We start from the raw sequence: 72,089 nt of genomic DNA, 5'->3' as shown, positions 1-72,089 counted from the left end.
TCCTATCTTCTGACTTACATACCTAGAAAACTTCCTCACTTTCTTTCAGTATCAACTAAAATTCCTCCTTCAACAAGAAGCCTTTCCAATTCTTCTTAATGATAGTGACTTTTCCTGTTAATTACTTCCAAATTCAAATTGCAAATATCTTGTTTGTACATACATAGTTGTTTTCATATTGTCTCCTCACTAATCTTCTCCTTTCTTTGAATCTAAGTCTTTGTACAATGCCTGTTGTTTGGCATTTAAGCAGTAGGAGTTTGTAAATGTTTATTAAGTAAAATATAATTTATTGCAGGGGTAGACAGATGGTGCAGTGACTTCCAGAACAGGAGTCAGAAAGACCTGAGTTCACTTTCTGGCTACATGACCTTAGGAAAGTCACTAACAGCTGTTTGCCTCAAATTCCTCATTTGTAAAATGGAAACAATAACAGCATTATTATCCCTCATATTGTTGTGAGGATCAAATGAGATAATAATTATAAAGTGCTTATCACAGTGACTAACACATAATAAATGCTATATAAATGTTAGCCATAATAATTATTATAAATAATTTATTATGTAATAATATTATTATGAATTATTGTAACAATTACTATATCACATTATTATTATTGCATGATTTCTACTCCATATGACTATCTTCATCTCCTTATTCTGAATGTATTCTTCCTAAAAGTGTCCTTCCTTAAAAAAAAAAAGAAATTGATAACTAGAACTTCTCAAAATATAGTATTTTATTACCAAATATTTTCTTAAAGATCAGAGAAGCAAAGAGTTGAGAAGTGCTTTAATCACCTAGGTTAAATTCCTGTGAAGTGAAATATTTAGAGTCAATAATTGTCTTTGATAAATCTAGTATTTCTGAAGAATGCATTTGGTTGTATCCTGATGCTTCCAATGCCTCCCCTGCAAGCATTTTGTAGAAATGCTACCTTAATTTCCAGTTATATTTATAGCAAATATCTCATTGCCATTTCCTTTTTAAGTTTTAGCTTAGCTTTTGGGGATGTATTGGTATAAGCCAGATTTCTTTCAACTCAGCAATCACTTCTTTATTGGTAACTAGTATGAATTTTGATCAGAAAGGAAAGGAACTAGTCATTAAAATCAGCTTGATGTGGAATAGATATCATAATATGGAAAAAGGAATTATTCCTGGAGTTTCCTTATATAATCTTTTATCAATTTTATTTTCTCTCTTTCTCTATGAATATCATAGGAGGCAAATATAAATGAAAGCTATACAATAGTTGTAAGGAAATTCATTCATCAGGTCAATGGTACAAGTTGTCTGCTAAAACTTCTTTATTCCCACCCTCTGTTTTCCAAAAAAACAGATTTATTTTATCATTTTACTGAAGAATCCTAAATATCCTAGGCACTGATTTCACAGCCTAAATCAGTTACCACAAATTGTGCTTGGCTAGTATTCAGAAATTTTAAAAAATTTTGATGACATTTGTTTCAACTAAACAAAGAAATACACACACACATATATACATACATACATATAATGTACTGCTAAGCTACTATAGAGTTAATTTTGACTCAGCTATACCTTCCTTTTATAAAGAGAATGAAATGTGCAATCCTTAATGTGAGTCATTCTGCTATGGTTTTGAATGCCTTTGTACAAATTATATTCATGTTCTGGCCTGCACCAAAAGGTGAAAAAAAAAAGTCATCGTACCATTTCTTTGTGGTTTCTTCTTGGGAAATAAAGTGGAAAATCCTAAAACAAAATAAGTGAAACTTAGTAAAGGTACTCAATGTATTACCTATAAAATTAAGGAGATGCCTTCAAGCTCTTGGGTATCATCTATTAGGTCAATTTGTAATAGGTTTCAAAAATTTAAGTAAGATTTCTTTTGAAATATTACTCAACAGCAGTTGACAAGTTTTGTTGTTTCTACTTCTATGATATTTTTCTTAATCTGTCTCCTTTGCTCCATTCACATAATCACCATCCGAGTTCAATCTTTCTTGTCCGATTAATTGCAAAATTGCAATTAATTGGTCTCCTTGCCTTAAGTCTCCAATTTATCTAATCTACCTTTCACACACACACAAAGACATATTTCTAAAGCATTGATGCCACTCATTTAATAATCTCCAGTAAGGGGACAACTAGGTGATGCAGGGGATAGAGCACCAGCCTTGAAGTCAGGAGGACCTGAGTTCAAATGTGATCTCAAACACTTAACACTTCCTGGCTGTATGACCCTGGACAAGTCACATAACCCCAATTGCCTCAGCAAAAAGCAATAAAAAAAAAATCTCCAGTAGGTAGCAAGATTTTTTGTTTTTTTTCACATTTAAAGTTACAAACCACCACACCTGCCACCTCCTCCTCCTCCTCCTTCTCCGTCTCCTCCCCTTCTTCTGCTTTGGTCTAGGCAAACTATCCTTCTTGATATGCCTCAAATGTGTCACCATTTTCTGTTTAATAAGAAGGGTTCATTTTTTGTCAGGCCCCTATAGATCTTTTAAGATCATTTCTTCAACTTGTAGATGGCATTGTACAGATCAGATATAGGATTAAGTAAAAGTAAAGAAAAAGCAAATTGTATATATAAAAAAAAAACCCTGAAATTTTCTGAAGTTTCAGTTATCAACAAGCAATCCCAGCTCCATGAAACTTACATAAAAACTAAGTTTATTATAAGAGAATTCCATGTAACATGGAATTCAAAGAGCTCACAATTCATTAGAAGTTTGCATTTTTACGACAACTAGGGTAAAGGAAGGAGGAGATACCAGGAATTTCCATCTAAATGAGTGTAGCATGGGGGAGAGGGAAAGTACAATAAAAGTTGGAAAAGAACAAAATCCTTCAAGAGGGAGCAAGGTGATGGTAAAAGCCACATTCTTTCTCTTGGGAATTGCTGGACCATGAAGATTGGACAGTTGACTTATCTGCAAGAGACCCAATCACACAGGCAAATTTTTTAGCCTAGCACAGACTGGCTTGCACATATCTTACATCCCAAAGAAACATAGGAAATCTAGTTTGGAATGCAAACAGGATATATCCTGTTTGACACATCTGGAATTTTCTATAATTATAATTTCTATAATTAGAAATAAATATAATTTCTATAATTAGTCCAATGTTGTTGGAAAATATGACAACTCAAAAAAACAAGGTCAGGAGACTCTTTAATATTCTTTAATCTTTGGAAATGCCAATGACCGCAGAGAGCACATTGAGTAGAATTGTGTTGGATACCACCTAGGACATCCCCAATTATAAGGTGAGATAAGAACTATTAACCAAGTATAGTACATGCCATAGTAAAGATAACCAAAATTAGGTACTAATTTGAAGAGGAAAATCAAACAAACCAAGAGAATTAAGATAATATAATGTACAGATACAGAAAATAAAACTCAGACACAACAAGGTGCAGCAATAATAACAGACCTTAAATTTTCCTATAGCTTAGCACTCCTTTCCAATATCCATTCATCAACAAATTCATCCTGGATCTCAGATGTCCCATGCAGTCATCAATCCCTAGCATATCTTTCCTTGGGACAGTCTGAAAAATATTGTGTCCTCAAGGCCACCACTCCATTGTATTTTTCCAGTTGGTTCCAAATTACTTGTAGTAGATCCCCAGATGTTCCTGCTGGAATCCCTTGTAAAAACAGATTTCAATACAAGTTGGCACAGACTCTCAAAATTACTCTCCCAAAACTAGTTCATGTTGTGAAAACCAGTTCAAACCTTATCAATATCTCTCCTGTCCCATTCCCTAACTCCCTCTCCCCTCTCCTGGCCACCATCACTGCCACCGTTTAGGAGGAGCAGAGACACTTAAGGATTTTAGTCTTTATATAAAAAGATAGATTATAGAACAACTTTTATAAGAAAGTGACCTATGATACCCAAATTTACAAAAAAGTCACCAAGTTAATTTCAGTTATAGTAAAAGACTTGGGATTGTCATAAGTAATCAAGTTCATAAGAGTGCAAGATCAAAAAAGTTTATAATAAAACATGTTTGTATCATAGGACATGCTTTAGTTATTTCTACGTTAGTAATAAAACTTGAATAAAATTGGCTTTTTCATCAATATAAAGTGAATTATTCTATAACTTATTCCAGTCTAAAAAAAATCAATTGCACCTAAATTCCCTTCTTCAAACCAAACCAAAGATGTTTCTGATTTAGTTTCAATAATTAACAGAATAGCAGCTACATCTTACAGTTGTATTAATACTCAATTATTGTTACATCATTTTGAAACATTTAAGGACCTTATTTTATACAGAAACATATAACTAGTAGCATACAGATGACTAGGCCAAATACTCAGTTACTAAGTTGTTTAGGATATAGAATGACTACATATTACATTGAAAGCAGCAAGATCTTACATATTTGCGTTGTGTTCATGCTTCCTATTGACCACTTGCTCAGATTATAGAAATTTGCTATCAAAGGAGAAAGCAGGGACATGATTATAACAGTATCAAACTGGTCCTTAATAATTCAACATACATACAACAATATAAAGCATCCTTAGCTCTTTCTGACTTCAGGTAAGAGTGACAGTTGACAAGTATGAAGTAACAATTCCCCCTTGTAGCTAGATTCAGGAATAGGTAGCTTTGTGGCAGGAGAGCAGGTTGTCCTTCCAATTGGAGAAGACTGCACATGCTCCAAAATAAGAAAAGGGGGAATTTTTTATTTTACCTTAATATATACTTCCAAAAACAGGCTTTTTGCTCTTCTAGATAGGATTTGCTGAACATTTTCAATAGTTTTCCAAATATGCCAAACACCTTAAAGCTCCAGTCACTGGAGACTATTACATAAAGACTACTATAAATCTAGCAAATGATCAAGAAATAACTTGAATCCATCTATTGATAAAATGTGTCATGTAAAAATCCCTACATGTCAGTAAAGTAGGAGAGAGATCACTTTTGTTTGTCTTTATGACAGAAGACTTAATGATCAAGAAAGTACTTTAAAAGGATCTTGAAAGATTGAGAATGAAGGAAGAGTGAGAAAAATGTAGAGAATGAACAAAAGATTAAGAGCTGGAAGGCATATTAAGGTATAGTGGCTAGAATTTGAGGTTCAGAAAGACCTGGATTCACGGTAGAGCCAACATGGCCAAAAATAGACAGATCTTTGCCTGAGCTCTTCCTGGCTTCCCTCAGAATCAACACCAAATTAAGGCACTGAATACATTTTGGGAGTGACAGAACCCACAAAAATTTCCAGTAGAAGATATTTTGGAAGAACTTCAGAAAAGATCTGTCTCAATCAAGCAAAGAGGGGATGCAGTTCAAGGCAGGTACAGCACAGGGAAGCCCAGGATGGAGCACAGGGATTCTGATGGGAGCATCTTAGCCAAAATACAGCAGGTTGGTTATGCTGTCTTGGTTCAGAAGTCAATGGATTGATAGACAAGCTATGAGACCTCCATCACAACTACAGAAGACAAGTAGTGAACTCCTAAACTCCAGCATAACAAGTCAGATATGGCCACTCCCATCCAGTATGGTAGCCCTGACTGAAGGGGAGCATAAAATCCATCTATCAACCTATAGAGGAAGCTTGATACAATCTTCTTTTTGTCCTTAGAGCAGACCTCAATCTTTAAAAATGAGCAAAAAAGAAAAATAGCTTTGACCATAGAGAGCTATTATGGAGATAGGGAAGAATAGACTTCAAACCATGAGAAACCTAAATGCAAAGTGCCTCCAAATGAAGCCTCTAAAGGTGCAATGAATTGGTCTTCAACTCAAAAGGTTCTCTTGGAAGAATTCAAAAAGGATCTTAAAACAGAGAAGAAAAATAGGTGAAGGAAATGAAAGCTTTGGAAAGGGAAACAGAAATTCTCTGAAGAAAATAACTTTTTAAAAAATACAATTGGTGAAATGGAAAAAAAACTGAAGAAAATCACTTCTTAAAAATAAATTTGGCAAAATGTAAAAAAGAAAAAAAACTCATTGAAAAACAGAATTGGTGAAATGGAAAAAGAGAACAGTTCCTTAAAAAATAGAATTGGGGAAATGTGGGAAAAATCCAATAAACAAAACAACTCATTTAAAAGTTCAATTGGTCAAATTCAAAAAGGAGGTAAAAAAGCTAACTGAAGAAAATAATTCACTAAAAATTAAAGTTGAACACATTGAAACGAATAATTCAATGAGACATCAAGAATCAGTCAAGCAAAACCAAATAAATGAAAAAAAATAGAAGAAAATGTAAAACAACTCATCAGAGAAAACAACTGGCCCAGAAAATAGATCCAAGAGAGATAATGTAAGAATTATTGGGCTATCTGAAACCATGATCTAAAAAGGAGCTTAGACACCATCTTTCAAGAACTCATCAAGGAAAACTGCCCTGATGTCCTAGAACTGGAAGGTAAAGTAGTCACTGAAAATATCCACCAATCATCTCCTGAAAGAAACCCTAAAATGAAAACTCCAAGGAGCATTGTAGCTAAATTCCATAATTATCAAAGAAAAATATTATAAGTAGTCAAAAAGAAACAATTCAAACATTGAGAAGCCATAATAAGGATTGCCCAGGACCTAGCAGCTTCTACTTTAAAGGATCAAAGGGCCTGAAATATGATACTCTAGAGGACTGCAACCAAGAATCAACTACCCAGCAAAACAAAGCATGATCTTTCAGAGGAAAAGATAGACATTCAGTGAAATAGGAGATTTTCATTTATTTTTGATGAAAAGACCAGAAATACAGGAAATACAGAATTAGTAATTTTAACTGTGAATATGAATGAAACAAACTATCCCATAAAACAGAAGCAGATAACAGATTGGATTAAAAACTAAAATCCTACAATATGTTGTTTATAAGAAACACATTTAAAGCAGAGTGATACATAGAGAGTACAGGTAAAAGGCTGGAGCAGAATCTATCATGCTTCAGCTGAAGTTAAAAAAAAGCAGATGTAGCAATCCTGATCTCAGATAAAGCAAAAGCAAAAATAGACCTAATTAAAATAAGGAAAAAAAAAACCACTTTGCTAAAGGTTAACAAAAATAATGAAGTAACAGCAATACTTAACATATATGAACCAAGTGGTATAGCATCCAAATTCTTAGAGAAGAGAGCTGCAAGAAGAAATAGATAATAAATCAATACTAGTGGGAGATTTTAATCTCACTTTATCAGAACTAGATAAATCAAACCATAAAATAAAACAAGAAAGAAGTTAAAGAGGTAAATAGAATTTTAGAAAAGTTATGTATGATAGACTTTGGAGAAAATTGAATGGGAACAGAAAAGAATATACTTTTTTCTCAGAGGTATATGGAATCTACACAAAAATTGACCATATATTAAGGCATAGAAACCTCACAATCAAATGCAGAAAGATAAAAATAGTAAATGCATCTTTTTCAGATCATGATGCAATAAAAATTATATGTAATAAAGGACCAGGGAAAAATAGACCAAAAATTAGGAACTAAATAGTCTAATCCTAAAGAATGAGTGACACAACAAATCACAGAAAAACCTGAATTCTACCTTTAGCACTTTAAATAGCCTTAGGCACCTCAATTTCCTTTATCTCCCTTTTTTCATCTGTTAGGTGAAGGTTATAATAATTGTAGCATCTACCTCACAAGATTGTTGTGCAACTGAAATACTCTGCACATTTTTTATTTTTTACTGAGGCAATTAGGGTTAAGTGACTTGCTCAGGGTCACATAGCTAGAACCCCAGGGTCACACAGCCAGTAAGTGTTAAGTGTCTGAAACCAGATTTGAACTCAGGTCTCCTGACTTCAGGGCTGGGGCTCTATCCACTGTGCCACCTAGCTGCCCTTATACTCTGCACATTTTAAAGAGATATATTAATACTTGTCTATCCTCCTCCTCTTCATTATTATTTATTCCAACTTCCTCATTATTCAAATAAAGAAATTGATGCCTAGAAGGACCTGTCCAGCCTTCCATAAGTAAAAACAGAAATGACTATGGACAGAATTTCCTTTTTGTACTATACCATGATGGTTGTGGGAATGGGCAAGCATGACTATAGTGGGAGAGGAGGAGACAGGAGTATTAGTTCTCATTTCACTTTTTCAGCTTTATTCTGCTAGTCATTACATTGTGGGATTTCTTTTTATTCCCTCACTTTCCATCTTCTTCCCCCTTCCCTGTTTTTATTTTTATTTCTTAATTATTGATAATAATTTTTGTCTTTTTTCATCAGTCTTCCAAATGGATTTAACTCCAGGTACCTATTTTTCCTACTCTTTGCTCCATGACATTCTAAGAACATATGGATGAATGCTTATATCTTAACTTCTACATTTGCTTTCTTCTTTGATAGAACTTCATCCTACTTTTTAGGATATCAGGCTTACCTTTTTCCTATAACTGTGTCTGCTATAATATATATTTAAGTATCTTTAAAACTCCAACTGAAATATATAAACATTTTTGATATTTCAGTATTAAAGTTTTATATATATGCATTTATGCATATATATAAAACTTTAATATGTATATATATATATGTATCTGTAGATTAGTCAAAATTAATCCAGCTATAAATCTTTTTCTAAAAAGGTTTCTTAAGACTGCTTTTTATTCTCTTAAATTACAGGATATGAGACTAACACAACTTTGGACAGGATTGACACTGCCGAAACCGTGAAGCAACATGTTTGTTTTTAATATATCAGGGCATAGGGTGTGTTCAAGGAAGACTACCTCTGAGATGAGGACTGGCAAGCCTTTTTCAGGTCTGTTTTTTACCTTTTCACAACCCAACTCTCACCTGTGGCTCCAAGAAACTATAGCATGTACAGTTGTCATACCTTGGTAAACTGTTTCACAGATGGGCTAAACCAGGTAAAAGGTAGCCACAGAGTCTCAAACTCTTCATTGAGTTAGATTTCTACCCCAAGCACTTGAAGATATCCTCAGTAGAATGGCAAATGAGAACAATTTCTTCCAATAACCATGAAAAATGCTGAAGCAGACACCAAAGATGCCAAGGTCATCCACTGCATATCAAGCCATTTCCAGTTGTCTTGATTCCAATGATTCTGGAAAAAAGACTGAGGTCAATGACTTTGAGCAGTTCTATCTCACAGTTTATGTATGAATCAAAAGATAGCTTAGGTACTATTTTGCCATTTAAACTCACCTCAAAGTCTCGTAAATCATAAGTAAGTGACAAAGCAGTAGGTGCGGGTACACTGGGAGCTATGGTAACAACCCTACCAAGTGGTCTAGACCATGGGGTTGAAGAGGCAGTGGGATTGAGCATCCTCCTGTGTATCTGAGCAGTTTAAAAAAAAAAATAAATGACACTGCTCAGCTCCTGGTGTGAGTAAAGAACTAGAAAAGGTACCCTCAAAATTATTAACTTCATCCCATCCTGACCTACTTATTCTGGTAGGTGGGGAATCCTACCCTGTGGTTGAAACATAAAAAGATATACAAAAAGTTTTACAAAAATGATTCAACTTACCACTGATATATAGAATGTGCACACACTTACAAACAATAAAGAATATAGTAGACCTGAAAGACAAACAGTTTTTGTCGTGAAAGAACTCAGCAGATATCTCTGCTGTATTATTTAAAGTACAAAATATCTCTGCTGTATTATAATGGTAGAAGAGATTATATTCATGATTGTCCATATTTATTTTGCTTCCTTGTAGATTATTCTTTTGTTCACCCACACATACACTCACATAGATTTATACACATTTACACATTTGTAAACATGTAAACATGTATTTAAAACAATATTAATATGGCTGACATATAATGTAAATTTTTCTCATGATTGAATCTTTAAGTTTGACGTCTGAGATCAATAATTACTACCCCTACTTTATTTTTTTCCAATAAATTACACTCCCGATCCTTGTTTCTTATTCCTGCTAACATTTCTACTTTAATTCTACTCCTTAACTTGTCTTACTCTTAATCTCCCCTCATTCATGGTTCCCTTTATCTTCTCTCCCTACTCTTTCCTTTCCTCTATATCCCTTTCCCATTAATCTACATACTTTGTCCTACTACCATTACTCTACACATCTTTTTATACCTCACCTTATCTATTCCCTCCCCCCTTATTTCTTTTTTGATTTTGAAGGGTGCTATACACTTCATGGCATATATGTATATGTGTGTTTATGTATATACATGTAACTATGTATTTCCCCTATTTAACATGAGTTTTTAGAACTTGTCCTCCTCCCCACTATAATGCCTCTGTATCAATTCTTCCTCTGCATCTCTTTTGTATAACATTATTACTATCTTTATCTTTTCCTAGACAATTTTGCTTTTTTGAGTCAGGCCATACTCAGCTGTGCCTCAATTTTTCTTTTAAGTTACCCAATTATGGATGTCAATCTTAAACATATGATATACATTTCCATGTAAAAAAAACAAATAATTTGTCCTTGTTGAGTCCCTCAAAATTAATCTTTGATTTTGGATCTTATATGTTAAATTTTCAATTAAATTTGTATTTGACTGAAACAAAGTCCTGAAAATCTGCAGATTTATTGAAAGTTCAGGTTTACTTTTTTTTCATTCAATATTATGGTTAATTTTACTGGATATGGTATTTTGGCTGTCGGCCTAGTTCTTTAGATTATAGATATATATTATTCCAGGATCTGTGGTCTTTTATTGTAGGTACTGATAAATCCTGTACAATTCTAATTGTATCTCCAGCATATTTGAATTGTTTTTTATGTTTGTTTGTTTATTATAAAATTTTCTCTTTGATCTGGGGTTTTTGAAATTTAGCAATACTATTCCTGTTTTCTATGTAGGTTCTCTTTGAGATGGTAGTGATGGATTTTTTTTTTGTTTTTACTTTCTCCTTGTATAAGATTACAGTAAAAATCCAGAACTCCCAGATCAAAGAAAAGAAATAATAAAAACAAGACAGAAATATGTCAAATACTAAAGAGCCACAAAGATTTGACAGCTACTACATGAAGAACTATAGAGTTTAGAATGGAATATTTCAAAAGGTAAAATATTTTAGGCTTGCAACCAAGGTTAACTTACTAGAATAACTAGAAAACAAAAAAAAAATTTCAAATTAAAAACTAAAATAAGAATTCATTTATTAAGACTTTTTGTTGTTTTTTATGCCAGTCATTTCCCAGTGTGATTCCTCTCACTGAACTCTTACTTGTTACAAAGACTTCTCAATAATGTTAAAATTAAAATTTGACCAAGACTGCAAAATTAATATTACACAAGCTTCAATTCAATTAGACTCATTTCAGTCCAGTGTTGAAATGGAAAGATCACTTAATTTGGATATAGAAGTTGTGTGTCAATTCTACCTCATTTGGACACTATCCATACTACCCTGGAAAAGTTACTTCAGCTCTCTGGACTCAATTTCTTTATGTCTAAAATGAGAGACTTAGACTATATGATTTCTAAAATTCCTTTTAACTCTAAACCCCAGATGATTAACAACAATATAATTAACTTACCTCTCTGGTATTCTGTGGTATGTCTCATCAGACTATACAAGGTGTTTTAGAGTTAGATATCTTTTTCAGGTGAAGAGCTATTAATTGTCTTTTATTGAAGAGACATTAATACTTAAGTCTGGATTAAATAAAGCCAACAGAATCATCATTTCCTCTTGATTCAGTAGTAAGAACACTTTTTAAAAAAACCTTTTTAGCTTTTCAAAGCAATACTTTCAAGTTTTTCTAGTTTTCTTTGTGGTGGGATTTTTTTTTCCCATTCTCATTCTCTTGTTTCCTTTGCATTTTTCTTTCAGTCAATGAGATGACCTAGAATGATCACACAAATGGCACAGGTGACTCCCAGGATTTTTAAGATCAACTAGTCCAATATTTAAACTCTTCCTGTCATGTTTATTCTGATACTGAAAAATCCCACTATCAGTTGGCTCTAATTAAGGGCCCCAGTAGCTCTTGCCACTTTGAACTCACAAGGTTGCCACTGTGAAAATGGATATCTTGATTTGCTTAACCCCTCTCCCCCAAATTATCCAGGTAATCATAAGAACTGTATGAGTTCTCCAATTGATAAATGGTAAAATTGATAAATTGATAAAAGACAATTTTCAGACGAAGAAATTGAAACAGTTTCTAGCCATATGAAAAGATGTTCTACATCATTATTAATCAGAGAAATACAAATTAAGACAACTCTGAGATACCATTACACACCTGTCAGACTGGCTAGGATGACAGGAAAAGATAATGCGGAATGTTGGAGGGGATGTGGGAAAACAGGGACACTAATTCATTGTTGGTGGAATTGTGAATACATCCAGCCATTCTGGAGAACAATTGGGAACTATGCTCAAAAAGTTATCAAACTGTGTACACCCTTTGATTCAGCAGTGTTACTACTGGGCTTATATCCCAAAGAGATCATAAAGAAGGGAAAGGGACCTGTATGTGCCAAAATGTTTGTGGCAGCCCTCTTTGTAATGGCCAGAAACTGGAAACTGAGTGGATGCCCATCAGTTGGAGAATGGCTGAATAAGTTGTGGTATATGAATATTATGGAATATTATTGTTCTGTAAGAAATGACCAACAGGAGGATTTCAGAAAGTCCTGGAGAGACTTACACGAACTGATGCTGAGTGAAATGAGCAGGGCCAGGAGATCATTATATACTTCAACAACAATACTGTATGAGGATGTATTCTGATGGACCTGGCCATCCTCAGCAATGAGATGAACCAAATCAGTTCCAATGGAGCAGTAATAAACTGAACCAGCTACACCCAGGGAAAAAACTCTGGGAGATGACTATGAACCACTACATAGAATTCCCAATCTCTCTATTTTTGTCTGCCTGCATTTTTGATTTCCTTCACAGGCTAATTGTACACTGTTTCAAAGTCCGATTCTTCTTATGCAGCAAAATAACTGTTTGGATATGTATACATACATTGTATTTAACATATATTGATCTACCTGCCATCTGGGGTAGGGATGGGGGGAAGGAGGAGAAAAATTGTAACAAAAGATTTTGCAATTGTCAGTGCTGAAAAATTACCTATGCATATAATAGCTTGTAAATAAAAAGTTATTTAAAAAAAGAACTGTATGAGAACTGGTAGTATTAGCTTGGCATACTAACAATCCTTTGCAATGACTGAGCGTAAACCTAGCTGGACATGCAGAAAATAGTAACTCTGAAGCAGTTAAACTCATAACAGCTTTGAAGTAGACCCTGAGCCATTTGGTGGTTTAAAAACTTTTAAGAGCCATTCTTATATCTAGAGACTCCCCTAATTATTGGTTATGGGACCCTAGGGTATATCCTGTTTTATATCATCTTATTGCTCAAGCCTTGAACTGTCAGGCTGATGAATATATCAAAGGGCCATATATTTGACACCTGAATTTCCGTACTCCCCCCTCCTGAAATTCCCCTTTCTTGGGAACAGGGACTATTTCCCCAGATTTCTCCCCAAATTCCCTTTAAAAGGTATAAATACCTCACTTTTTCCAACTGGAGCTTAAATGTGTCAGAGGAGACATTGTTCCAGCTTGCAAGCTTATCCTCAGGCAAGAAATGGATTTATAATCTGTGCAAACTGTGATTGCACTCTCATTCTAGTTCCCCTTTATGAGTCTGGGGTTTCTTTTATGTAACAGTTCACAGGGATTTTTCTTTAATGCTAACAATGATTAAAAATATCTATTTTAAAATTTCTTACATAGATGTAAGGAATAAAAATATAGGAGGGAGGGGGTGGAAGAGGGGGTGGAAGAGGAGGCCTGAGAGTCTCTGTCCATACATTTGCTCAAGCTGCCATAGTCATTTTTGTCAGGATTGGAGAGAATACCTAGAGACTGGACTAGAGCCCCTCACTCACTCCTGATGGGAAGTCCTAGAATGAAAAAGTTATAATTCATGGGAGTAAGAGCAGAAGCTTCCTCTTCTTTTAAACAGATCCCTAGAAGATCAAAAAGGATGTTTTTTGGCACATCTATAATCCCCAACTGCAGAATGATATCTAGACTCTTGATAAGGATAAAGCATCTTTCTTTCAGTGTCTAAATCTCTTCAGATAGCAGATATATTCCCCTCCCTCTTAAGAAAAAAAAACAAAAACAAACCTATAGGAAGTCATTACCTGCCCCTGGAAATAGTGATAGGATAGAATAACCCATGAGGGTTTCACCTTTATGCCAAGTGAAACATAGGAGAACCTTGATTCTTATGGACCATTCCTCAGTGGGAACTGAATTCTCTGGATCAAGGACCATAGTCTAAGGCCCTCTTGTTTCCTAACTCCTTCAGGGAGAGCTCTTTATTTTTCCCGCCATTCTATTAGCCATCCCTCAGTTTTCATTGCATGTTGGAATGAAATGAGGCATTCACAAGTCACTGATATTTAACAAAAGAGATTTACTTTGGCCTAACATAAGCAAGAATATACAACATGGATACAGAGTCAGGTAACTTCTCTAATATGGTTCCTCTTCTCTATTTAGAAACTGCCTATAGTTAGTATGGTAGAAATAAAGACAGACCTAAACAGTTGGAGAAATTGTCATTGCTCATGGGTAGGCTGAACCAATATAATAGAGATAGCAATATTGCATGAATTAACTTACTTATTAACATCATACCACTCTATTTCAGAAATTTTCGTGAAGAAACAAAAAATCATGAATCTGGAGGAAAATAATAAAAAATAAAAAGGGAAATATTTTAGTAATACCAGATTTCAGACTATATTATGAAGCAGCAATCATCAAGGCATTTTGGTATTACTAAAGAAAGAGAGATTAGGTACACAATATACAGAAGCAAACAAAAGTACTCAATGTCTGATAAACCCAAAGATTCTAGCTAGTGGGGTAAGAACTCATTATTCAAAAAAGCTGGCTAGGAAAACTGGACAAATGTATGGCATTACATATCATTTACCACAAAACTTAAACATAAATGGTAACATCATTTAAAAAAAACCTTAGAGGAGAAAGGAAAAAAATAAATAATTTTAAACAAATAAATTGGATGGATACTTATTTTAGTTGATTAGATAGTCATGGAGTATATATAATCTTGTAAGTATTGAGATTTTGTGATTCTGATTATTTCTATGGGAACAATGTTTTTAGAGATTATAGTTTCATATGATTTACCAAATGAGCAATACAATTAGTAAGGACATTTGAATGTGACTTATTTAGATTATATCTGATTTATATCTTTGCTTTAAGGATCTGTGGTTTTTAGCTAAGTACACTCCTTCTACTGTACAGATCACAACTCCTCTTTGATTAAGTGACTGCTACTAAAAAACATTCATCACACGTTATTGCCAGCCATTTGCTGATAAATATCTCTGAATTTTAGCTGACCCTCAGAAAGTATGTACAGAGTTCAGTGAAGGACTCAAATAATAATGGTGATAATCAGAATGATAGCTAATATTTATATAGTTAAAATGTTATGGTAAGTGCTTTACAAATATTATCTCATTTGATTCTCACAACAACCAAGGGAGCTAGATGCTAGTATTATACACTTTTTACAGAGAGAAAATTGAAGCAAGCAGAAGTTTACAACTAATAAATGTCTAAAACTCACATTTGTACTCAGGTTTTCTGATTGCCTTCCTTTATCCATTGTGCCACCTATCTTCCCTATGAGGCCTTTTCAATGAAGTAATACTTTCCCCGGGCTTACATTCTTGGGACAAAACCTTTGAGAACTTTTGGTCACCCTTAGAACCCAATTAAGTATCAGAGTAGGGGCTTAGTGGAGACTACACACACACACACACACACACACATACACACATGTGACATGCATATATTTTGTTGATTTCCAACTAACTTTAAAATATTATGGCTAATAGCTTCTCCTTTTATTCTATTATTATCACTATATTCATTCACTTTTATGAAAATAGGTTGGAGAAGGAGTATGCAACAAAGAATAAGACAAGGACAAGTAACTACCTCCATTTCAAACTAGAGAAAAAGAGCTCAGTTTTAGCAATATCATTTTTATGTGGCTGCTATAGATTATGTTTTTGTATAGATTTTCTCCCCACTCAAAATATAAAGGACACTTGTGGGACTTTTTGCTTCTTGGGCTACATGTCCCATTTACCTGGGTACTTAAATATCTACAGCTCCCCAAAGATAATCATCTTTTTTAGGAAATCAGACTCATAAGGCTTCAATGTATACAACTGTAAAGGGCACATGAAAGACCCACTTTGGAGTCCATAGAGAATCAAGGAACCTCCATCCACTAGGCCAGCCTTAACCAGAGATTTGTATTGCAGTAAGCACTGCCTTGGATATCACCCAGGCCAAGGGAGGAAGGCTGTTTACTCTTAATTTTCAACACTCCTCTCTGAAACTTTGTGTGCTGCATTTCTCTTTTGATGAAAGGCCACCTCTAGTTACTGCTTCTCCTCACAGTACATCGAGAGCACTCCTTTGTATGGATGGCAGAGATCCTCTTGATTCTGTCACTATTTTCCATTGGTAATACATTTAGTGGGTCCTCTCATCAATGTAATTGCTCAACTTTTCTTTGATGCTCCCAGCAATTCAGCTCTCTTCCAACAGATACTGATTGTTTTCTTTCCAGCTTTCAGGCATAAATCCAATGGAAAGAGATTGATAGCATTATTGTTCTTTTATTACTCTATGCCAAATTGCCTTTAAAAATTTTTGGGCTGTTTCCAAACAAATCCTTTAGCCCCACCTTCTACTCAAAGATTACTCAGGCAGCTTTAGTATGACTTCATTAACCATTGGAAAAGTTTCTTTTTTTATTCTGGGACAATTCATGGTGAATTTATCATCAATCAATGACTAGGGGATATGTTTCCTTTTTAGATTAGCACCTTCCACTTACGAAATTTGAAATAGCATTTCCACTCTCTTTTCATTTGCCTTTCCATCTCCCGTGTTTATCTTGCTTTGGAGCAGCTAAAGCTAGATTGCTATGGATCATCAGAGACTTTTTCTTCAATGATCTTCCAAAGTGAAGGGATTAGGGCAAAAGGGGGATTCCAGTGGTTGTTCCAAGTAGGAGAGAGTCAATCAATCACAAAGGTAAGGATTTGGCCTTTAGTAGAGACATCAGTAATAAAAAAGAAAAGTTACAGAATTTAATACTTTTGACTGATTCATAAACATATATCTCATTTCTCAAAGTAGTAAAGCTAGCTATGAAAACGCTTCTGAATGTCTCAAAGTTATGTTAGGTCCTAAACTTGCTTCAGTCTAAACTGCTAAAGTAATGACCCCAAAATAAGGCCACAAAAGGCCAAGAAATGCCTGGGATGACTCAGAATCCAGAATGAAAGCCAGATAAAAAATCTGCCAAATTATCCTCCAGCAAAGCAAGTGCATGCTTGGAAGTCAAGTGGACACTGTTATAGTGGACTGTTTACACAACATTTAAATAGTCTTTGAAACTCTTCCCAGTTATCTCTGATACCATAACACTTTATAAACCCTGACTTTTAGAAATAATAACAACAGTAATGGCATTTGAAGATCAAAGCCAAACTAATTTTTAAATGCTGATTTTAACTCATCAACAAAAATGATAGCCAATTTGAGCTCTATATTTTATCAGATGGAATGGCTGCCAAATAGATTTAAGGCTATAACTATCCAACACTTGGGTAATGTAACTGCACAAGTCCCTTGCAAATTGTTATGGCCCAAAGAACAAGCAGCTAATATAATACTAAAAATATCACTGAGAAAAAAGTATGTCCAATTGGACATTGACATTTGACAATTGAACAATGACATGCCTTCCCATCTCCTTTACTCAAGTCCAGCTTCTTTATCTCCCCCATTTAAACTAGCTTCTTCTATTTTTCCTTCTGAAGAAAGAGGGATTGTTTTAAAGAAGCTGATACTGACTTTTCTCCAACCTGTAGTTTAATAGAAAAACATTTGAATGTAATTCATGATTTAATTCCTTATATACAGTTCATATACATGAATAAATCCATGGTACATAATGATGATATAATATGAACCTGAGAACTTACTGTAATGCTGTGATTGGTAGTTCTGAGACAAGCTTTTTATCTTAGCCTTAAGAGTGATTTGGGACTATCAATCTTTGAACTGGAACATTTACTTGAATCATTCCATTATTTTTAAAGGAACACAAATACTTTGTGAAAGAATGAAGGTAAGGTGGACTTTCAAGAATTTAACAGCAAGAGATACAGGGGAAGAGTCACAATCCCCTTTTGGGATTTATTGAGCTGAGTTTGAATGCATAGAACAATATGTTTAGAGAGGCTCAAAAGAAAGCAAAAGGAGGGTTGAGTTGTGGTAACATTGAGAAGAACTTAAAGGTCAACAGACATCTGGAAGCAGAGGACTCCAGGTAAAGTTACTGATTGTACTCACCTCTTTAAGGAACCAAGGAAGTTCAAAAAATACTCTGCTTTTAAGCCCAACCTCCCCCTTCCCTATGTCTTTGCTGTATTAGACACTATAATGTATTCTTGCTTACTTCTCAGACTTAAAATTTCCTTTATGCTTCAAACATAAAGGGGTCAGGGGTTAGCTTGTAATGAATAAAATATTTAAATTAAGACAGAGAGGAAAACCTGATACTTGAATGTTATGAATTTTCCTAATTGGGGGCTTTAAGCTACCATTTATATGATACACACACATATACACACATGTGAATGTTTACATGTATGTATGTACATATGTGAGATGGCCTATCCTGGTTCCCAACACCTAATGGCTAAATGTATTACATTTCATTATTCCCCCATGGTTTCTCTAGAACCTTTAAAGGGGTTTGGGTATGTGTCTGGGCTTTCTACAACTGGCTCCAGTCACCATCAATAATATTCCCTCAAGTATTGGTGAGGTTCCCTGTACTCCAGTTCCATATAGCTGGGCTAACATTCAAATTAGCTTTTACAAAGGAATATTCACTTCAAAGGGCATAATCAAAATATAAAAATCTCATTCTCCCAACATGTGGGAAGAATGATACCCCCTGCCCTCCAAACCATCTGAGTCTCTGGGGAAGAGAAGGAGAGTAGGTTGACATCTTAGTTTCATTGCCATAAGCAGTGGTTCTCAAAGTATGGTCTAGATGCCGCAGGGGTCCTCAAACTTTTTAAATAGGGGGCCAGTTCACTGTCCCTCAGACTGTTGGAGGGCCCGGCTATAGTAAAAACAAAAACTTTGTTTTGTGGGCCTTTAAATAAACTTCATAGCCCTGGGTGAGGGGGATAATCGTCCTTAGCTGCTGCATCAAGCCCGCAGGTTTGAGGACTCCTGGGAGAATCCTAAGGATCTCTGAAACCTTTAGAGGCCTACAAATTCAAAAATAGTTTTTATTTCCAATATGGTAAGTATCTATAAATATAATCCAGATAAACAAAAACGCTTTGGAGAGATCCTCAATAATTTTTTAATAGGATAAAGATACTGAAAATAAAAGTTTGAGAACCACTGCAGAGCCTTCCTGGGGGGCTCTAGTCCCAGGTACCCTGGCTTCTTTGAGGTTCCCTTCCAGGTTGACTGGCTATAATATCCCACTTGGAATCCTGATTCCAAAGTCACCATGGCTCAAAATCCTGGTCCAAGAGATCTGGTGGGGAGCATTGCCTGTACCTGAAGCTGAGAAAGACAAATGAAATTAAACTGGAACAGACTCCCCAGTCTCATTTATGGAAGCAGGGGTAAAAGAGAGGAAGAAAAGGGAAAGATCTTTCTCTTTTTAGTAGTTCAGTTCATGGTGTTAGCATTATGGGTGACCACCCTTCTGGATGAAGGAAAAAAAAAGGGCAGAAAAGAACAGAAGCAAGAAAGAGACTGTTTTAATCTGGCCAGTTTTAAAGCTTCAGTCCACACCCTCCTACTCCACTGGTAGGAGACAGAAGAAGCCTTAAGACAGAGAGGTATCCTCAAATAAGCCCTATTACATCTATATACCTATAGCACACATACACACATATACATATATATATGCATATGTATGTATAGATATCCATTTTGCTTTCCTCCTATTTAATTATAATCAGGACAATGGACATAATTTATCTATGTTTAAAATATATGTGAATGATTAGGTAAAATAATTTATAGATAATATATTTATTCAAGGGGTCCTGCAATGTTTTAAAATTTGAGACAAGCGGTCTAGTGTCATCCATGAACAGAAACATTTGAAGAACTTTACCAACTAAAGGGTATCCTTCTTCTTCAACTTGTTCTTGATCTCTTCTATGACACTGGAAAACATATTATCTCCCAGTTTTATGTATCACCTAAAATTAGTGATTAGTGTATCATGAAATTAAAGTATCTGTTTTGTCTTTCAAGAATTCTTTTATAATCTTGATATTCATGAGAGATAGTCTTGTTGAAAGAGGGTCCTAAAAGTGGTATTTTGCAGTATTGAATCAAATTTTTTTATAGTCAACAAACAAGCAGCACAGGCAAGATCTTATACTTTCTACTTTTTTCGGTCAGTTATGTGATAATAAAGGTATGATCTACTATGAAATATTGTTGAAAAAAGTATTTTTGTGTATTAATACTTTCATCAAGGATATCCTTGATAAGTGAATAATAGTCAATAAATAATTGTTAAGTGCCTGCTATGTACCAGACATTATGCTAAATGCCTAGGATACAAATAAGAAAGGCCTGCTTTCAAAGAGCTTAGAATTTAGTGGAAAAAACACAAAAGATGAAAGGGGGTGGGCAGTTCCCACAGGGAGAGGAGGAGACTGAAGGGTTGAAACCAAGCAAAGCAGTTGATGGAAGATGAACAGTTTAACAGGAAACTTGGGAGCCCTCTGTAAAGGAAAACTTAGGGAGGAGTTTACTGCTCCGCTCCCCAGCCCTCCAGTCAGAAGGGAGAGGCAAGCATGGCACTGACTTGCTGTTACTGTGCTTCCCCCACTAGGCTTGCCTCCCACTGGTTTCATAGGCTCTGCCTGATACTTCTCCCCTAGACATTGATCTCCTGAAGAATTTCTGGGCAGACTCACCACCTGCATAATCTCCACTAAACCTTCACAGCTGAACACAGCTAAACTGTACTCTGTAGCATGATACTCAGTTTTGCTGGGTAAGTTATTCTTATTTGTAAACCCAAACCTTTGTCTTCTGGAATATCATATTCTAAGCTCTCTACTATTGTGGTGGTTGCTAAATTGTGAATCATCCCGATTGTGAGTCCTTAGTACTTGAATTCTTTCTTTCTGGCTACTTGCAGTTTTTTCTTCTTTGACCTGTAACCCCTAGATTTTGTCTATAATGTCTGAAAGTTTTGTTTCTTCCTTCCTTTTTTCTTTTGGGAGCAACTGGTAGATTCTATTTTTTTGACCTTTGATTCAGAGATCTGGAAAAGTTTCATGTTTCTTGAAATATATTATGTATACTTTCAGGTTATTCAATGATTCTTAAATTGTCTTTCCCTGATCAGTTTTTTTCAGGTCAGATTTGAATGAGATCCCTTGCATATTTCCTCCTCCCCTCCTCCAACCTTTTGACTTTCCTTCAACATTTCTTTTTGTTCCATAGAGGCATTAGTTTCTATTTGATTCATTCTAATTTTTAGGGAGTTTATTTCTTTGGCAATGATTTGTTCTTCTTGTGCCAAGCTATTCTCTTTCCAGTTCTTTCTTCCCTAGCTCACATTCTTTTAATGTTGATTTCATTTATAAAAATATTTTAAATGCTTTAAAAAACTTAGGTCATCTTTTCTGAAATTCTAGCTAAATTTGTGCCTTTGGTTTTTTTGTTGTTGTTACATTTAAATTCCAAGCTTTCTCTCTCCTCACTTTTTTTCTCTTATCTTTCTCTTCCTTTCTTCTCTATTTCTCTCTTCCTCTCTCTTGCTTTGTCTCCCTTTTCCTCTGTCTTTATCTCTGTCTCTTTGTCTCTCTCCCTCTTTCTGTCTCATTCTTCCCCCACCCCCCCCCACCCTTTCTCTCTCTTCTCCTCTCCTTTTGTGGTTGTACTATACAGCATAGGCAGCTAGATGGTACACGGATAGTGTACTAAAGGGTCTAGAATCAGGAAGATTCATCTACTTGAGTTCAAATCCAGCCTCAGATTCTTAGTACCTGGATGACCCTGGGCAATTCACTTACCCCTATCTTTCTCAGTTTCTCATCTGTAAAATGAGCTAGACCAGGAAATGGCAAACCATTCCAGTTATCTTTGCCAAGAAAACTCCAAAAGAGGTCACAAAGTCAGACACAACTAAAACAGACCAAACAAAAATATACAATATATCTCCATATATCAATTCTTTCTCTGTAGTATTGTGAATAGCATCTTCCTTCATAGGTCTTTTGTGACTGGTTCAAGTATTCATATAACTCAGAATGGTTTAGTCATTACATTGCTCTGAACAATATAACTACAACTTTCTCTTGGTTCTGCTCATTTCACTCTTACTTCATACATTTTTTCATGCTTTCCTAAAATCAACCTGCTCATTTTTTTCTTTTTTTGAAGCAATCAGGGTCAAGTGACTTATCCAGGGTTCACACAGAGCTAGTAAATGTTTGAGACTCTATTTGAATTCAGGACCTCCTGATTCCAGGGCCAATGCTCTAGCTAATACTCCAACCATTCTACCACCTAGCTGCCTCTTGTTCATCATTTCTTATAAAATAATAGTATCCCATCATAATCATATACTCCCCTTTGAACTCTGACTTGCCTTTGGTCTTGCTCTATTTGGAGTTTCATTTGACTGCTCCAGGACCCAATTACTATCAAACTACCTAGAAAACTCCAAAGGTCTGGGATTTCTGGCCTGGCATTTTCATGCTTCAAACTAAATCAGAAGGTAGAACTGAGACCCTGGGACACTCCTGATATCTGAGACACACAATTTGCTCCCTGCTTAATATATAGGCTGGGGTCCACTCTTGAGGAGTCCACTCCTAGGTGCAGGTCCATTTCCAATTGACGTTGATTCTATGACCTAAAACTGGTAGTGACACCCGCCCCTGAATGCTCTACAAGTTGGTCTCCTCTGTGCTGGATATCTGGGTCTTTCTCTTGCTCTGGTCTGCAGTTTGGAATGCTCCAGATGTGGTATATTTCTGGTTAGGTCCTGTGCCCAATGTCTGTATACCTTGAAGTCTCCATATACAGATCTAGATTAGGAGAATGACTCATTGCAATTTTTTTCTTGGATTTCCTAATCAATATTTCAGTCTGATATATTTTCTAGATCTGTTTGGAGAACTTTGGGAAAGATAAATGGTAGGGGGAGAGTGAAGGTGGAACTTGCTGTATTTCTTCCTACTCTGTTACCTTGAGTTTGTAGGTCTCAAAACTTTCCAAGAAAAACTAGCCTAACTTATATGGGACAGGGGTTAGGATATTGTTCCCATCACACAACCAAAATGAAAAGGAGAAGGAAGAACATTTGTCATTGCCTTAGTGCCAGAGACTATTCTCTGGGGCTGCTTGCTGCTGCCACAATATGATCAGGAGAACAATTATACAGTAACAACAATATTGTAAAAATCAAATAGTAATTCTTATCAATGCAACAACTAACCATGATTCCAGAGGACTCATGGCAAAATGTTATCCACCTCCTGACAGACAGACATACACACAAATTTCTTCATTTGTAATGAAATGAGTGAAAAAAGCATTCACTGAGTACTTACTATGTGCTAGGTATTGTACTAAGCACTTAAGATTAGAAGACAAAAACAAGGTAGTTCTTTTTGTTAAGGAGCTTATAGTATGTAACAAGGAAGACTACAAGCATTGTTAGGATCTAGGGCAACTAGAAATAGCACTCATAAATCAGGACAGCACAACTACAAGGTGAGACTTTGCTTTTCCAGTATATTGAATCTAGAGGTCCAGGGTCAGGATGGCTGGATAAGAGAGACATGAAATGTAAAACAATGGAGTTGGACTAAATGCCCTCCTCTCAGGTTCTTTCCAACATTCTATTTTTTTGTATATTCCCATTATCTAGCCTAGTGCCTAGTATGAGCTAAATTAGATCAAAGAATTATAAATCTACAACTGGCAAGGTTATTAGGGACTATAGTCTTCTCATTTTACAGATGAAAAAAATGGAGGCCCAGGAAGGATAAATAACTTGCAAAATGTTGAAGATAGTCATTATGAAAGGCAGAATTTTGACCCAAATGTTCCAATTTTAAGTTTAAGATTTGTGAAAACAAAACAAAAAGAACCACTGATGACCTAAGTATTTAATGAATGAATATATGTTGCCTTTAGTCTTAAACTTCGTAAAAAAGTTTTTAAAAATTGATCATTCTAAAAATATTTAATTTTTCCGTGATGATATGCAATTGATTCAAAATATCCAATACACAAATCACATGGGAAAAGAACCAACACAATATTTCTAGCTGAGACAATATTTCATATGATTTAATGTCAAATTACATTTGGTTGCTCTGCTATACGTGATACTAAAAACCCAACAGGCAAGACTGTACAGATTCAATAAATTTTATAAAAAAAAAACTATGAGGTTATAAAGGAAAATCATCATCTAAATTTGTCTCAAATTTCAATATTATGTGAATTGTTGCCAGGAAGATTTTATTCAGTTGTTTCTTAATTTCAAAAGGGCTTATGTACTATTCTTAAGAATTTCAGGGGTTCATATTGATCAAAAGGAGAAAAAAAACCTTCACAATACAATATATACAATTACCCTATTTTAGTTGAGAGGACAAAGATGAAAAAATTTTAAAGTCCTAACCCAAAGTCTCTAAATAAGCATATGAAAATATTTTGAAACAAATGTGATGTGCATATATGGTGAAATTGCAAACAAATCTTGTCATTTTTGCAAATTGAAAAAAAAAAACTTAATGGATATCAAGGAAATCTACAACAAGAGTTAATTTCAATTCACCTGAAAGTTTTTATAGTTATATGATTAATAAAATTAGTGTTAGGGAAATTATGAAGGATAAGAAGTATGTTTTAATAAGACCCTTTTGGGTAGAAGAAGCAGCTGATGATATAGAACTATGAAAGTTGAGAATTTGTTAAAAAGTAGATACAACCTTTTACTAAGTTATTTTAATTTTCCCCAAATCCACATAAATTTTTATTTTAAAAATTATTTTCTGCTGATTTGGAGCCAGATGTATATTTAAATTGCATTTTCCCAAAGTAAAGATTATTTTTAAAGGTATTTGCAACAAAATTTACTGTAGAAGGACTACTAAATTGTGAGAGGTTGGTACATAACATATATACATCTCAAAATCACTGAACCAATTTATAAGTTTACTAGGTAGGATGGCTAATTTTTATCAGATGTTTTTATAACTTTGTTTTGACTTCTTCTGGGCTAACTTTTCCCAGATGAAGGCCATCTATGTTTTTAAGGGAAGGCACATGAAATATCAGTTCATAAGCAAAACACAAATCATAAAATGTTACCCACATTTTGGGGAGAAAACCTATTTAAAAATCTAATTCAAAATAATTAAATTCAAAGAGTAAGCTTTTTTTTTGTTGTTTTTGTGAGAAATTTGTTCTAACATTAAAACTAAGCTCCAAAGGTTTATGTTTTTTCTTTCCAAGAAGATTGAATATATACAAAAATAAAGTAAAAGTGAAATAATTTGAAGAAAAATAGTAAAAATAATTGCTTGCTTTTTCCATTTTAACTTTAGTATAAAATTATTCATATCTAAAATAGACCATGAAACTTTAGATAATTATTGATATCTGACAACAGCAGTTTTCTAAAAATTCTAAAGATAAAATATTAATCACCACATTTAAATAATTTTAAATTCTCAAAACATGAGTTTCCATAAGCCAAATAACTGATCCTATAGGTCTTTAGAAGAAAACTATTCAAATCAGTTCAATTTTAAGTCATTTGTATAATAGATTATAAACATATGAAGAAATTGGTTTTAAATGTTGTTTTTGGTTTTTTTTTTTTTTTTTTTTAAATAATGGCCACAAATAATAAGGGACCCTTTTCTTATCTGGGTTCAGGACTCTACTGCATTGCCCATACACAATTTCAGATTGCATTTCCAGGGTAAAGAGTGCTTGCAGCCATGGAGGCTCTAGTTCTAAGGGGGAAGAGTGTTTGTGGTCACTCACAAGGGTTAAGACTTATAGACCAGGAGGGGAGTTGACCACACCTTTCCTTAAATCATATCTTGAAAGCACTAAAAACCTATAGATTCCCTAGTTCTGAAAACAATAGTGCAAAAAAACTGAGCTTGGGATAGTGCCTCCTCTACCCCAGGAAGAGAAGACAATTTAACATATTAAAATTTTTTTAAAAAGATGGAAAATGAGCAAATAACAAAAAGAACCTGATCATAAAGAGTTACCATATTGAGAGAAAATCCAGGCACAAACTCGAAGTTTAATATCAAAACAGCTACAAGTAAAGCCTCAAAGAAAATGTGAATTGGACTGACATCCCCAAAAAAGGCCCTTGGAAAGGTCCAAAAAGATTTTAAAAATCAAATTAAGAGAGGTAGAGGTAGATTAGGAAAAGAAATGAGATGGAAAAAAATTATTAAAAGAGAGTTAGTTACTTGGTAAAAGTGTCACACACAAAAATACTGAAGAAAATAATATCTTACAAAACAGTATAGACCAAAAAGATTAAAAAAAAAAAAAAGCACAAAAAAATCACTAGATGAAAAAAAACTTAAAAAAAAAAAAAAGCAGTACTGGCCAAACGGAAAAAAAGGTACAAAAGTGCACTGAAGAAAATAATTACTTAAAAAATTAAAATTGGACACATGGAAACTATTGATTCCATGAGACATCAAGAAACTAAAGAACAAATTTTTTTAAAAAAATAGAAGAAAAAGTGAAATATCACATTGGAAAAAAAGAAAAAACTGACCTGGAAAAGAGATCAAGGAGAGGTAATTTAAGAAATTATTAGGTTACCTGAAAATCATGATTTAAATGTCATATTTCAAGATGTACTCAAGGAAAACTGCCCTGATATCCAACAAATTGGTAATTATCAAAACAATCTGGTTCTGGCTAAGGAAAAAAATGGCCTAGATTGTTAGATTATCAGTGAAGTAGACTGAATACATAATACAAGTTGTAAATGACCACAGTAATCTTAAGTTTGATAAAACCAAAGATAACAAGCTTTGGAGACAAAAATTTATCATTCTGACAAAGATTGCTGGGTAAACAGGAAAACAGTTTCGCTGAAACTAGGCATAGACTAAACTCTCACACAATCAATATATGGAGATGAGGTCAAAATGGATTTATGAATAAGTCATAAGAATTTAAAATCAAATAAGAGCTAGCATTACAGGATGTAAAAATAGATAAATTTGATTTAAAGTAATCAATTTAAGGTAATTAAAAGGATTTGCATAAACAAAACTACACCAAAATTTGTAGAAAAGCAGGAAACTAGAGGGAAAAGTTTTATAGCAAGTTGAATTGATAGAAAAGCCTCAAATATTTCTCAAAATTATCTGAATCACATTTATTTTTAAAAGAGCCTCTCTCAACTGATAAATGGTCAAAATAATATGTGAACAAGCAGTTTTCAGAAATCAAAGCTATTTACAATCATAGAAAAAAATACTTGCAAATCAAAACAGCTTTGAGATACTACCTTTACTTTTATCAAATTGGCTAATATAACAAAAAAAAAATGCTGGAGAGGATGCAAAAAAAAGGCACATTGTTGGTGGAAATTATGAACTGATCCAACTTGAAGTCATGTTCAAAGGGCTACAAAAATGTGTATATCCTTTAATCCAGCTAGATTCCAGAGATCAAAGAAAAAGGAAAAAAGACATGAGCAAAAATATACATAGTACTTCTTTTGATGCTAGCAAAGAACTGGAAATTGAGAGGATGTCCATCAAATGGGAAATGACTGAAGAAGTTGTGGCATATAATTTTGATAGAATATTTTTGTGCTATAAAAAATGATAGCTGGTTGCTTTCAAGAAAATCTGGGAAGATTTACATAACTAATGCAGAGTGAAGTAAGCAGAACCAAAACACTGTGTACAGTAACAGCACTATTATATGATGATCAATTGAATGACTTAGCTATTCTCAGCAAATATGATAATTCCAAGATAATTCTGAAGGGTTTATGATTTTTAAAAATGCTATCTACTCCCAGTGAAAGAACTGATGGAGTCTGAATACAGATTAAAGCATACTTTTTAAAATTTTATTTTCTTTAGTTTTGGAGGGTAGTCAGCATCTTCTTTTGCAACATGACTAATTTGAAAATATTTTGCAAAACTGCACATGTATAATCTATATGACTGCTTCCCTTAGGGGAGGTGAGAGGGAGGGAAAGAACTTGAAACTCAAAATTTTAAGAACATATTAAAAAATTTTACATTTAATTGAGAAAAAATAAAATAAAAAAATTAACTGTTAAAAAAAAGATAGCAACTCAATAACCACAAGAAATAATAACTAGACCAAAAATATAAAAAGCTTAACCAAAGAAAACAGCTATTGAGCAGTATTTCTTAATTTTATTCTTTCCCTCTCATTATGGCATATAAAATGAAAACTGTATATGCTTCAGCAATTTTATTTAAAAAAAAAAAACCACATTTTACATGGACAACTTACAAGACAGTAGAGAGTCCTGATTTTTAAAAAATTTTTAGGCCATTTGAATATCATTATTTTCTGATTACAACACATTGTGTCTTATGTGTTTCCATTAAACTTGCAGTGAATTTAACTACAAAAGTCAAAATAATGATAAATCATCATTCTCTTGATATTTAACAAAAGAACATTTCCATTTTCTTCTATTCATGGATTTCAAAGTGTTAAATGACTCCCAATTAAATTATGGATCATTAATGTGAGAAATTGTAGAATGCTTAATGACCAATAAGTTAAATACATATCAATTTACTTTACAAAGAACCTACTCACCAAAGCTAATTCAGAAGAAAGGCAGAACTTTGTCCTTATTTAAACTGATACCTTCAAGTTTTGTTTTGTTTTTTTACCTCATTTGGTTAAAGTGTGTTCTCCCATGAAAATGATTAAGAAAAAATGAAAACATCTATTACCACACCAAATTCCCTTTTTCAGGTATGGTGTTTTTTTTAGTACTCATTTAAACATAAGATTAAATTTTTTAAAAAATGGAAATAGCTTTGCTTTGCTCTTTATACACTTATATTTTGAAAAGTTTTAAGCTAAGTCTCAAGATTAAATTTTTAAAAGGAAATTAATTGAACATGACTACAAGGAAGGCAAAGGGCAATAAATACATTAATTCTGGTTTTGTTTCTTGAAGATCAAGTAGCTCTGAAATAAAATATTTTGAGACTTTTCAAAACACAATTTGTAAATATGGACACCAGTGATAATCAGTTCTCATGATTATTTTATAATTTGTAAATCTTCAAGTGTAAATAATGTCTGAAAAATGGCTCTAAAAATAGTACCTGACAGTTCGTGTAGCAGCTATATAAGTAAAATCAAAACTGCATTAAGTTGCTGGCAAAATACAATTAGTGATAACACCAGATTCACTATGTGGACATTGAAAAACCAATTAGTTTATTCTGCCTCATTGTTACCAAATGATTGAGACTATAGTCTGTATGTTTCAATGTTAGTGAGATACCAAGTAGAAAGTACACCATTAATTTCATTTTTGGCTAATCCTGCAATAGGGTAAATTAGGAAGATGAATATGGAGAATGATGAGGAAAGTTTTGAAAATACCAAGATGTCTGCACATACAGCCTTTACTAATTAATATTTTATAACTATACTTTCACAACACACTTACACACAGTCTCAAGGCTCCAGCTCATAATTTGCAAGGTATAATAACCCTTTTGATCTTTTCATGGTTGACTAAATGCAATTGTTATCATTAAGACATAATCAACTGACTTTGTGTAATTCAAACAGATATCTTTGAGATGCCATTCTAATATCAATCTAGATGCTTAAACAAGATAATAAATATTGAGGCCAGATAGTCTACATACCAACATCTTTTCACATTACAAGAAAAAAAAAGGTGTTTCTGTTCAGAATATTATTTTTAAATCCAGCATAGAAGAGTTCAGCAACACCACTTTAATCTTATATTATTTTGATGTGATTTGGGAATTTAGAATATTTTTGATCCAAAATAAAGTACTTATATCTTATAATAAAAACTGTTATCATGGACTCTTTTGTTTACCAATTTCATTTTCCTAACCATTTTTTCAATATTCCTTTTCTCATAATTTCATTAGTAGTTAAAGAGTCCAGATTGTGTTTCCTGGACTAATGAGTATTGGATTTCCATTTTAAACATTACTTTGAAGCAGTGTAGAGTAAATAATTTTGGTAATCTGAAGAACAGCTGCATGCAGGGTATATTGTACTATGATAGCTCCAAACCCTTTATAAAAACCAAGCATTCCTTCTTCTTGCTTTATAGTATTGATACAGTCTTTCATTCCCTCATACTGAGTATTGATTGGAAGCACTTCATAGCCAAGGTCTGTATTGTCAATTATAGTACGTGTTCCTTGAATATGAAGACGGTGCAAAACTGTTTCCAGTGGGTAAAGCATAACATCAGAACAGAGGCTGGCAGCAAAACTTGCGATCAGTTCAGGAAAATAAGCATCCAACATACTCTGTACAGGACTGGTGCTTTCAGATGGATGACTATGAGCATTCTTCCTTTTCAGAACCAGTAGAACAAATTTCTGGATGATAGAACTTATGATATAATGAAGAACTCCATGCAAAACAGTGGGAAAGGTCAAGGCAAGAAGTGGGAGCAACCTCTTGCTATGAGGTACTCCCAAGCCTATCACTCGGCCAATCCCTTCTTTTACACATTCCAAAATTCCAGCATTATCCCGAATGATCTCACTCTGCAATCAAAAGAATGAAATAATTTTTAAAAATTAACATCTAATTTTATCAAAAAAGTACCAAATATGGCTCTAAAATTCTGTTATTCTAAGTCAGAGTACTTCCCCCAAAAGAAAGGTCAAAAAGAGGAACTGTTTGCTCAATTTTCAGTAAGGTCAACTGAGAAAGAAAACAGTTATATAATGGGAGTTAGAATAATTTATTATTAAAAGCTAAGTTGTGGTACAGACCACAGAGCTATTGGAATTCAGGAAGGAAAAGATCACTGTGCAGTCAAGACAATCAAAAAAAGTTACACAAATGAAGTTAGAGTGGTCCTGGGGTCTTCAATGACAGTGGGAAATGAATTAGTAGTGAGTAGGAGAAAGGCCATTGTAGACAACTAGAATGAAAAATAAAAGTAAAAGGGAAAGAAAAAATAAGGGACACATAGGATTAGGATAAAGAAAGAAACTGACTGATTGGAACAGAGTTTTAACTGAAGAACAGGAAATAAGTTGGAAAGGTAAGATGAGGCCACTAAAAGCTTTGGATACTAGATTTAAGAGCTTAAATTGATTTCACAGTCAATAAGAGAATACCATAAAGCAGAAAATAAACTGATTAAAGTAGCATTTTATGTTAATGTGAAATAACAGACACTGACTTAACAGTTTTATTTAAATACCTATAATGCTTTCCACACATAATCTTGTTTCTTTGAAGTCAAGGATGATGGCTATTACTTCCAGCCTACCAATAAAGAAACTGAAGCTTAAATACATTCTGATTTGCCCCAAATTATATAATTTGTATGTGTCAGAGATGGGATTAAGACCCAGATCTTCTCTGAATCTAGCACTCTTTCATCAAAGCTATCTCTGAGGTAGAAGAGGAATCATTGATGGAGACAAATGAAAGAGCTTCTGATTTGAGGAGTGATGACAAGCAGGAGGACAAGCAAGGAAGCAGATGAATTCTGAACCAGGGTGGTATCAAGGAAATAAAGAAGAGAAAAAAACGCTGTAAAGAAAGAATTGATAAAATCTGTTATCAGATTAGCTGTCATAAATAGTCAGTGGAGATTGATAACTCAAGTCATAGAACAAGAATTCAAATCTAAGCTGTCAACTATGACCCTGGGCCATTCAGATAATCTATCAGGGACTCAAGTTCCACAACAGTAAAATGAAAAGACTAAATCAAATGGTCAATGAAATCCATTCCAGCTCTAAATCTCTGGTTAGCCAAAGAAGGAAAAATCAAAAGTTAGTTGAAAAAATTAGAACCACTCTGAAATTTGTTTTTGCATTGACAAAATGATAAACTTGCATCAATCAACTAGTTGTTCTCCAAGATCTCTTTCAATTCTGGAATTCTATGATCAAAACATGAAGCAAAAAAAAAAAAAAAAAAAAAAATGGTAATATCATCAACAGGAAAAGAGAAATCAGGAAGAGGAATCAGTTGTTGTGAAGGGGAAGTTTGATTTTTTTACATTAAATTTAAAGTAATAGGACAAAATGATATGCTATAGGAAGCAGAAAATGAGAAAACGGATACTAGGTTAGAGGTATGATGAATTGAAAAAATTTCCAAAACCATTCTGGAGAACCATTTGGATCTATGTCCAAAGGGATATAGAATTGTGCATACTCTTTGACCTAGTAATACCACTATTAGGTCTGTATCCCACAGATATCAAAGAAAAAGGGAAAAAGGATCCACATGTACAAAAATGATTGCAACAACTTTTTTTGAAACTGTAGAAAAGTAGAATATTAAATCGATTTGGAAGTACACCTAACAATTAGCATGCTGAAAAACCAGTAAAGGAAAAAGACAAGAAAAGAATGGAAGGAAAAACCTAAGATCGTGACATGAAAACATGAGAAAGCTAAAAGTGTGAGATAAGATTATAGGATTTAGTTAGGAGGTCATTAGTAACTAAAGAGACAGCAATTTTAGAGATGAGATAAAAGCAAGACTGTAAGGAGTCTATAAGGTAAGTAAAGAGAAGACTCAGGTACACAGACAACTCATTTAATGAGTCATATGAAAAAAAGAGGCAGAAAGGTAAAAAAAAAATAGAAGTTTATAAAGGTGGGAAAATGTGCATGTTTAAAGCAAAATAAACCAGTTGAAAGTGAGTGTGTTTGAAAATGAATGTTGGTGGGGAGAAAAAGAAAGGGAGGAAAACTTTAGAGTGAAAGTTCCTTAAGGAATTAGGAAGGAATAGGATCTGGAATATATGTTTAAAAAAAGAAAAAATATCTTTGAGGTTGCTCTATTTTAAAATCAATGCTCTTGAGTCGCCACCTTGTGGTGAAAAATGGTCCCCAAAAGAGCTGATTTATTTAATATCCTCATAAAATTTATTTGGAAAATTTTCATATATTTTTGTATGACATTTATTAACATTAAATCTATTTAGAATATGCTACCAATGGGGATCACCCTGAGACAAAAATGAGAGAGGGTAAGAGTCTGAATTAGGATTATGGCAGTATGAGTGGTAAAAGGAAGAAAAGAAAGCTATGAGAAAAATGATAAAAGTAGAATCAATAAAATTTGACAACTGATTAGATCTAGGAAGACAATATGAAAGATGAGTTCAAGATGATTTAGATTTCACGTCTGAATGATGATACAAGAATGATGAACTGTGGAGAGAAGGGTAGCTTAGGGATAGGAGGTTGTGGAGGAATTAAACACATATGTTTGAGGTTATTGGTAGAAAATCAATATGGAGCTATGTTTTTAGCATTTAATTCGAAGTGCAGAACAAGGGACAGGAATAAGGGAAAAGGACGGATATGAATTTGAAAGTACAGAAATAAACATTGAAGCAAGGAGTTGAGTAATTAAAGTGAAATGGTCATTAAAAATTGAAGGCAATGATTATAGAATATTTTTTCTATAAGTTTTATAGTTAATCAGCGAATGAGACGATGAATATGGGTTTATAATTTGGGGTGTCTGAGTCAAGCAAAAGTTTTTTATTTTGTTTTAATATAGGAGATCTATGAGCATATTGGTAGGTAAAACAGGAGCTATTAATAGGAAAAGATTAAAAATAAGAAATATAGAATGAATATGCAGATTTAGAAGAGACTGCATCACTAGAAGAAAAATCATTAATGGTATCATGGAAGCAAAAACTTCCAAATAAGGAATGACTGCTTTTGTAGTAAGCTGCTTCTTAGAGGACTCGAAGAAGAACTGAATTCCAGCTATGGATATTGTAGAAGGGACTCTTGGATAGGTATAGGTTGGATCAAATAGCCAGTTGGTTGATGGAACAAAATCCCATACTGGATATGATTAAGACAAAGGTGGAATGGTTAGCCTTAGCAAAGAGGAAAACTACGTCATTCTCTAAGACCAGAGAAAAGAAGTGAAGAATAGGCTAAGTTTTGAGGTAGAGAAGGAATATGAGAACACTCAAGATGGGGCTTCAATCTCCTCTGAAAAGAAACATAGGTTCTCAGCCCAGTAAGGATGAGGGGAGAGAGAAGGAATGTTATTAGGGGCTTGAGAAAAGAGGAAAAAGTCTGGAACAGCTATTGCAATGGAGAGGACTAATATAGAATGACTTAAGACTCAATAGGAATGTTAAGCACCCACAAGATTAGATATTTCAAATTTACAGTGGGTCTAGGTAGTGCCACGTTTTGATTTCCTCTAATAATGCCTCAGCAAGTTGGAAATGGGTAGAAATACAAGGTAAAGACCAAAGGGAGAGAAGTGAACAAATAATTTGATTCTTGTGGCAAGTAACTTCTGAGTGTTTTAAAATAATCTTAAAAAGACAAACAAACAAACAAAACTATACACTATCTGCACCTATGACAAATCCCAAATGAAATTCTAATTTCAGAGTTGATAAAGAAGAATGGCTAAGGGGCAGGTAAGAGATTCAAAACTAGAACTGTGAGACTAGCCTGTCTTGTAATCGTCAGTTAGAAAGATGTATAGGGTATAACAATGTGATGAAAATACTAGTTAGGAAATACTATTTTAGTCCAAATGATGTATGACTAATCTATATTATTTTTACATTTTCATACAAAATTCAAGTCCACAAAATATATCATATGTATATAAAAATATTTTTAAAATACTTTGTTAAATAAGAAATAAAAGACACACACACACAAAGAATAAATATGTTGATAATTTACCTGAACAGTTTCAATCAAGCTTGCTGAATAAAAAGGCATTGCCACCACATAAGTTAGGCTGTAGGGATCAAAATAAACTTATCACTGTCTTATAAACAAGACTTGCTTATGCCAGCTTTTTAAAAAGCTATTTAAATATAATTATTAACGATTTGCATTAAAGTAGCAAAATTTTATGCAGTTTTCAAGTATTCATAATATAAAGAAATTAACTTCAGAATGAATGGATTATTACATGTTTCCTTTAGTAATGAGGGAAAAAATCAGCTTAGAAGTAGTGACAAGATATTAACAGCCCATAAAATCTGTTTCCTGTGAGTCTGGATTTAATTTATCCATCTAAACACTTAAATATGACCTATGACAAAAAATTCATTTCACATCTTCAGAGTCAGAAGTAGAACTCACTGTCATTGTACCAATATCATTCACTCATATCAATCCAAGTCCTTGAATCTCACCAACAGAACAAAATCAGCCTATAGAGGTAAATCAAGTCCTTTTTTATTTAAAAAAAAAAAAAAAAGAAATCTTTGCCAAGCAGTTTCATGTCACCAATGTTTTATCATACAACTTTAGCATAAGACTGCCCCATCCAATTATTAAACAAATTCCAATGTGGGAGCTTCCTAACTTTTACAGACTAGGTCCTCAACAAGTAGTCAAGTAGTAGCTTTCTGCTGAATGGCATGCACACACGCACGCATACACACATACACATATATATAGGGAATCAATTGGAAATTAATAGGATCCCTTATGACTAGACACTACAAATTTACATTGTGATCCTGTCACTACTATGTTTTTATTTTCTTCAATATGTGTATACATATATATATAAACATAGAGTATATATACATAAAGCCTCATATATACACACCCACATAAACATATACACATACATATACATATTTATGCTAGTGTCTAATAATAGAAGCCAGTAAGTTTGCACTTCATGATCTTCAAATAAAAGTCTGTTGTTTTGAATATGTAAAGTTCCAATCTACAGAACTAGTTATGTTATACTAATTTACTAAAGTCTTTAAGTACAGCATATTAATGTCATTAGGGTGATAGATTTGCTCTTAGCTCTTCACTATACAAATACATATGTATGCCTGTGCAAATAAACATGTGTATTAATTAACTGTGCCCAATTTTTGTTAATTTTTTAAAAAACGAATAAAAAAGTTGAGCTTACAGTTCAAGGTATGGTGAAATTTCTTAGTAAGGGAAGTATATAATAATTACACATTTCCTTCCCTCCCCATATGCTTTTCCAACCAATATCTGATCAATCTCAAAAATTTGGAAAAAATCAGTAATCCTACTATTTATTTAGTATGAATTTTTTTAAACCTTTGCCACTGTAATAGTAAGAATAACTTCTGGCAAGATACTTACGCTTTAAGTAGAAGGTGTTCCCCCACTTGTTTAGGACTCCACTTGTGAGAAAGTTCCCTAAAACAAACAAATTGTAACTTATTACTTAGTTTTTGAATAATCTCCAGGTCCTATCTAATTTTCCTATGTATAATCATAACATTAGAAGATGATAAAATGAAGGGGGATGCTTATGATTAAGCTAATTTTTTTCCCAATGTTCTAAAAACGTTCTAAATTTTCTCACAAAACCATGACAGAAAGGAAAAGGAAGATTAAAAAAGAAGAGCAAATTAAGGATGTAAGCAATGATATTTAGTAAGTTGGATAGGAACTGTAGAAAAATGGCTACATTTCTTCAGACAAAATAAAATTTATGCTTTCTTTATTATGGTAATGAAAATGGTGAGAAAGGGAAATTAAAGGGGAAAGTAGAAAACAAGTGGAAAAGAAAGAAGGAAATGGAGGAAGGGAGGAAAGGCAAAAACAAAAAGGGAAAAGAAAGTATAGAAAAATGAATAAAAAATCAACAAAAATAAGAAGACAATATCTGAAAGGAAAAAAGGGAGGAAAAGTGGAAAGCACTAAAAAGAGAATGTGAAGAAAAGAAAAAGAAAGAACTCTATAATCTGTTTACCTTGGTTCTATACTGTATTTCTGCTATATCTTGGTAATCTGCAACCACAGGTTAGTCATACATTTCACTGACATCCCATTCCTGAGAATTGCCTTAATATCGTAAAATTCTCTTAACAGGGTCCACAACAAATTCAACTAGACTCTCACAATGCATGGTAATTATTTTTATGTCAATTTGTTTAAGCATTTATATATAACTAGTATATCTCATTCTTATCACTTACAATTTTAATTAAATTTTTTCCACATAAAATGAAAAGTTTAACTAGTAGAGAATGACCCCAACTCATTGATTTTGAGACACAATTAAAAACACCCCCATTTACTAGCAACATGGTGTTAGAAGAACTGATGTTCTGAAATGATTTAAGTTTTAACTAATGGATAGATAACATGAAGATCATGATCCCTAAGGAGCCATCCTTTCTATGAGAGAAGTTCCTTATACAAGAGGTAAATTCTCTAGTCTGACATTACAGTAGGTAAACTAAGAGCAAGAAAGATAGTGAGGACCTTCAGAAATCATCATGATATAAAACAATAACCATTACTTATACTATTACTTATACTACTGATGATATGAAATTAGTATACTGAGCTTATTTTTTCTTTGCAAAAAAAATTGATTTTTCTTATATTTAACTTTAAAAAGACATGAGATCTTTAATGCTTGGGACACTGGTACTTCAAGTTTGCTAAACAAAAGTATAATTAAGAGAACAATTCGTTTTTATCCAGTGTCCTGAGCATTAAACTGTATGACTTTTCTGTAGCATGGCTCATAGAACTTCCTATTTCATTTTATGAAACTTTTCCTTTGGTTCCTTCTAGATGGGGATTCTGTGAGTTCATCCTCTGTTTCTTCCAATGTTTTTCCTCCTATAAGCAATTTGATTTTCTCCATTCTAACCTGTAAGTACTCTATAAGGGGAGCCGACATCAACATAGACAATGCTATGAAAATACTCGTCAATAATGGATATTCCTCCAAAAGTTACAATGTATTAAATAGTGTTACAATCTAAAAGATGGCACATCAGGTAATGCGCATTTCTATTTTGGAAAATTTTCAAAATGTCCACTATGCTGACAGGTAATCCAATTAGTTCCAAAAAAAGAACATTCATTCCTTTTAAAGGCATGGCCCTCTCTCTGAAGAAATTTCATCTTTTTGGTGTTTATGGTAAGAAACATCTACTGGCTTCCTTTCTTTTGAGATATGTTGTGAAAGAGATATATGTCGCCAATGGTTTTGAAGATGGTATGCCAAAACAATCTTGGGCCAAACATTATATAAAATTAGGCATCCTTTTGTGCTTTAAAAGTACTCAATGGAACCAGCCCCACGTGATACCATATTTACTGTCCTACTTGTTAGTTGACTTAATGGTCCATATTACATTCCATTACATGTTGATGAATGGTGATTGTTGACTTCAGTTCCTAGAGACTTGCATGTTTTGGGAAAAAATCATTACTCAGAAGAAAAGCCTAGACAGCAGAGCCTGTACCCATTTATATTTAAATGATCCTCTATCATTTTCTTCTTATTGAAGAGTCTCCAGCTCTCCTCTTTTTAGCAAATGACCAGGGTTCCTGCCTTTTATCTTATTGAGAATGTTGAGGTTAAGTGTAAGTTCCCTCATTTTATTTTATTTTTATTGATACTACCAAGTTTTAGAAGATGTGCCTCTATCAAAGTTAACTTCTTCATTTCTTTCCCTGATTTCACTTTAACATTCATGTCATAAGCAATATCATCTTCAATCTTTCTGTTAACCAAGATTGCTTGCTCAGGTCATTCCTATTCTAAAGAAGCACTTCCCTTTGACTTTGTCACCATATTAGGTTAACTTACATATCTTTTCCCCTTCCCTGTGAAATGGCTAGAAAGAATAATCTATACTTCTTTCACTTTTCAACCCCTTATAACTGGGCTTCTTTTCTCACTTCTAATAGAACTGTTCTTTATAAAATTGGAAATTATATTTTCTAAATCCAATAGTATCTTCTTTGACCTCATAATTTTGTTGTTGTTGTTGAGGCAATTGGAGTTAAGTGACTTGCCCAGTGTCACAAAGCTAGGAAGTGTTAAGTGTCTGAGACCAGATTTGAACGTAGGTCCTGTTAACATCAGGGCCAGTGTTCTATCTACTGTGCTTGCCATCTAGCTCCCCCTTAGCACTCATGACAGTACCATATTCAGGTCCTCTTCCTAACCATATGAATATTCTATGGTAATTCACTTTCAATTGCCCAGCCTCTAAGTAGAGAAATTCCCTAAGGCTCTTTCATTGGTGTTCGTCTTTTTCTCACCTCCCTTGGTGATCTCATCTATTTCTTTGGCTTCAGATGTCATTTTTATGACAACTAAAATTCACATTTCCAAGTGTTTAGTAAAAGCTCAGATCTTTTCCTTCAGCGTGTATGAAATGGAATTCTTCCTCCTTAATACCTACCACTTCTCCTCATTTCAGTATTTCTGTCAATAACACCCCAAATCTTCTAGTCAATGAGCTCAAAACCCACAAGTTATCTTTAAATCTTGTGTCCATATCATTTCCCTCCTCAAAAGCTTTCAAAGTCATCCTGGTTACTATAGGATAAAATACAAACTTATTTAATATTTAAGGCCATCTATAATCTGGCTTTAACCTATCTCTCCAGTCTTATTTCCCTTTCTTGGCACTTGCCAGACAACTCAAATGTTTTTTTCATTTCCATTCTTTAAAAAATCTTTCCCTCTTTACCCAAAAGTAACTGAAGAAAGAAAATGTATCCATCTGGGCTGACATAAATAAGATCCTCCTCCCCCTGCCTTGTTATTTACCCCTTTGTGAAAATCAGGAAACATTCTACTTTGGTATTATCATCCTATTCAACTAATTACTTGGGGAGCTTGAGGAGGAGGCAGGGACAAGAGAACCAAGATGGCAGAGTAGAGAATGTGGCCCAGCTTCTTCTGTAACTTTAAAATAATACATCTAATCAAATTTTGGAGCAGCAGAGCTCCAAAGAAGGTTAGAATGAGACATTCTTGCAGTCCAAGATAACTAAGGAGGGTAGAAGTCTGTGATACTGGGGTGGAGGCTGGCCCAGAGCCCACAGGAATACTAGCAGTGGGTCTTGAAAGTAGTAACAGTTTCAGAAGCCCTCAGAAGAAGAGGGATTGGACAACTGGTCAGAAAGAGACATCAAGGGATGCCTGTGCAGCATTGGGGGCAAGGCAGGGCAGTGCTTGGCACTCCACTGAGCCTAATTTCTGTATCACAGTTCCAGGGCAGAGAATGCTTAGTTCACAAGAGAACAAGGATCCTGAGGAACAGTATGCTACTGATTGCAGAGAAGCAGGGGCTCCAATTTTTTTCAGTCACAAGGGAGTAGGGAGATCCTGAGGAGCAGTGTTATTTGAAGGCATAATGGAACAATGACTATGCCTCTTCTGAAGCTTGATATCCCATTTCTAGGTTGCAGCAACAAAACTTTCTGTGTGGGCCTGGGAATTGGAATTCCGGATCTGGTTCTGGGATAAGTACAACAGAGCTTCTGGCCTATTCCTGGTTCTGCCCAAGAAAGTTGAATCTATAATCATTCTCTATAGTCATAGTGACATAGCGCTGATATTTCAAAGAGCCAGCAGGGTCCATCCCTATGGATTTAATTCTTGATCTTACACTAGAAAATGATCTATTGCTGTTTCTCCTTGAATATTCTTATAACTAGTTGGTCTGGTACTCTTCCTAAGGTCCATATTTGAATAGGTATGAGAGAGTTCAACTAACCTAATTCCTTCGACTCCACTATCCAACAATATTTTTTTCCAGTAATGCTGTTTGACTACAACTCATGAAATATCATTCTCCAAAGAATTAAAGTTGAGTCTTCCAAGGCACAATGGAGAGATTCATGGTAGGCACAACCAGATTACTGAATATTACCAGTGAAGAATTCAATTAGGGAAATGGCCTAAAGGATGTCATCAGATTATTACCAAAAAAAGGGACTAAACATATTAGTCAGAGCTAGGGATAGCTAAGGTTATCCTGCATGATATATTTGTAATATCAAGATATTTAGAAGTTCTGCAGCTTGATGGATGAGAATCCCCTACAAAGTACTTATAGGATGTGAACAAGAGTTATTCAGGATAAAAAGGTGTGAATGGGTTGTCATCTATATTAGAAGTAATACCCAACCTTTATACCAAAGTATTTAAGTTAGATGAGAAGATAAACTTGAAATGTTTTTTAAAATGAGAATTTCTCAGAGAAAAATGCTTCAAGAAACAATCATTTTAAATTGAAAATTCCATGAATAATTTATGCAGAGGATCACAGAATGTTGGAATAGGAATTTATAAGTCTTCTAACCAAATCCTATTGTTTGAAAGATGAAGAAAGATAAGGGCCAGATTTATAAGTAACTTAGCTAAAATCACACAAATAATCAGTTGGTAGAAGAATTGTAATGCAAATATTCTACTATACTATTCAGCTTTCAAGGAAAAATAATGAAAATAAAGGTAATATACTGATGATAATTTAAGATAGAACTAATTAATTATACAAAACTTAGAAACAGCTCACTCTTTCCTTCTTTCTACAGCTATTGTCACTATTCTGCTTACTGCTTCTCAGAGAGAATAGTTAGGATTAGTTATGAAGAGAACCAAAGCTATCATTTCACAGTTAAATATTCTGCATTAGGAAATAGTTTCCCCTTCACTGGGGAAGGAAGCTAAGAAATTTGGGGCTTATCCAAAAGACCTTTCCTTTATCAAGGCTAGTTTCAAATCTAAAGTATAAGCTAAATTTTAAGACTTTTTAAAACCATATTGAAAATCAGTCTTATCAAAGGATGAAAATATCTCAGCCTTGATTTTTTCTCCATTTTATTGACTTGAAAGCATGCCCAATGATCTAACAAAAGCAATTTGCTAATAATTAGAGCAGCAAGGGAGACAAAAAACAAAGTTAGGAGAAGGGCATTTTAGGGATTTAGGGATAAATAATATATCTTGAAAGAAAATAAAAGAGAAGAGCAAAAATGTGTGGGCTCCTTGCAAAAACTTAGCAAAATATTCCCACAGGAAGAGAGACAATCAATATTAGGTAATAAGCCTTCACTCCACAACTAAAGAATGCTAGGCCACCTTCAGGTGTGAGATAAATGATGGATAACCTTGTCTTTGAGAACCTTCACAGAAAGAAGGTTATGTTATATATAATTACATATTATATGTTATGTAAAATTACGATAGTAGTAAGTAGTATGGAATAAAAGTACTAACAAGCAGCTCCTAGCAGAATAAAATAATGGATGGGATTCTCAGAAGTCTTCTAGTTCATTCCCTATTAAAGTTTGTCTCTTTCCATAATATTTTGAACAAGAAAATACCTAAGTTTTCGTTAAGTCACTGCAATGACAGGTTCTGACTTAGGCCATTTCATCATCTTAAGAGTGTTCCAAATATATTCTTTCAATGTCACCCTTTCAAGATTTCCAGAATCAGAGCCAAGATGGAAAATCAGAAGAAGAACTACATTTAAATTTTCCCAACATTTTCCTCCAAATGACTTCAAATTAATGCTTCTAATGCTTAGAATTCTGGGGCAGCAGAGACAATAAAAGGACAGGGTGAGACATTCTTCTAGTCAAAGACAATTTAGGATGTTGAAAGGAAAGATCTGTGACATAGAGATAAGAAGTGGATGCAACACCATGGTGAAACTCGATGGTGGAAAAAGGAGCAACAGGTTTGGGAGTGCTCAAGTTAGAGATAGTAAGATGACTGGACAATTGGTCAGAAAAAAATTGCTGGAGATTCCTGAAACAGCAATAGTTATAGGAGCAGACAATGTTTGGCAACTCCATTGCCTATGACCATTTAACCCTGCAGTTAAAATCTCACACACACACACACATATACACATACACAAAAATATAAAAATTTCTGCAAAGTTGATTCTACTCACTATCAGTACATGGAATGTGTTCATATTTATAGACATTATAGAGACAAACAGTCCTCGTTGTGAGAGAACTTAGCAGGTATCACAACCAAAAAGCACCTGTGAATGAAACAAAGTTGGCAAATGAAGACTAGCCTACCAAAGTTGGAGCTGAATGAATAGTTGTTGTATTTTTTTTTCCTGGAATGACTGCAGTGAAGGCTAGTGCCATGAAGCTGACATAATTTCGGAATCAAAACTAATCTAAGTCAACAAGTTTATGCCTCCCAAAAGAAATGAATGACAGGCTCATGAAAATGTGATTGCCTCTTGAAGGAAAGTACAGTACAACCATCATTAGTGTGTATGCTCCTACCATGCCGAACCCTAAGGAAGTCAAAGAAAAATTTTATGAAGACTTGGAGACCCTTCATCATCAATGTGCTGAAAGAGGAAAGGCTTATAATTATAACTCTGGGTGACTTTAATGCAATAATATGCACAGATAGGGGCAGATAGGTGGCACAATGGGTAGAGTACCAGCCCTGAAGTCAGGAGGACCTGAGTTCAAATCTGGTCTTAGACATTTAACACTTCCTAGCTGTGTGACCCTGGGCAAGTCACTTTACCCCAATTGCCTCAGCAAAAGTAAAAAATAAAAATAAAAATAATATACATAGACTATCAAACATGGCAAGGAATCATTGAGCAGAATGCAGAAATAGCATTCACTATATATTCACAATACCTAATTAGTCACTACTTACTGCTGCATCTCAACACCAACACTTTCTTCCACTTATCTAAATACAATTAAACTTCATGAATACAGCCTTGTAGCAAATACTAGCATTTAATGGACTATATCATTGTAAGGAAAAGAGAGAAAGAATATCAAAGTGATAGAGGTGATATATGGCACATATCTTCTCCAAGCCAAATATTCACATTTAACAAAAGCGGTGGCCTTAAGGCAAAATGACTACTAGAATACTTAACTACAACAGATTAGAAAGTTTCTTTGAGTGGAAACAATGTGTAGCTAACTTGGAGGGAAACTGAGCCAACATACAGTTGGCAAAAGTAAAACAGAAAAGCACTGGATAGCTTTCAGAGATCTGGTGTATCAGATTGCATTTACTTATACGGGTCAGAACACTTGCAAACATCAAGCAGGGTAGTCCATCTATTTAGGCAGCATTTAACTCCATGAAAAGTAAAGTGCTAGTGAAGTTTAGAGATACAGGATTCTTGACTCTGTAAAAAGGCAGATGAAATTCAGTTTTAGTTTGATAATAATAATCCAAAGTGCTTTTATGAGGCCCTGAAAGCTACTTATGGGCCAACGTTCTTTGGTGCATCTCAATTACTTGGTTGAAAGAGCCACAATGATTAGTGACAAGGACATGATCTTGGAGAAATGGGTTGAATAATTCCATAGTATTCTCAAGAGACCATTATTAAAAAATGCTGAAGCAACTGATCATATACTTATGTTAAAGTACATCTAATTTCCAACTGAAGAAGAGGTTTTAAGTGCCATTAGGCTCCTCTCATGTGGCAAAGCACTTGGTGTGGATTCTATTCCAGCTGAGATTTACAAAGCAAGGGACACTGCTCACATAAAAGTTAAATGAAATATTCTGAATTATGTGGCAAGAGGAGGTTATTCCCCAGGAGTTTAAGGATGTCCATCCCTATAAAGGAAAATGAAATACATTGTCTTATGACAAGTACAGGGGATGAAGTGGGGGGAGGGTCTCTCTTTATCATTGTTGGCAAAATTCTTGGTTCACCTTAAAAGGTTGCTCCTTCACCTGGAAGAATGTTGAATACCATATAGCTTCATAAAGAACTATGGAATGATTCATCTGGTCTTTCCTGCCCAACAGTTCCAGGAGAAATGCCAGAAACAAAAGACAGGTCTGTACACAAGATTCATCAATCTGACCAAGGCCTCTGCTACCGTTGCTCATGAGGGTTTATGGAAAATTAAATTTGGTTGCTCAGAAAAGTTCATCAGTATTCTTTGTCAATTTCATGACAGCATGCTTGCATGGGTTCTTCATAATGAACAATGCTGCTTCACTTTCCAAGTCACCATCTATGTGCTTGTTCCCATGATTTTTAGTATATTTGCAGCAATATTATCAAATGCCTTCAAAAAAGATATCAGGAGCAGCTACTGCACTAATGGCAAATTATTTAATTTAAAAAGGCTACAACAAAAGTCAAGACTAAAAGTTCAAGAATTGATGCATGATCCCTTTTGTTCCCAGATGATTATATGCTCAATGCAAACTGAAGCCTACATGCCACAAAGTATTAATCGATTGTATGCTGCTTGTGTTAATTTTGGCTTAAGAAAAGAAATTTACCATCAGTCACTACCATATCATTCATACGTGGAACTATCAGTTATAGTAAATGGAACAACTTTGAAAACTGTTAAGTTCATTTATCTTGCCAGTATACTTTCCAGGGATGTCCACAGAGATGAGGTTGATTAACAAAATGTCAAAGCTGGTTCAGTATTTGGGAGGTTCCAAAGGAAAGTGTGAGAGATAAAAGTTGTTAGGCTGCTTACAAAACTTTGTCTGCACAACCATTATGCTGACTTCATTGCTGTATGCTTTTGAAACCTGGATAGTATACAAGAAACTGAAATGCCACGAAACTGAAATACTACTGAATTGTCTTAGGTAGATTCTGAAAATCATCTGGCAAGAGTAGGTAATAAGATACGGAAGGTCTTAAGTTCAGCTACCAAGCACTCAAACTTAACTGTAGAGAGCACAACTCTGATGAACTAGCCATGTTGAACTGATGCTGAAAGTACATTTGCCTAAAACACTTATTTTATAGAGAACTCACACATGGAAGGTGCTCACATGGTAAGTCAGAAGAAGGGATTTAAGAACATTCTCAAGGTCTCTCTGAAGAACTCTGGAATTGATTTCATGACATGAGAGACAGTAGCAAAGACCATCCCACATGACATGCCCTCATCAGAGAAGGTGGTGTATTCTATAAGCAAAGAAGAATTGCAGTAGGTCAAAAGAAATGAGAGATGCAATTTTAGAGAATTTCCATTCCAAATATTCATATGAACTATCTGTGCCCCACCTGTAGTAGTCTTTTGAGCTTATATTGGTCTAATCAGCAAAGTTGGACACACTGTACCTTGACTCCAAAACAGTTTTGGTCCTCTTCTAGAATGAAAGACAACAACCAACTATGCTAAAGGAGCAAAAGCCTTGGAACATGATACTCCATCATAAAGAAACTAGGATTAAAGCCAAGAATAATTTGCTCAGCAAAACTAAGTAAAATCTTTCAAAGAGGGAGGAGGATGAAGAATGGACATTTATTGAAATATATGACTATTAGGTATTCTTCATGAAAAGAACAGAGCTGAACAGAAATTAAGACTTTCAAATATAAGACTTAAGAGAAGCATAAAAAGGAAAACATGGAAGAAAAATCTTAAGGAATTCAACATGGTTAAACTGTTTATATTCCTATATGGGAAGACTTTTTTATGTAACTTAAGAACTTTAAAATTATTAGGACAGTTAATAAGGCAATTAGAATATAGAAGGTACATGATTGAGTCAATTATGTTGAGGTTATCTAAAATAAAATGAGTGAGAAAGACATACTGGAAGAAGAGAGGGAAGGAAGAGGAGAATGGGGGAAATGATCACACATAAAAAAATGCAAAAAAAAAAAAAAAAAAAAGAGCTAATATAGTAGGAGGAAAATAGTGGGGGGGGGGGGAGGGGGCTTCATTTTTATCTGAATTGGTCCAAAATAGGAACAATATATATACTCAAATGGGTATAGAAATCTACCTTACCTAACAGGGAAGTTGAAAGTGAAGAATAAGATAACAGGGTTGGAAGTGATAAAAGGGAGGGCAAATTAAGGAAGGCAGTGATCAGAACCAGAATGAATACTTTACAATCAAACCATTAAAACTTATTACAATGTTGTTACCTTTCTTGTATATACACACACACACACACACACACACACACACACACACACACACACAGTATTTCCACAGGAAAAAATGTCAAGAAAGCTATATATTCATAACCATGCATTCACAAAGCAAGTGAATTAAAACAAATCCCCTTAAATATGAAACTAAATACTGTAAGATGTTCCTCTAAGAATATTACAAAATATTTTTCTTCAATGGAATCAACTACCACATTTATCCACTTAGATACAACTTTATCCAATTAGTATCAATGGATATTAAATATCAATCTTACTGAGCAATATATAAAATGAATTACAGAAATCACATTTATGTGTTATTGTTCAGTTGTTTTAGTTCCCTAACTTTTCATGAGTAAGATCCCCATTTTGGATTCTCTTGGCAAAGATACTGGAATAGTTTGCCATTTCCTTCTCCAGCTCATTTTCCAGATGAGAAAACTAGGACAAAGGCTAGTATTCACACATCTACTAGGTGTCTGAGGCTGAATTTGAATTTATTTTTCTTAAAATTCCAGGTCTTACATTATCCACTGTACCATCTAGCAGCCCTGTGCATATACATACAAAATTTGATTGCTTTATTCAGCAAATATTTAATTTTTATTAATATGTACATTAATATGTACAAAGTACTATGCGAGGTAGGAAGGGAATACAAGGAATGAGAAGACACAGTCTGAATTCTCAAAGAGCTTCCTATCTAATGCAGAAAGAGATTCAGGCAATTAATTATCATATTGTGATAAATATGTAAGAGAAATACACAAAGTACTAGGAGAATTCAAGAGAAAAATAAGTTTTGCTTCCTTCATCCCTTATTGACATAAGATTATAGCCTATACACAAATGTAAATTAATACACTGAGTCTGGAGATTTAAGAACTCAGATTAGAGGGTCAGTAAGAATTTTATTAAAACATTATTGTCTTCTTTTTTTCGCACAACCCACCAATTCCTTTCTTGGATTCTGTTCCTTTAAATGCAATACCTACTACTCTGAAACATACATTTATTCATTCATTTATTTCTTCTTTGTGCTTGTCCCTTGAGAGCAAAGGAAATGTTTTATATTTGGGGGATATTTTCCATATATATGTTGAACTCACTACAGATAGATTTATTTAATTCATTCCTTTCCATATTACATTATCTTTTCACAGGTTTTATACTTCTGACCAAACTTCTGAGAGTACTTAGCTATGAGTATGAATTTATACTCTTTTAATATAATAATATCCAAAAAAGAAGGGTGAGTATGAATGACCCAAGAAAAGAGATTTTTAGGCATGTATATTTTGATAAAAACATTCACTAACCAAAAATTTTAAGTTAAAATTTAAATATACAAACTTAAAATCTTTTTTTGTATGACTATATTTAAGAGAATTTTAGGACCATAAGATAAGGAGACAGACTATACCTGAATCCATAATTTCAATGGTATACAGAAATTTTTTGGTTAGAAAACTCCTTCTATCCTTATAGGCTGGCATTAGAAAGCATGCGAAACTTTAAAAGTATTATTTCTAGAAGGAAAAATTTGAAGATATGGTTGAATAAGAATAGGCAAAAATGTTCTTCTAAGTTCCTTTCCATTTTTAAGGGATAGGGGTAAGAAATAGATCTGTGATTTCACTGATATAGGGTTTCCCCTTGATAAGGAAATTCTCTTTACCAATCTAAATTCATACCTTTTCTAAAACTTAAGAGTCTTAAAGAATTACCTAGAGCACTGAGAGGCTGATTTGCCAAAAGTCACATAGTCAGTATATATATTAGACACAGGATTTGAATTAGGTCTCCCTGGCTTTGAGAACAGCTCTCTATCTATTACACTATGACTACTTCTCCAGTTCAAAACATTAAATTAATCTGTTATTTACTGGGCTATAATATTAATGGTAAATTCTCTTTTGACTATTTCAGACTAAATATCAGTTTCAACATGAACACTTAAATTTTCCCCCCTTATATTTCACCATAGATTTTAAAAGGATACCTTGGCAAAGGTGTGAATTCGCTGATAATTCCTTCGGCCCCAAGTGTGATGCCCTGAACAATAAATGTGCTTCCCATTCCTTTCCAAAGGGCTCTTGGACCCTAAAATGCAAAAAAAAAAAAAAAAAAACAACCACCACCAAAAAAAGATATACCCATTAAAGTCTATATAATATGGACAAATTCTTAATTATTTTGTAATAATTATTGATGCTTTTTCAGAGAAAATCTTCATAGGAGGTTTTGGCTCAATTTCTTTTCGTACTTGTAAAATATTCAATTCAATTAGAATTAATTAAGCATCTAGTATATGCCTGGATCTTTGAGGTGCTGAGGATACAAAGAAACAATCAAAATAGCCCTTGAGGAGGCTTATGTCTTATTTATCATACAGAGTAGTTTGAATTAGGATCATGGAAAATATGCCAATTAAATATGAATCCATATATTTCAAATGATCCCATTTTAAAAAACTGTTTTCTTTATTTCTTTACTGTGCTGAGTAATTCTAATACCTAGATGATTCACTGTACATCTAAGTGAACAAGAATAGTTCTTTTTAAAATTAAGGTAAATGAGTATACATAAAACAACTTCAACTTTTAAAAAATGTATCAATCAAATGTGTAGACTGACATTCTCACCTGGGTTTTGTTGAAGCTGTACATAATATTGATGACTGTAAATGGAGTGAGATGATAATGTCGAGCATGATAATTAACCTGTTAAATTTAAATTTAAAAGATTTATTATCAATGTTGTTATTATTTTCCCTTTAATACATGTAAGTAAACCAATTTTAAGTGGTATTAATATATTTTTATGTCAGGAAATACAGGAATATATTTGAAAAGCATTAATTTTATTTTTAAAAAATGAGGAAGTAATTAAAATTCATTTAAACTATATTTTTACTATAGTATAATATGTTATATAGTTATATGAAGAGATTCCTAGTGAACCTAAGTTCCTCAACTATGTTTTAAGCTTAATTCATTCTCAAAGAACCTATATATGGCTACCATATAACAGGAAAGAGCCAATGTGCACGAGTTCCTCAAAAAGAACTCACTATTCAAAACAGATTGATGCCTAAAATGCCAAGTCTTCCCTTTTTACTCCCAAGATCCCAACCTTTGCATGCAATATTTTACCCTATTCTTTAAAATATCCTTTCTATCTTAATTCATTTTTAATATAAGGCTTCAGAAATGGTGCTCCTTATGCTCTTTAGTAAGAAGGCTACATGAACTGAAGACATTTTGGATAGTCAAAAAAAAAAAAAAAGTCTATGAGCTATGCAAAAGAAAACACTTCTCTCCAGAGAGCTGTCTGTAATACACAGGACATTATGGCAGCAGGGAACTTAGCACATCAATTTCATAAATATCATCATATCATTGCTTCTAGAAATTAGAAAATTAAGAGGAAGAAAGGAAGAAAAAGACTAACTGGATAACAGGGATGCTTTCTGTGACTATACCAAAACAAATTATTGAAGATAAGGCAAATTTTCCATATTTATAGTGAGGATTTTTAAAAAAATTAATTTTCCCTTTTAAACACATGGATTCATAAAACTTGAAATAAATTAAGATTTAAATAAATTTTAATTTATTTACATTTTGAAAAGCACTATATTTTAAAACATTTTTTTTGAGGCAATTGGGGTTAAGTGGCTTGCCGAGGGTCACACAGCTAGGAAGTGTTAAGTGTCTGAGGCCAGAGCTGATACTCTATCCACTGTGCCACCTAGCTTCCCCATGTTAAAACATTTGAAAGAAAAAAAGTAAGCTTTAATTTCTGTTTTGAAATACGAGGAGCCCATCTGTAATCTATTTGGACAAATCACTTTATCTCTAAGGTTCCTATATTTCTAAAATTCTATGCATTTATTACTCTGAAATGAAAAAGCTGGTGAAGAAATGTTACAGAAGTTATTGACAACTTTAAATTTTTGATTCTATCTATGTTCTATCTATGAAATTCTGTGAATTTATCACAAAATAATAATACTCTTTATAGGTATACTAAAGGTATACTAAAACAATAACTTACAGTGCGCGCCTTCACTTATATACAATATACAGAAAAACAACACTAGAGTGAATGTCAAAGACAGAATGAAAGTCAAAGAAAATGAGTTCTGATCCTGACTGCCATTTATCAATCATGTGACTTTAGGAAAGTTATTTAAACTCTCTGCCCTCTGTTTTCTATTCTTCAAAATGACAGAACTGGACTAGAATGTTAAAGTGCCTTGTAGTTCTCGAATTCCAGGATCCTAAATACATTTTAGAAAAAAAAAATTACATGAAATAATAAATTAAATATTTATAGCCTACTTTAACAAAGTTCATCACAAATCTTGGAAGTCTTACCTCCATCATTACTATGTCAACATTATTTAAAATTTTCAAAAGAAAACTGAAATCATGCAATTTACCTGACACTGGCGACGGAGAACAATGCAAGGATGGGCCAAAACATTTTCTGTAAACAGACTATAAAAACAATTTTTGAACATTGTATAAATACTCCAAAAATCTATCTTTCTAAAGAATTGCAGACTTACAAAAAACAAATCTAAAATTGTTTATATTTACTATCAAAAATATTTCAACTACACAAAAAAAAAATACTTCAAAAAGCAATATACTATTACTAACAAAAATCACACAACTGAGCTATAGCAATGTAACTGAAACAATATACTACTTATTTATGAAAAACAAATCCCTAATGAATTGAATGTGTGCTAAAATAAATCCTTTCTCTCTAAGCCTTAAACAATCACTTTCATTTTTTAAAAAGTCTTTTTTAGTATGTATTATGGCCTCAGAATATATCCCCCCAAAAGTCCTCCTCTGATTTGTCATCAAGATATGAAGATGAAACTAAGTTTTTTGTTGTCCAAGAAATGACATCGCTAAACTTGGGGAGGTGTATACATATGTTGGCCACAAGGTGATACATTTTGAAACCAAAAAAACTTTTAAGTTGCAGAGGGTTATTAGCACAACAGAGAAAGGAATTCCCTCAGCGATAAACCCCACAAAGATTCCTGAAGTATTAAGGTAATCATTAAAAAGTAATAACAATAAGAAGCAAAAATAAATTTGGTATTTTATCATGTACTGAATTTGATGAAAATGTGAATAAGTGTCCTGAGCTGGCATTAAATTAAAAACTATAAGTAAATAAAAGGGTATTGTCATCGTTAAAATCTCCAAAATAACAAAATCATAATGCTCTATTAAAATGTACTCTGCAAATATATTTGGCTTGCTGTAGATAATAATGTTTATGATTAGTTTTAATTTTAAATTAAATTTTATTTTAAATTAATTTTAAATCAGATTTATTTTAAATGAAACTGACTTTCTAATGCTTAATCTTTCTTTCCAATGTCATTCAAAAATCACAATTTTTAAAAATTTAATTTTAGAAGGAATTCTTAGCATAGAATTTCAAGAGATTCATGAATGTGGATAAGAAATTACATTTTTATTTCTATATTTCAATACAACTTTATTTCAAAGTTTCCTTTGTAAGCCCCTGTATTTTACTTTATGCATTTAAAAGTATTATTTTGAGAAAAGAACCATAATTTTCATCAGACTGCCAAAGGGATCCATGACACAAAAATTTAAGAACCCTTGATCTAGCCTGTCTTCCTCTGATCACAAACTCAGAATCTTGATTCTTACTGACAAAATAATTATCCCCTATTCAATTTCTTCATATTAGCCATAACTCATTTTCTAAATAACTTAAAGCAAATATTATATAAAACTAGTACCTTGCAAGTCCAATACCAAATCCAGCAAATCTATTCAACTGTTCTGAAAGAGAAGATTATATATCATTTAAAGTTGGGCAAATTGTAGCAATTTAAGATTAATTTCTATTTTTAGAAAGTTCATATAAATGAATTTGTACTGGAGACTTTGAAGTATTCCATGATCTCTAGTTACTCACAAATACATTTTCTCCTGCATACAAATAAAGATGGATACACAATTACAGTGGATACACCATTAAAATGTTAAACCAATAATCCTGGAAAAATCACATAGAAATTCCTAAGACTTTTTCTAGCAACTATATTAGGTGAGGTACTCCCTCCTCCCCTTACTTTCTTTCCTATATTTCTACAATTGCTTCCTTCCATCAAAAAAAAAAAAAAATTAATTTCATCTGAGTGTTTAATTCACTCATTGGCCTAAACTTGGGTATCATTAGGGCCTTGTGAATGATATATTCAATGGAAAAATATCCAGTTAGAAGCAGTTATGCACAGATGACAAAAACAGACAGATGTTTTCTCTGTTATCTATAGCTAGCAGAAAAGAATGTTATGGTCAGGTATCAAAACGCAAAAAGTCTGGACTTCAAGAGACATTTTAATAAAAGAGACAAAATGGGATAATTTTCTTTGACATCGCTTTTACTCCTTTTATCTCCTTGCTTCTAAGTAAGCAATTACCTTACTCGTCTCCCCTTTAAAAGAATCTAGAATATAATAGCATATGTCCAGGGGAGTACAAGAAACTATTTGGTTAACAGTATTTAATAAATGCTTCATTCATTCATGCATTCAAACCAGCCTCAAAAAATAGAAAAGATTACTTGCAGAGTTTCTTTCTTCCTCTTACAATTATCTCTATCATCCTTTATTTTCTGTGAAATATCTTCTTCATTCTAGCCAGAAAAATTAAGCATCCAGGAAAGATTGTAGTACAAAAAAAAAGGGGGAAGGGGAATATCAACTAAAGCTTAAAAAACCAAAAAAAATCAAAAACTCCTTTATTCTCTCTTTTGCAAGAAATGTCATACTTAAGGAGATTTTCTAAGGTTCAAACTAAATTGCAAATTGAGAGCAATAGTAGTTATCTTATTCATCTTTAGGCCCAACAATGACAGTACTTAACAGAATCTATATAGGATAGGAATTGAATATTAGCTAAATGGAATTGCTTGCTCTATAGACTATACCATAAGCTATTAGTTCCTGTTTTTACCACCACAGCTTTATACACTATTTTTAGTGTAAGAAACTGACTTTAGGCTAAGCTTCTACTCTCATCTTAATAATATAAATTATTTCAAATTGAAAAAAAGGGATTTGTATCTTTACAATGAGAATAGTAATAGAGTTCTAGTAATAACTATATAAATAATTATTTTCTAAATGATTGACCAGGATAGAATTATCAATTTGGATCATTATGGAAAGAAATCTAGTTCTGCAACTTCATTTTTATATGGGAGGTAATATGAGATCTACAAATTAGCTGACTTGCCCAAATTCACATGTGTGATATAACTAAAATTGGAAATCAAGCCCTTATAATTTCAAATTTAGGGCGCTTTCAATTGAATCAGAAATGTCTCTTAGGATAGCAAATAAGTACTTTAAACATATAGGAATGTGTTGAAACAAGTTTTCATCTGTGGCTTATAAATTTCAGTATAATAATTGTATATTCATAATTAGCACACTGTCCAAGTGTCAGGAACATAATGAGTCTTAAGTGTTTAAGTGTATTTCTGGGGAAAGAGTTGTATGTATGAGACAGTAGCACCATAAAACTTCACAAGACCACAAGAGGAAATCATTTATGTTTAAATTCCTTCTGTAACATAGTAAGACAGAGTTCCCTACAGAGAAATACATCACCTTTCAAGGCAGCTCATTCTATTTTTGGAAACTTTTCACTCTTAAGAACTTTTCCTTTACATTGATCTAAAACCTGTTCCTCTCAATTGCCATAAATTGTTCCTATTTTTGACTTCTAGGGATCAACCAAATTCCTTTTATACAATATCTTCCCCAGCAATTAAAGGCAATCATCAAGGAATATTTTCAGTTCCTTAGAGCTCCTATGGCACTGCTGTCAGTTGTCTCAACATCCTAAATGCCTCAACACCTCACCAATCCTACATGTACTCCAGTGTGTTGATGTAATTTCTAAAATGTGATATCCAGAATTGAACAGTTTTCTAAATAAGGCCTAACTAGGACAAAAATGGGTCTACCATGTTCTGAACAGTATGCTTTTCGCTGCAACTTAAAATCACATTAATTTTCAAAAATTAATTCGTTCATATTACTGACATAGTTTTAGCCCCTTAAAACTCTCTATGGACTTTATTAGTCATTACTTTAACTATAATTACATAACTATAGTTAAAGCAAATCATTCAAATAATAATAAAATATTTTCACATTATAAAACTTTGGAGCTACAACTCCAAATTTGGAATCACTTTAGCATAAGGATGTTATTTGCAATTTCAAATACATATTTTGACATCATTATCATGAAAGCAATTAAGTTTTTTCGATTCAAGTTGAAATTGTAAAATTAAATTTTAAAGAGAATCAAAATAAACTTTAATTTTTTTTTATTATTGCATGCTAAATCCAAGATATCTCTATTCCTAATGAGGATGGAAAGTCTATAAAAACTGAGAGTTCAAGATGAACATGAACAAAGATTTTAAAATTACTTTGAAGAAGGGAGAGCATTTAAAAATATTTTTTGAAATTAACGATGGCTCCAGAAAACAGTTTCACACCAGCCTTCCATACAATTGATACAAATTGTTAAATAAAAAATGAAGACTCATAGATATATCTGATGCCCATGTGATATTTCAAGTGAAAATAAATAGGTACCTAACACACAAAGCTCTGAAAGAGCGGATACTGCTAACATTTTAGAAATGAGAATTTAAGTGAATTTGCCCTCACGGGGTGAAGCACAGTAAGATAAAATTTTAGTCTTTTGACATCCTACTCAAAATAATTTTCATTTTAAGAGTTACCAAACTGATATGCCCTCAGATTTCTCATCTTGGAGGCTTCGGTGGAAAAAGAAGAAAGAGACGGTACGGTTAAGTTAAAGAGTAGAAAGAACCTGGACGAGGCTTGGAGAGCCGGGAGAGGAGTAGGGGCTAGGGGATGGTGGGGGAAGCATGAAGGAAAGCAATCTCCCGCGGTTAGAGCTAACAGCCGCTTTCCCCTTCCTTTCCTAAGAAGGCGCATAAAACCTTAAGGTTCCCGTGCCGCCTCCCTCCGCACACCCGCCCATGCCCAGTTTCTGCAGCCTGTCACTGCCCCGGCGCTCCCGACTCCCTGGCCCTCACCGCTACTAGCCCCGGGCCCGCTGCTGCAGCCGCCGCCGGGGTAGGGCTCCTCGCCGGTCCCCCCGAGCGGGCCTGGGGAGGCTCCCGGGCCATAATGGGGAGTCTTCTCCCCCCAGTGCAGGTTGCGGCTGCCGGGGATGTCGGGAGGAGTGGTCACCCAGTGGCTCAGGTCGGAGGCGGAGCTGAAGGACTTTGCGGAGAAACTGTTGCCCCCGGGTTCCTCCCGGCTGCCGCCCCCGCCCTTGTAGCCCAAGCCATCGAAGCCGTCCGGACGTCGAGGATGCATCGAGCTCGAGGAGGAAGGAGGGAGCCACTACGTGCCGGAGGGCACCTGAAGCATCGGAGGAGGCCCACCCGCTGCGACCACCACCACCACCGCTTTCTCCTCTGCGTCCAGAGATTCTGACAACCGGAAGTCGCCCCGTGCTCCCGGAAGAGGAAATCCCGGAACATTAACCTTGCTTCCGCTAGCCCTGGGGGCGTCGGTTGCTGGGGTGACGCAGGTGTAACGAAATTGTATCCCCAAAGGTTGAGATTAAAAACAAAAAAAAACCGAAATAAAGGGGCGAGATGTGAGAGAGGAAAGCTGGTTAAGTAAGCAGTTTGCTCCTGAAGGAAGGAATGACTAGGGAAAGGGAAAACCCTTAGAGGAGGCGCCTCGGCCTTGAAACAAAACCTTTTCTTCGAAGGGCGATGACGGGCAAATGCGTCGCTCTTGTCGACGGCCAGAGCCTCGCTCAGCTCTAGCAGGGAGCAAACTAAGGGAAGTCATCGGGAGAGGCTCTGTAGTCGCTGAGGTTTGGCATTAACAGCAACGAGTTGTTTTTCTCCAGTTTTATCACATCGAGCGGCCTGGATTTTGAGGCGACGTTTTTGGTCATCTCAAATATCCAAGATACTGATGCGAGGGCAAGGTCAACCGCGCTAGGGCAAAGACGTGGAGTCAATTCAAGTCATAGTTAGGGCAAAGTGGGGAGGGAAAGGGGAGAGAGAGAGAGAGAGAGAAATACAGGGACTATGATACTGCAAAGCAAATTAAAGCATTTTAGGGACGTTATCTCCACCTTCCACCTGAAAAACACAGGACTTAATTCAGGATAATTAAGCCTAAAGACGAGCCGTTATAGAGATAGTAAGATTACAGTCTTTTTCGAGTGCTTTATACGACCTGTTTTCATTAGCTCCAAGGACTCCTGGAGCAAAGTCGTACTTTCTGAACCTGAAGTTGCTTTCCATCTGTTCTTTACTCCCTTCTCTTGGCACCTCCTGCCCAAGATTCTGAGTGTTTTCATAATAGAACATCGAATCATCCTTCGTTCTTGCCTATAGATCCGTTATTGGTCAATTTAAAATGATAGGCAACCAATCAGTCAATTAACATTTATTTATAAAACACCTTTGAGTCAAGCCAAGTAATGAACATTGGGTATACAAAAAGAGGCGAAAGACAATCCCTGCCCTCGAGAAGTTCACAATCTAACGGGAAAGACAAAAAACAAATGGATTAATAAACTATATACAGGATGAATATAATATAAAAGAGCAAGCACTGGGATTAAGAGCAGCTAGAGATTAAGTGGATAGAGAAGTAGATTTGGAATCGCAAAGACTTCTTTTCCTGAATTCAAATGCAGTCTCAAGCACTAGCTATGGGACCCTGGGCAAATCACTTGCGCCTTTTTTCCTCATCTGTAAAATGAACTGGCAAAGGAAATGGCAAATCACTCCAGTATTTTTGCCAAAAACAAAAAAAACCTCAAACGGGGTTCACGAAGAATTGGATATAACAAAATTAAAACATGTTGAGAAATGCTTCGTATAGATGACGAAATTTTAGTTGGGATTTAAAGGAGGGCAGGAATAGTCAATGCAAATGCAAAACCAAATTGAGTGTCTTGTTCTTAGAACAGCAAGAGGCTAGTACTACTGGATTAAGGAGGATATATTGGGGAATAAAATTTAAGAAACCTGGAAAAAGACTAGACTATGAAGGGCTTTGGATACCAAACAGTGGTATCCTATTTGATCCTAGAGGAAAGAGGTAGCTACTACTGTAGTTTATTGAGTAGAAGGGTCACATGGTAGAACCTGTGCTTTAGGAAAATCACTTTAGTAGCTGAATGGAGGATGGATTGGAGTAGGAGAAAGACTGGAGGCAGGCAGAACTACCAGCTAGCTATTGTAATAGTCCCAGTATGAGGTGCATTTTTTTTTTTTTTTGACCTGGCAGAAATTACTAGATTAAATTGGGAAATAATATACTCAAGACACTGGTGACAGATTTACTTCAAAAAGGATTTACTGTTTGGGGTAATGCAGTACTGGATGCTTTGGGATATATGAAAGAAGACAATAAAATGTTTTTGGCACAATCTGTGTTTAAAAGATCAAGAGAGCAATATAACACCTTTTTCCCCCTATGTATTTTGGGTATCTGTTCACACTGTTCCTCAAGCCTAAAATGGACTCTTCCCTTCCTCTAAACTTCAACTGTCAAAAAGCACAATTATATACATTTTTAGGTTTAAAAACTATCATTTAAGGTAGAAGGAGAATGATATCTATCAGTTAATGAAACCCTTACTGTGTCTGTCAGTCACTGGGAAATAAAGTAATGAAATGTTAATAGCCCCTGCTCTTTACAAAAGGTATACAATATTCTATGAAAGGTACACATATAAATATATACTTTACACTGAAATTATTTTCTATTAATAACATATTAATTAGAATTTAGGCTTCTTATTTTCTCATTCAGAGATCAGCTCTTGTAGATGTCAGCCCAGTCCCTGAAGGATATGGCCAATAGAAAAGATTGCCCTAATTCTCACTATATATATATATATATATATATATATATATATATATATATATATATATACTCTTTTTTATCATGGACAGGCCCCCACTCAATTAGGAGACCTTACTTTTGTTTGAAGTGTAAACAGAATTTAATCTACAGGAATTTAGACCTAAACCAATAAATTCTTATTATTGTTATTATACTTTTCTTATTAGAGTTTAAGTAACTTGGCTTATGAAGGAGAAAACTAAAAGAAAAGGCAATGAGAGGGAAGATAGATTATGATAATGTGAGCAGTAGAGAGAGAAAATGGGTTTGGTTGTGCAGTATAGATTGAGGGGAAAAATAAAGGATAAAGACACTGGGAAGACAGGTTGCAACTAAATACTTCAAAACAAAGGAGTTTAGGTCTAGGTAAGAGATGGATTTCATTACCAAGATTACTAGATACTTATGAGTCTCATGATCAATCCTTTGGATTGATGTGCAGGAAGATGTGCAGACTTTTAGTGCACCCCTTCATTTACTATTCACAAATCAAGGTTGATTTTTACCTGTGAGGGGCACCCCCTTTTCTAAAAGTATATTAAAGTTTCTAATTTCTTCATGTCTCTGGTTACCAAGAGAAACCACTGACCATCAAAATTTATCAATTATTAGCTAGCCTGTTAATAAATTGATCATTAATTACCCAGAAATTCTGTCTTTTTAGTTTTTTCATTCATCACAATATTTATAGAATAAATACAAAATAGTTACATTCAGATGAGGTACTAAATGTCCTTTATTCTGAAAGAGGACCATGATAATTATGGAAGTGATTCCATGACATGTAAGTGAACTGGATTTAAGTGAGGGAGGGCTCTGCAAAATCATCAGCCTCACTTTCTCCTCCAGAACCATTTAGGTCGGTGGCAAGTTATAGAGCAGGACAATGGAAGATGACCCTGAATGAAATGAGAGACCTTGAAAAGGCAAAAGTCCCAATTTGACTTAGATAACACCCAATCAGTGATTAAGTCTAGGTAAGAAATAATGCAGATAAAGATCTTTTTTACCTAGTCCAAAAAAAAAAAAAAAAAAAAAAAAAGTCAAATCTAGGAGGAGAAAGCTCTAAGGGTTTCCAGCCAAAACAGAAACAAATGCAATTTACATTCACTCTGAGCAATCAGGGCCCACACAGTAACTAAGTAGGGCTTTTGGCCTGGGACCTATTGTTGGTCAATCAATGAAAGCCAGAGTGATTTGGGTTTAAACCATGCTCTTATGCATAAACTCCAAAATCTTTTGAGGTTTCAGCAATCAAAATTTATATTCCTTTAGGAAGAGCATCCACAACTACGGCCTTGATAATCTATGGGGACAGAGGCAAGAGAAGGGGAAAAAGACAGCAAGAAAAAGAAAAGAATAGAAAAGTAAAGAGGTGTATTACTCAACTGGTCAGTTCCAGTTGGATCCTCGGTGGGGCAGCTCCTACTCCTACTCATAGATTGTTGTTTGTCCTTCATTCTTCATGATGTCCATCATCAGGAAGTGATGCCATGATGTGAAAGTAACTGGATTTAAGTGAGAGAAGTCTGTACAAAATCATTAGCTTCACTTTCTTTGGAGCTGTCCAGGTGTCCTGGTCTAATGGCAAGATATAAATCAGGAAGACTGGAGAAGGCCTTTAATAAAGTATAAATGTGCATCTCTGTGTCCTTGAGCAAGCCTCTTCTCTTCTCAGGGCCACAGTTCCTCTTTTTAGGTAAGAAAAGGAAAAGGCATTGAGAGGGCAGATGGTCTGTGATGCTGTGAGCAGCAGAGAGAATATGGGCTTGATTGTACAATTTAGAATGTTCTGAGGGAAAATGTAATGTATAAAAATACGAGGGACTTAGGCTGTATCAAAGTTTATGAATGACTTCAAAAGATAAACAAAGTAATTTATATTTGATCCCAGAAACATTAGGGAACCACTGGAATTTATTGAATAAGGAAGTGGCATGGGCAGATCTGTCCATAAAGATTATTTCCAGGATCTCTCCTTCAAACAATAGCACATCTCTTTTGCCTTGTTCAAATCTTTGAACAAATTTCTCTGGCATTAAGAACTGAACCAAATTTATAAGACTTCAGAACCATTCCATAATAAATGGTAAAAGAATATGAACAGATAATTTTAAAAGGAAGAAATCTATCAATAATATGAAAAAATCTATAAATCATTAATCTTTAGAGAAATGCAAATAAAAATAAATATTTTATTTTACATCTATCAGACTGGGAAAGAAGACAAAAGAGAAAAATGTTAAAAGTTGGAGCAATTTTTCCTCTGGGAAATCATGTGCATTAGTTATAGCACAATGCAGTAGCACAGTTTAACTGTAGCATATAGTATGTAGAATAATATGAAATAAGGCAAATTACATTAAATTTATTTAGCTAGGTGCATTTAAACCTCACAAATTCAGAAAAGCAAAAACTATTGTTAAATATCCTTTAGTGATTAAAACACAAAACAAATAAAGGGCTGCTGGAAAAAAACTAATTAGAGACTAAATTCTAAAGAATTGATTGGTCAACAGACGAATCATTTTAAAAAGATCTAGGCTGCTTGCTTTATTTTGAGATCTTTGTGGATTGTAAGTCTAGGTAAGATACATTGAACGTAAAAATATTATATATAAAATTGTAACTATGTATTGTCAAAAGACTCATTCTATCATCCTTAAATTAAAAATGGCAAATAACTTGTTTAAAGCAATTGTCACATATGTAATATTCTTTATATAACTATTGACCTATAAAATTAACCATTACAAATTTGGAAAATATCCTCAAAAACTGTATGTTAGTGAAATAACAATGTAGATGTTATAAGTTCAGCGCTAAAGTCAGAGTTCAACTCTTCAAAGTTAGGAAGAAATGAAGTACTTGTGAATCAATGACCATTTAATAAAGGAAGAAATTTACTTTGCCCAAAAAGCAAAGACAAGGATACAGAGTAAGGTTACAGCAGCGCTTTGCTACACTGGAAAGTGCATTGCATCTGGTCAATCAGCCATATGTGATTATGGGAACTCACCACGTCTAAGAAGGCCTTGAGCTCACATAGCTTGGCCTTTTTATTGGCCATGGACTCCTTATATAAGTGAATTTGTTATGTACCAGGACTAAATTGCAATAAAATTCAAAATAAATATAACAGAGCATATCAATGCAAGGGAATTATAAAGAACTTTATCTCTAAATTCAAATTCATAAAATAAAAGCAAAAACCAAGGAATTATTTATACTTGAAGGTAAAGTCAAAGAACATTCAGTCACCAAAACTGTCAGTCACCAAGAACATTCAGTCATTTAAGACCAACTCCAGAAATTCTATTTAATATGAAAAACAAAAACATGGATAGTATTTCAAATGATCTTAAAGAGGAGATGAACATATGTAGAATGGAATTTTGAAAAGTCATTTTCAAAAACTGATGACACAGATGACATTAATCAAATAAAAGATTTCCAGAGTAGGGGAATGGTTCACGAGCCACAAGAGATAGAGAGGGTCAGAACCAGAGCCAGGATGGAGGAATGAAGACAGGGACAACCCAAAGTTCTCTCTAAAATCCCTGCAAATATATTTAAATAGCTTTAATAGTTTAAATAACTCTAAACAAATTTTAGAGCATTAAAACCCACGAAAAGATAGCGTGGAACAATTTTCCAGCCAGAGAAAACTTAGAAGATCCAAAGGGTGGAAAAGTAAAGTCTATAGTTCTAGCAGTTCCAGCCCCAGTCAACCAGGAGCGGAAATTGGGGCCTCTGAATCAGTAGAAACAATAGCACTTTCCAGACCTGTCAGCTCACAGACACCAAAAACAACATGTCAGCAGGAAAAGTTGGAAAAGAAAGGAAAGGAAAGCACTAGGGTGAGAGGGATGCCCCAGCAAACTAGAATGGAAAGTCACTGAATTTTCAGTGTAGCAATAGCAGCAGCAGCAGCAGGAGCACTGTCATAGGCAGCTTCCAGAGATCTCAGCCCACAGACTGGATATGGGGGTCACTGCTAGCACTGAGGCAGAATTCTGTTGCTTTGCCTATACTGAGATCTGAGACACACTCTTGGCTCACAGTTCCAGAGCAACAAGGAGTACTAGCATACTAGAACTTAAAGAGTCACAGTGGAGTAGGAACTCCCCTCACAGTTCAGGGGAGAAAAGACCATTCACAGACCAGACCATAGTCCAGGAGAGGAGTAAACGCAATTCTCCTTGGATCATACCATCTTGGAAGAAGTGAAAAGTTAGGTCTCTAGATGAATCTCTGAAAACAGTGACACAAAACCCCTGAAGCTTGGGACATTGCACCCTCTACCCTGGAAACAGAGCTATACTTTAACAAAGAGTTAAAAGCCAAGTAATGACTGGGGGGAGGGGAGGAGGAGGAGAGGGGTGAGCAAACAAGAGAGAAAAATTTTGACCACAGGAAGTTACTATGGTGACAAGGAAGATCAAAACACATACTCAAAAGAAGATAAAATGAAAGTTTATATAGCTTCCGAGCTTCCAAGAAAAAATAAGAATTAGTCTCAGGCCATGGAAGGGTTCAAAAGAGACTGAAAATCAAATAAGAGAGATAGAAGAAAATAGGGAAGAGAAATGATGCAAAAGGAAATACAAAAAGCTAATGAAGAAAAAAATGCCTTAAAAAGCAAAATTGGCCAAATAGGAAAAGAAGTACAAAAACTCACTGAAGAAAATATCTCCTTAAAAATTTCAAGAAATTATCAAGGAAAATTGTCCTGATATTTTAGAGCTAGAAGGTAAAATAGAAATTGAAAGAATCCACTGATCACCTCTTTAAAGAGATCCCATGATAAAAACTCCCAGAAATATAATATTCCTGAGTCTCCAGAATTCCTAGGTCAAGAAGAAAATATTGCAAATATCTAGAAATAAACAATTCAAATATAGTGGAGCCACAGTCAGGATAGCACAAGATTTAGCACCTTCCACATCAAAGAATCAGGGAGCTTGTAGGAATACAATCTGGAATACAAAGGAGCTATGATTACAACCAAGAATCACCTCCTAGCAAAACTGAGCATAATTATTTGGGATGAAAGGTGGATATTCAATGAAATAGAGGACTTTTAAAAATTTATGATGAAAAGACCAGAACCAAATAGAAAATCTGATTTTCAAATATAGGTCTCAGGATAAACATAAGGAGGTAATCAGGAAAGGAATATAAAAAGAGAGATAACAAGGTTAATCTATTTAGTTTCCTACATGGGAGGATTCCTACCTCTTTTCATTGTTAGGACTGTTAGAAGGAGTATATCTAAATATATATATATATATATATATATATATATATATATATATATATATATATATATATACATACTCAAGAGGGTTCAGGTATGAGTTGAATATGAAAGGATAATAGCTAAATAAAAATAAAATTAAGAGGGTGAAAGAATGTACTGGGAGAAAGGGAAAGGGAGAAGTGTGGAATGGCATAAATTAATCTGCCATATAAGAGGCAAGAAAAAATTCTTACAGTGTAAAGGGAAGAAGGGGGAGAGAGTTAGTGAATCTTATTTTCATTAGAATTGGCTCGAAGAGGAAATAACATGCAGAGTCAATATAGATATAGAAATCTGTTATACTGCAGAGCAAAGTAGCAGGGAAAGAGGATACAAGGAAGAGAGGATGATAAGAAGAAATGGCTTAATGGGGGAGGGATTAGTCAAAACCAAAACATTTTGAGGAGGGACAGTGAAAAAAGTGAAAAGAGAAAGAGAATAAATAGGGGGAGGGGAATATAGTTAGCAATGGTAATTATGAGAGAAAATTTGAAGCAAATTTCTCTGATGAAAGTCTTTTTTCTCAAACATGAAGGGAACTGAGCCAAATTTATTAAAAAAAAAAAGTAATTCCCCAGTTGATAAGTGATCAAAAGATATGAATAGTTTCAAGATGAACTAATCAAGTTATTGATAGTCATATGAAAAAAATTACTCTGATATAGAAAGGGTCATAAAAGTTAAAATGAACTTTATTATACAAAATTTTATCTTGCACAAAGAAAACCAATGCAGCAAAACTGAGAAGAGTAGCAGGTAAATGGTTAAAAAAAAAAAATCTTTGCAGCAAGTTTCTCTTGTAAAGATCCCTTTTTTAGACACCAGAAACTGATTCAAATTTATTAAAAATAGTCATTCCTCATCTGATTACAAAACTGAAAGTAGCAAACATAGGTAAGTTTCATAATTATTGGTTCAAATGGTTCACAGTGGCTCATGCAAAGAACTTTATCAGTATCATATTTTAATAGGATCTTCCCTTACTAAAAATAATCACATGCAGAAATCAGAAAATTGGGGGAAATTTTTTATAGACAATTTCTCAGATGAAGGGTTAATATCTCGAATACATAGAATCTACCAAATTTATAAAAATATGAGTCATTACCCAATTGAGAAATGGTCAAAGGCTAGGAATCAGCAGTTTTTAGATGAAAAAATCAGTCATATGAAAAAATGCTCTAAATCATTTTTGATTAGAAAATTAAGAATTAAAACAATGTTTACAAATCTTCACATTTATCAGATTGTTTAAAATAATAGGAGGAAATGACAAATATTGGGAGCATGTGGACAAATTGGGATGCTAATACACTATCGAACTGTGAACTGATCCAACCTGAAGAGCAATTTGGAAGGAGTTATAAAACTATCTATCCTTTGACCTAACAATACAATTATTAGGTTTGTTGTCCAAGGTGAACAGGAAAAAAGGAAAAGAACCTATCAATTCCAAAATGTTTAGAGCAGCTCTCTTTGTGGTGGCCAAAACCCCCTGGAAATTGAGGAGATACCTATCAGTTGGGAAACAGACTAAACAAGTTGCATATGATTGTAATAGAATTGTACTGTGTGGCAAGAAATGATGAGCTCAATACTTTTAGAAAAACATGGAAAGAAATGAAAAGAATAATGAAAAATGAAATGAACATTTCCAATTATAGGAAATTTACTAGTGACTTCTCCAAATATAAGCTAATTATATGTTTATGTATTTTTGAGATTTCCTAGAGATCCCTAAATTATTCTCAAATCCATGTCACTATCTTCTATCTTTGCCTCAAGGCCTTCTCCAGCACTCTGGATCACTTTCCCAGATCAGAATTACATCCAAATACCAGTATCAGATGTTACCCCACACCCTCCATCCCTTCCACTCCCACCATCCACCCCTCCATGAACACTGACTCAGGGCTTACCTCTGCCTGTGTCTGCCTTCTCCAAGCTGGGTCTCCTGGGCCTCAGACAACTTAATATCATTACCTGTTGAGAGGTTGGGCTTTGAGGCTGGTCTTTAAACAGTTTGATTTCCTACCTCTCCCTCAATGGCCCTCTCATTAGTCATGTTATTCTGCTTGTATTCATACCTTTATGGTTCACATACACTGATCCTGTCATACTCTCCCCATCCCAGTGATTCTTCTCTCCCAGCTAAGTGGTACAGTGGATTGAGCACTGGTCTGGAGTCAGGAAGATCTGTGACACTACTTGTATGATGCTGAGCAAGTCACTTGACCTCTGTCTGCCTCAATTTCCTCAGCTGTAAGATAGAGGTAATAATAGCACAGAGTTGTGAGGATCAAATGAGATAATATTTGTCAAGTGCTTAACATAGTGACTGGTACATAATAAATACTTAATAAAATGTTTAATCTCTTCCTGTCTCTATTCCCCTTTCCTAACTACCTATTCTCATCATTCCTATTCCCTCAGTTTTGTTTTATTGTTCAGTTGTGTCTGTTCTTTATGACATATATTATATAGCACAACAAGCCCTTCTATCCTCCAAAATCTCTCAAAATCTATCCAAGTTCATGTTCATTGTTTTTCACTACACTCTCGTCCTCTGTTATCTTTCTCTTTTGCCTTAAATCTTTCCTAACATCAAAGTCTTTTCTAATGAGTCCCATCTTCTCATGTGGCCAAAATATTTAAGCTTCAGCTTCAGTATTTGACTTTCCAGTGAATAGCTTGAATTAATTTCTTTAAGTATTAAAACTGAATTGATTTCCTTGCTGTTCAAGAAACTCTCAAAAGTCTTCTCTAGTACCACAATCTGAAGGCATTCTGGGGTACTCTGCTTTCCTTATAGTCCAATTCTTACAGCCCTGCATTACCACTGGAAAAACCATGGCTTTGACTATTTTGTTGAAAAGGTGAAGTTTCTACTGTTTAGTATGCTGTCCCGATTTGCCAAAACTTTCCCTCCAAGGAACAAGGGTTGCCTTTGTTGTTGTTATTGTTGTTTTTAATTTCATGATTACAATTGTCATCTCTTGTGATCTTTAAGCTCAAGAACACAAAATCTGACACTGCTATATTTCTTTCCCTCTATTTGCCAGGAAATGATGGGATTACTTGCCAAAATCTTAGTTTTTGTGATGTTAAACTTCAGGCCATTTTTTACATTCTCTTCTTTCACCTTCATCAAGAGGCTTCTTTTCTGCCTTCAGAGTGGTATCATCTACATATCTGAGTTTTCTTCTGGCAATCTTAATTCCAGCTTTTGATTCATCCAGTCTTGGAGTTTGTATAATGTATTCTGCATATATGAGTTAAATAAGATGACAATATATGGCTTCTTAGCATAATTGTTTTACTCTTCTTTGAAGTGCATTCAATTCAGATTTATTAACCAGTCAAAATTTGGTAGATTTTTTCTCAATGAGTTCAGTGCCTGGATCATAGTCGTTTTCTTCTCCACAACTACTGCCTTCATTCTAGAGCGGGGGTGAGGAACTAGGTACAACAACCTCCCACTGCTTGAGTTCTATAAATTGATAATTTTGTATAGCTTGTGATGTTATAATTATCCAAATGACCCTTGGCAGAAAAAAGTTTCCCCATCTCTCTCCTAAGGGAACTTCAATGTATATATTAATACTTCCTAACTTCTTAGTTTTTTGATCTATGCATTGCCTATGACTTTTTCCACCTCAAGTACACACAGAGATGGTCATATTATTGTCTTACCATCATGTACAAGTGTTCCAGTTCCATGGTCATGTTTATCAGCTCTGAAATTTCTTTATCTGATTATAGTTTTTTTAGAATCTTAATATTTATAACTTTGTTCTTTATTATAATTGTGAACCTTGAATACCTGTACTTCTCAGTCCTTCTCCAAGCCCTAACTCTTGGACTGATTATACTATCCCCCTTTTCCACTCTTGACATGTTGGCAAACCAGATCTACTCAATACCAGCCTTTAGACTCAAGTCTCTTGTCCCCATATCCTATTGCTGATCATATCTTACCATGATCCAACTTTAGATTCTTCTTACCTTTTGTTGCTTCTGAATAAATTTCCAAAACTGCAAAATGGATCCATTAAAAATTTATGTTGCAAAATATCATCTTGGCCCACACTGAAGTAAAACAGTCTTTTTACACCTCCCTAATGGATTTGCTCTCCCACTCATCTCAGTGGTTATTTCAAACTTATTCATCTTTTCTTAAAGTTTCCAACAGAACTTTTCCTCCAAACTGCCTCAAGTGAAATTCTTGTCTCATACTTCATCGAAAAAATTGATGTCATTTTGTCAAAAGCTCCTTTTTCTTCCTTTCTCATCTCATTAATATATTCCCTTTCTATCTCTTCCTCTCTCTTGTCTCACATTAAGATGCAGCCCTTCTCCTTGCCAAGGTAAATCCTTCTAACATAGACACTTGATCCCATTATGTCCCATCTTCTCTAGCATATTATATTGCCTCCCTTTATTATAGCCACTTTTTTTTCTGATTGCTTCCCTGCTGCCTACAAACATATCAGGTTTTCTTTATCCTTTAAAGCACACAACACACACATACACACACACACACACACATACACACACACACACACACAAAAAAAAAACCACTCTGATTCAATAACTTTTAGCTAATAGTCCTATATCTAGCCTCTCATGTTCAGAATCCTTGAAAATGTCATTGACAATCAATTAGATCCTCTTGTTTCTTTCCCTCTTACTTTGTTATAAATCCTTCCCAATTTTTTTCTGATTTGACTGAAATTATTCTCTCCAAAGTCACCGTTGGTTTCTTTCTTGCCAAATCTGATGAGCTTTTCTCAATTCTTCTCTCTGCAGTCTAATAATGTTAATCATCTTGACCTAGATACTTTCTCCTCTCTAGGAGGAAAAACTTTCCTTAGATTTCTTCAGCTCTGACTATATATCCTTTTCAATCTTCTTTTCTGCACATTCATCCCAGTATTATGCAGTAACTATAGATGACCCCCAAAGTTCTATCCTGGAACTTCTATTTTCCCTCTATGCTCTCTTGCTTGGTGATCTCATCAGTTTCAGTGGATTCAATTATCTCTAGCTATGGGTGCAGTGAGTAAAGCACTGGACTTGGAATTAGAAAAATTTATCTTCCTGAGATCAAGTTCAGTCACAGATACTTACTAGCTGTGTCACCCTGGGTAAGTCACTTAACCTTGTTTCCCCATCTGTAAAATGAGCTAGAGAAGAAAATGGAAAACTATCCTAATATCTTTGTTAAGAAAACCCCAAATGGGGTCATGAAGAGTCAGACATGATTGAAATTATTTTATAAAAACAAACATCATTTTTACTCTTTTTATCAATTCTTTATCTCAACCACATCCTCAAGATGACCCAACAAAACCTCCATTAAAAAATCTAAAAAATGTGAGACTGAATTCTAATCTAGAAACAAAATCTTAAAAAGTTAACATAATGAATTATTTTTCCAGCCTAGGGTGTCTTAAGGAGATAGAAAGGTCTGCAGACAATGAGGACAAAGTCTGGTTAGAAGCCCAAAAATTAAAAGAGAGGCGAGATTAGTCATAAGGACTGAAAGCACTGGACAGGAAGAGATCCCAGGAATTGCCGGAACAAGCTTAGGGTTTAGGAATAGGTGACATCTGGCAACTCTGTCATCCACTACCCTGGGTGGTAGTGGGTAGGTGGCCTGGGGGTGAGGGATTGGTCTGAACAAAAAGATGGCAGAAGAGTGTTTACTATAGGACTCTACCTGTTTACTGAGCAAGAAAGTTTAGATGTGAACAGTATGGCTCTGATCCCAGCAGAGCAGGAACTTAGTTGTAGTCTCCAGCTCAGAGTGAAAGCCTGAAGTAGAATAACACTAGGGTAGGAGTCCTAGACAAAAGAGGAGCCTGTGATTGAGTTTCTCTGACCCTGCAGAACCTCCCAATGAGCTAATAATGGCTGAGTATAACAACAGTTGAGTGAAATTCCCAACTGGGAACAAAATGAAATATTAAGACCTGGGTGGTAAGGAACTTGCAGAGCTCAGAAGATAACAGTAAGCAGACTTCTCCCCAAACAAATCACTTTGACAGCATAGGAAGTTTGCAGGCCACCAGGATGAGCTCTGAAAATAGAAGAAGTATATAAAAGGACAAAAATTTAGCTAGACTCTCTTTAAAGTGTACGGAATATGATATTAACATAAAGTTCAAAGTGAAGAAGTAGACTGAAAGGGGGTGAAGCCAAGATGGCAGAGTAAAAGTAAGATACACCTGAAATCTCCCAAATTCTCCTCCAAAAATCTTAAATACCTCAAAGTGGAATCTTGAATGGCAAAACTAACAAAAGGAAGGAGTGAAACAATTCTTCTCATACCTCATTTGTATTAGGTAATTGCTCCTTTTTATCTTTTCCTATTCAATATTGTTTTTTAGAATAAACCCCATCATAGACAGCTCAGCCCCAATCCTTCTTTAAAACTACTCACATACTGGAGACAATCTTAAGAATACTGATAACATTTGCACATGTAAGTAAACAATTTTACCTTATTGAGTCCCTTGTAAATGGTCTTTGATGTTTACCTTGTATTTTCTCCTGGATCCTATATGTCAAATTTTTCATTAGGTTCTGGGTTTTTTTTGGACAATACCTGAAACTCTTTCAGCTTATTTAAAATTCTTTTCTTTTTCACATTCAGGATTATACTTAACTTTGCCAGATAAATTATTTTTTGGCTACAACCCCAGCTCTTTTGCTCTTCAAAAAGCCCAAAGGGCTATCAAACTCTACATACCCTTTAATCCAGCAGTGTTTTTACTGAGCTTGTATCCCAAAGAGATCTTAAAGGAGGGAAAGAGACCCATATATGCAAAAATATTTGTAGTGGCAAGGAATTGGAAACTGAATGGATGCCCATCATTTAGGGAATAGCTGAATAAGTTATGGTATATGAATATTATGGAATATTATTGTTCAATAAGGAACAATCAGCAGGATGATTTCAGAGAGGCCTGGAAAGACTTACATGAACTAATACTAAATGAAGTGAGTAGAACCAAGAGAACAGTGTACATGGCAATAGCAAGATTATATGATCATCAATTCTAATGGATATAGCTCTTTTCAACACTGAGATGATTCAGGCCAATTCCTGTGATGGTCTTGTGATAAAGAGAGCCATCTGCACCCAGGAAGGAAAGGACTATGGGGATTGAGTGTGGATCACAGCGTAGTATTTTTACTTATTTTATTGTTGTTTGCTTGAATTTTTTCTTTCTCATTTTTTCTTTCCTTTTTGATCTGATCTTTCTTGTGCAACATGATAATTGTGAAAATATGTATAGAAGAAATGAACATGTTTAACATATATTGGATTACTTGCCCTCTGGAGGTGGGATTGGAAGTAAGGGAGGGAGACAAATTTGGAACACAAGGTTTTTCAAGGGTGATTGTTGAAAACTATCTATGATATGTTTTGAAAATAAAAAGCTTTTAAAAATAAATAAAATGAGATGGAAAAAAAAATAGTGTTCCAATACCTACAGTCTTTTAGTGTAGCACATACTAGATCTTGTGTGATTCTGTTTGTAGCTCCATAGCATTTAAATAGTTTTTTTTTTGTTGGTCATAATATTTTCTCCTTAACCTCGGAGTTTTGAAACTTGTCTATGATGTTCCTGTAGGTTTTCATCCTGAGATCTCTTTCAAGTGATGGCAGATGAACTTTTTTTATTTCTACTATACCCTCCTGT

At 34.3% G+C, this 72,089-nt stretch overlaps 1 protein-coding gene across 5 annotated transcripts; it reads right to left on the bottom strand.

The window, feature by feature from the left end:
* Nucleotides 1–28,584: 28,584 nt before the first annotated feature.
* SLC25A46 (solute carrier family 25 member 46) lies at nucleotides 28,585–66,551 on the bottom strand. 5 transcript variants are annotated; one of them, XM_031968381.1, is made up of 9 exons: nucleotides 66,465–66,551; nucleotides 66,297–66,360; nucleotides 52,872–52,914; nucleotides 51,516–51,573; nucleotides 49,714–49,791; nucleotides 49,071–49,171; nucleotides 36,492–36,548; nucleotides 35,085–35,142; nucleotides 28,585–30,920 (listed from the first exon to the last, which is right to left on the bottom strand). In XM_031968381.1, the coding sequence occupies exons 2-9, from the start codon at nucleotides 66,355–66,357 to the stop codon at nucleotides 30,342–30,344; spliced, it is 1,035 nt and encodes a 344-aa protein (XP_031824241.1). In that variant the 5' UTR covers nucleotides 66,358–66,360; nucleotides 66,465–66,551; the 3' UTR covers nucleotides 28,585–30,341. The 5 variants fall into 5 exon arrangements, with proteins under 5 accessions (XP_031824241.1, XP_031824237.1, XP_031824222.1 ...); XM_031968377.1 differs by lacking the exon at nucleotides 66,465–66,551 and having other exon boundaries at nucleotides 66,297–66,458; XM_031968362.1 differs by lacking the exons at nucleotides 66,297–66,360; nucleotides 66,465–66,551 and adding an exon at nucleotides 57,393–57,483.
* Nucleotides 66,552–72,089: the final 5,538 nt, after the last annotated feature.

The sequence above is a fragment of the Sarcophilus harrisii genome, chromosome 1, assembly GCF_902635505.1.
Source record: "Sarcophilus harrisii chromosome 1, mSarHar1.11, whole genome shotgun sequence".
Lineage (NCBI taxonomy): Eukaryota > Metazoa > Chordata > Mammalia > Dasyuromorphia > Dasyuridae > Sarcophilus > Sarcophilus harrisii.
The sequence above is the reverse complement of the archived record's forward strand: the minus strand, read 5'-3'. Positions and strand labels throughout refer to the sequence as shown.

Bases quoted from the DNA above. Each gene is read 5' to 3' on its own strand.
- SLC25A46 (XM_003759495.4), bottom strand. From the start codon at position 56,510: ATGCATCCTCGACGTCCGGACGGCTTCGATGGCTTGGGCTACAAGGGC. The intron at 49,792-51,515 runs GTAAATTGCATG...TAAATTTAACAG, and splicing joins TTCTCCGTCGCCAGTGTCAG to GTTAATTATCATGCTCGACA. The intron at 49,172-49,713 runs GTGAGAATGTCA...TTTGCATTTTAG, and splicing joins ACAGCTTCAACAAAACCCAG to GGTCCAAGAGCCCTTTGGAA.